General features: G+C 30.8%; 8 protein-coding genes across 8 annotated transcripts; 1 reads left to right on the top strand and 7 right to left on the bottom strand.

Moving 5' to 3' along the window:
• Positions 1-7,028: 7,028 nt before the first annotated feature.
• LOC124419776 (membrane alanyl aminopeptidase-like) lies at positions 7,029-10,811 on the bottom strand. The gene is made up of 7 exons (XM_046950392.1): positions 10,705-10,811; positions 10,121-10,615; positions 9,898-10,056; positions 9,356-9,830; positions 9,041-9,282; positions 7,851-8,972; positions 7,029-7,782 (listed from the first exon to the last, which is right to left on the bottom strand). The coding sequence occupies exons 2-7, from the start codon at positions 10,612-10,614 to the stop codon at positions 7,482-7,484; spliced, it is 2,793 nt and encodes a 930-aa protein (XP_046806348.1). The 5' UTR covers position 10,615; positions 10,705-10,811; the 3' UTR covers positions 7,029-7,481.
• A 2,309-nt stretch (positions 10,812-13,120) lies between these two features.
• Positions 13,121-16,745, bottom strand: LOC111676049 (membrane alanyl aminopeptidase). The gene is given in 8 exon segments (XM_023436931.2): positions 13,121-13,614; positions 13,676-14,797; positions 14,864-15,105; positions 15,210-15,684; positions 15,752-15,910; positions 15,974-15,996; positions 15,998-16,469; positions 16,584-16,745. Coding segments are annotated over 7 exon segments (2,793 nt in total). The 5' UTR covers position 16,469; positions 16,584-16,745; the 3' UTR covers positions 13,121-13,313.
• Positions 16,746-24,940: 8,195 nt separating this feature from the next.
• LOC111676050 (aminopeptidase N) lies at positions 24,941-28,614 on the bottom strand. The gene is made up of 5 exons (XM_023436932.2): positions 28,050-28,614; positions 27,446-27,601; positions 26,906-27,380; positions 26,598-26,836; positions 24,941-26,533 (listed from the first exon to the last, which is right to left on the bottom strand). The coding sequence occupies exons 1-5, from the start codon at positions 28,589-28,591 to the stop codon at positions 25,048-25,050; spliced, it is 2,898 nt and encodes a 965-aa protein (XP_023292700.2). The 5' UTR covers positions 28,592-28,614; the 3' UTR covers positions 24,941-25,047.
• A 3,269-nt stretch (positions 28,615-31,883) lies between these two features.
• On the bottom strand, positions 31,884-36,406 carry LOC111676062 (aminopeptidase N-like). The gene is made up of 6 exons (XM_023436946.2): positions 36,403-36,406; positions 35,030-35,456; positions 34,675-34,830; positions 33,841-34,315; positions 33,343-33,581; positions 31,884-33,279 (listed from the first exon to the last, which is right to left on the bottom strand). Exons 1-6 carry the CDS (start codon positions 36,404-36,406, stop codon positions 31,884-31,886), a joined length of 2,697 nt encoding a protein of 898 aa, XP_023292714.2.
• A 121-nt stretch (positions 36,407-36,527) lies between these two features.
• Positions 36,528-55,816, bottom strand: LOC111676063. Its single transcript, XM_046949871.1, is given in 17 exon segments — positions 36,528-37,107; positions 37,110-38,104; positions 38,190-38,365; positions 38,428-38,573; positions 38,628-38,902; positions 38,968-39,123; positions 39,176-39,214; positions 39,752-40,304; positions 43,469-43,812; positions 43,885-44,687; positions 46,798-47,091; positions 47,154-48,408; positions 48,489-48,570; positions 49,289-49,448; positions 49,509-49,986; positions 50,078-50,236; positions 55,188-55,816. Coding segments are annotated over 17 exon segments (6,987 nt in total). The 5' UTR covers positions 55,739-55,816; the 3' UTR covers positions 36,528-36,586.
• Positions 38,177-40,296, bottom strand: LOC124419471 (endoplasmic reticulum aminopeptidase 1-like). The gene is made up of 4 exons (XM_046949123.1): positions 39,752-40,296; positions 38,968-39,123; positions 38,428-38,902; positions 38,177-38,365 (listed from the first exon to the last, which is right to left on the bottom strand). Exons 1-3 carry the CDS (start codon positions 40,285-40,287, stop codon positions 38,596-38,598), a joined length of 999 nt encoding a protein of 332 aa, XP_046805079.1. The 5' UTR covers positions 40,288-40,296; the 3' UTR covers positions 38,177-38,365; positions 38,428-38,595.
• LOC124419472 (odorant receptor 33b-like) lies at positions 43,708-44,752 on the bottom strand. Its single transcript, XM_046949124.1, has one exon. It carries the CDS (start codon positions 44,628-44,630, stop codon positions 43,881-43,883), a length of 750 nt encoding a protein of 249 aa, XP_046805080.1. The 5' UTR covers positions 44,631-44,752; the 3' UTR covers positions 43,708-43,880.
• Positions 55,817-62,131: 6,315 nt separating the features above from the next.
• LOC111676058 lies at positions 62,132-63,822 on the top strand. The gene is made up of 3 exons (XM_023436942.2): positions 62,132-62,322; positions 62,635-63,165; positions 63,242-63,822. The coding sequence occupies exons 1-3, from the start codon at positions 62,179-62,181 to the stop codon at positions 63,305-63,307; spliced, it is 741 nt and encodes a 246-aa protein (XP_023292710.2). The 5' UTR covers positions 62,132-62,178; the 3' UTR covers positions 63,308-63,822.
• The last annotated feature ends 8,267 nt before the right edge of the window (positions 63,823-72,089 follow it).

Below are 72,089 nucleotides of genomic sequence, written 5' to 3'. Positions count from 1 at the left end.
ATGACGCCCCCTGATTATAGTCCGCCTACTTTTTGTCCTAAATAATCATATTGACACTAAAGTAACTCAGAAAAATTTGAGGACTCTTGTTGTTATATTATCTCAAATGTACGGATTTAAAAATTTCTAAATATGAGCGTATCTCCCCGCCCACTTGATATTTCAAAATATGAAAATTTCAAGAAAATCGGTTTAGCTGTTTAGAAATCTATAACATACAAACAAACACACATTTATATATATAAATGTATATATACATAGATATATGAATGTGTGTTTGTTTGTATGTTATAGATTTCTAAACAGCTAAACCGATTTTCTAGAAATTTTCATATTTTGAAATATCAAGTGGGCGGGGAGACACGCCCATATTTAGAAATTTTTAAATCCGTACATTTAAGATAATATAACAGTAAGAGTCCTCAAATTTTTCTGAGTTACTTTAGTGTCAATATGATTATTTAGGACAAAAAGTAGGCGGACTAGCATCAGGGGGCGTCACACCTTCCATAAAAAAATTAAATACAAAATTCGTTGGCATTTTGGAAACTATTACAGTTAGAATCTTAAATAGAGAAATTAGTATATCTGAAAAACTTTTACAAATTTCACTTGATAAAATTTGACCTTCATCTAAATATTTAGAGTATAACGGGAGCTCTTTCGATGAGAGACTTGGCGCCTCCCATATGATTTAAATATTTTCGTTTATCTAGGAAACTAATGAAAATAGATTCATCAAATTTTGAATAAATTACTTTAATATTCAACTGAATATTTTAAAGGAAAAAGGACTTTCATCTGGAGAGCCTGAAGCCCCTGCATGAAATAAATAGAAAAAAATCGTTTATCTGATTCGAATTTACATAAAGAACTTTTACATTCATTGTAAACATTTAGAGATTATGGGGCGGATTTTTAACAGGGGGCTTGACACCACATATGTATATAGAGTTAGGAAACAAATAGTACTAGATTCTTCAAATTTTTAATAAATTTCTTTAATATTCATCTGAAAATTTTAAAGGAAAAAGGACTTTCTTCTGGGAAGCATGAAGCCCCCACATGAATTAAATAGAATAAATCGTATATATGATACGAATTTATATAAAGAACTTTTACATTCATTATGAACATTTAGCGATTATGGGGCAGATTTTCAACTGGGGACTTGGCACCATATATGTATTTAGAGTTGAAAATCCAATTCCCCTTCTTTTTAGCATAAACCAAAGTTAGGAGCAATGCTTTGTGGGTTATTAAACATTATGACTCGCCATCGCAAAATAAATATTGAAGTAATGATAAAAAATTCTGAAAAATTCAATTATATTTCATATATTTTTGGAACTTTTTGTTCTAGGTGGATTCTAAAATCAGACTCTTTAGATCAGATTTTTAATTTCAAATCAAAAATTTCTTCATCGAGATAAAAGTTTAAGTTTAAGTTTTAAGATCCGTTCAAAAAATATATAGTTTTTTTCGGTTTAAGCTACGTTCACACCTATCAAACGTGTGACTAAAATGACGTGACCCCTAAAAAATCTACATTTTGATTTCCTTACAATATATATTTATTTGCACAAACATAATATATCTTTAACGACATCAGTTCAGAACTTCTTTATTATTTGTTTCGACAATATTTGCAATTACAAAAATCCTGTAAAATCAAAAAAAAAAAAAAAAAAAATAAAAAAAATAAAAATAAAAAAAATTAGTGGTTACGCCTTTTTTATCAAATGTTATCATATAGCCGTCGTAGCCGACCATATGATACCATACACTGGTCAGTATGTTAAAAATGGGGATTATATAAAAAATAAAGCATTTGATTTGTTTTTTAACTTTATTTGGGAATAAAAAAGAGATTTTTTACAAGAGGGCTCAAAGGGGAGTAGGGCAAAATATGGCCCTTTTCTTATATATGTTGGGATGGTGAGTCAAGTCTATTTCAAAGTTATTTTTGTAGAATTTAAAAGTGTTATTAGTGTTTGTAAGTGAATTTTGATCTTTAAGTCATTTTCTGAAGGGAAGTTTGTATGGGGGCTAGGGTCGAATGAAGCCCGATCATTACAAAAATCGGTAGTGTCATTTAAAGTTCTATAAAACTAAGTTTTGTCAACTTTTGTTGACATAATAGATCATTTAAATTAATTATAAGACCAGAATCCCTATTTGGGGGGGTACGGTTGTATGGGGCCTAGTCGAAATATTGGACCGATTTTAACCATTTCATCAAATTATCTTGAAAACGGCGGCCTGTACTTTGCGCACAAGGTTTACAGGGACAGCCAGACGGACGGACGGACGGACATAGCTTAATCTACTCAGAAAATGATTTTAAGCCGATTGGTTACTTTAAGCCAAATCCAATATACCCTCCCCAATAAAGTGATGTAGGGTATAAAAAAGCCTTTAGTAAGTTAGTTAGTTTGAAAGGAGGATATACATAAAATCCGAAGAAATACATCTTGGCCTCTATAGGGCCTTAATCAGTGTCACAGGTGGAAATCGAACCCACCACCTCCGGTTTACCAGATTAGAACACTAAACACTGACTTACCGGAGGCCAAAAACGCCTTTGCTCATAATGTGTTTGGGTAGTCTTGATCTTGTAGAAGCAATTTTGTTCTTAAACTAGATTTTTAAAACCTGTTTTAGATTTTGTAAACATCGATGTATGCACAATTGAAATTCGATATACTGTGGAGTATGAGAAGAGATATAAAATCGGCTCTACTTCTACGATATATACAAAAGGAGAACTTTTTTAAGAGGAAACAGAAGCGACAATTCAAAGCCCCTATTATATAACCAAAATGCTGGATTGATTCAATTTTTTGTTTACATTGTTAAACAGATATTATCCAACATTTTACATAAGTTAAATTCTCTCTAGACATCTAGACGTGCTGATTGTTGGTAAATTAAGCAGGTCAATTTCTACTAAATCTAATCTTAATGTTTAATTTTCCATTGTATACGAAATGTGTGCTATTATTTACGACAACTAATGGGGGGATTAAAGTTTAAAAAAATTAATCAAATACACTCGTAAACACTTGAAAAGTAAACAATAAACATGATGTCGGCATAACGTTTTTTTTTTTGGAGCTAATAAATGAGCCGATTTTTTATATGCCCTTGCCAACATTTTTTTTATTTTAAAAATAACTTCTATTTTTGTTTTATTCCACTCAAAAGCGATAAAATGCAAGCAAATCTATGATAAGTCAAACAACATCTTTGTTATGCAAAATATTGCAAAAATGCATTTTTGCCTTAGAAATGTTACATTTACTTGTTTTTGGCTAAACGGAGATCAATCATTATTTTTTTATTTTGTAACACAAATTGCTTATTTTAAACTTTTCTATAGAATATTATGCGATCATTATTTTTTATTGAAACACACTTGGTGCGATTATAAGTTTTATAACAATGTTTTCGGGCAAAAATGTTTAATGTCGAAAATTTGCTTTGGAAATGTGTGCAAAATTATTGGTGCGTTAAGCAAAAGTTTATATAGTTATTCTTTGATTATTGGAAACGTGTGTTTGCGATAATCAAAAATTTATTATTTTAGTGCTTAGAAACTGAGAAAAGGAACTTTTTTAAAGGAAATTGTTTATAAAAACAATGTGCATATTTTTAGGCTTTTAGAAATTCTATTTAAGGCGAAAAATTTTCAATTTTTTAAACAATGAAAGGCGAAAAAATCATTACTTGTTATCATAATCATTAAACAAATATTTGGAAATTTTATATATTTAATGAACTTTTGATTTTTTCGATCGGCTCATAACTTATGGAATTACGGTAAAATTAATACATCTGTTTAGCTATTAAGAGCACGATAAACATAAAATAAAGGTGTCTTGAAAATTGATATAAAAATACACTCCTGATCTAATGAAACTTTCTTATTTTTTTTTTAGTTTGATTACAAGGTTTACAAGCCCTATTCGGAGGTTCAGTTGTATGGGGGTTAGGTAAAATAATCGACCGATCTTAAGCATTTTCAATAGGCTTCGTCCCTGAGTAGTGTAGGGTATAATAAAGTGTACCTATATGTTTGATTAAATATTTCTAAATTACAATTTATAGAAAAATCTAAAGATTAATTTAGAATATTGAAATAATATCGAATATTTCAAATTTAAAGATTTTCATTTACTTTAGTTTCATCGTTCAAGATATAGTGTTATATATAAAAAACACAAAAGGTACTAGTTGAAAAACGGAAGAAACTACCAAAAATTTCTTATTTTATGAAAAAAAAACTTTTATAGATTCTAATTTATTTCGGTCTTTAGATACTTAAATTTTTATTTCCAACAAATAACACCCCGTTAATATCCACTTTTAAAGTAGCACTAAGTGATTTTTTTTTTACCTTTTGTGGATATGAGGAAGTCATTAATTCCATATTATATATTTTTATAATATAAGTTTGTGCTGATGTTTGTAACACACAAAAATATTGGTCCTACACCCACCTGGCTGTCATGTCCGTCCTGGCTGTCCATGTAAACCTTGTGCGCAAGGTACAGGTCTCAAATTTCAAAATATTTTCATAAAATTTGGACCATACGACGAAGCCTATTGAAAATGGCCTATTGAAAGTCCCCTTCAGAAAATGACTTGAAGGTCAATAATTGACTTATAAACACTGAAATTCAGCACGTAAAAAATATTTACTCTTACCCCCATATAACCCCTATTTTAGAAAATTACTTTTTTTTAATATTTTGAAATTAAGGCAAACAACATTTTTAACATACTTAATGGTGTATTTCTTCTTATTTTGTACTGAAACTATTTAAATTAAACCAATTTTATTTTGGAGTTAATTGATAAATGTTTGTAATTTATTTACTTGTTTATGTAAATATTTTTTAAGTCATATTAGTTGTATTCTTTAATACTACACTTCCATAAAAAGGACATTAAAATTACTTCCTGAGAATTTGGACTTAAATAAAAAGGGCATCTTTCCTATGACAAGCCTTTGTTAACATAATCATTTCTTTAGGTCTTCTTCGTTACTTCCATAGAGGAAATTTTACTTCTTTTTCGCTTCTTTGGAAGTTATTTTTTTTTTGCTGGGTCAGAGCTGCTTTTTGAGTCGGCAATCAAATGCCAATTAATAAACAGATTAGTTTATGTAAAGATTAAATGTAATCCCCTTCGATGTTTTTGATTACAATATTAAACTCGCAGTGTTGCCATACAAATCAACAGAAAAAGTCACTGTTTGTTATCAATACATGGGGAATTTCGTGTCAATTGGCTCAACTTTAAAAATCGATGTCTTCTGATTTGTATGAAATTTTTACTAAGTTTAGTACTTATGGATAGTACGTCAGACACGAATTTTCAATATTTAGTGGCAAAATTTTCCCTATTTTTCAAAATGGACGTTTTTGTTAAATTTGTTTTACTCAACAAAAAGCTTAGACCATTGTCTTGAATATCAAGTTCACATGGAGCAGTTGAATTACTTAATTCGGATTCTGATTGATAATAGCCAATTATTATACCCTACACCACTTTAGTGGGGAGGGTATATTGGGTTTGTGCTGATGTTTGTAACGCACAATAATATTGGTCCTATACCCACCTTAAAGTATACCAATCGGATCAGAATCATTTTCTGAGTCGCAATTTTGAAGATAACTCAATGAAATTTGGTACATGATCTTCTATTGTCCCAGGGACGAAGCCTATTGAAAATGGTTAACATCGGTCGATTATTTCACCTAGCCCCCATACAACTGAACCCGCGGAATAGGGCTTTTAAGTTCATATGTAATTATGTTTAATATACTCATATCTCGACAAAAAGCTGCAATAACCAAGTTGTATACAAGATTTGATGACCCCCACGAATTCCATAATAATAAGTTCTTATATGACCCTATCTCCTACGAAAAGCCCCCATCAAAATTTCACTTAAATGTCCACAATTTTATTCAACAATAAACGGCTTAAGTATGTATATCTAAGGCAAGGTACAATTCAAGTTAAATGCTTTATTATGGCAACTAAATCTCATTATATTTTTGTCAAAGGTGTAGGGTATTATATGGTCGGCCTCACCCGACTATAATTTCTTACTTGTTTTTTTTTAAATTTTTTAAATATTTGTGTGTGTGTATGAACAAAAATACGTTTATTACATTATTTCAATAGTTTGTGAAAACAAACAGCTGATTATAATACATAACCGATAAAAATTAGAGATGACACTCATTCATTCGAAATTTGTACGTAATTCAAACTGAATTACAAGCTAAACATGACCGTCCAGCACGTAATTGGGGGTTGGACAATAAATGAGAGAATGTATTACGAATAAGTGCAGCGTGTGAACGGGATATAAGAGCTTTGTGATCAAGTTACACTCATTTGCATAAAACCCTGAGTGACAAAATTGTCCAACTTTGACCCCCTCTAGGTCCGGCAGTTCTAGACCACATAGGGTTTAGTATTCCGAAAATCGCTGATGTTCATATTTCCTTAACCTTTTCACGCACAAAACTAAACCTGGATTTTTTAGGGTTATTACTTCACCACACACGTTATTTTGACATATATGTATTGATAATTTTTGATGAAAAATGAAAAAAGTATTTTCGAAGGATATCGCAGGATATTATACTTTTTAGCATGTAGTGACATCAAATTCTAAAAAAATAATATTTTTTTTGAAATAACCATTTACTGTAGCTGTGTACTCAAAATTACGCTCAAAATCGAAAAAAACTCAAAAAAATTTCTTGAGACACCGGGATCCCGTGTACGTGAAAGAGTTAAATTGTATATAATCGATCCATAATATGTTTCTATATGGCCATTAAGAAATAAAAGTTAAGTGTAAACTTTTATGGGTTTCATAACATGTACAATTTGTAGATAAAAATAATGGCAGATTAACTTATTTTATTTGTTCTATCTGGTCCAGTAAATTTTATTACAATGATTTGCAGAATAAAACAACTACTAATCAAGCTATAAATCGATTTTATAATCTCCATAAAAGAACAGTTTTCAATATATTTCATTCATCACTCAAACATTTTCGTTATCAAGTCTTGAAACGATTTTTTTATTAAATACTTATAACTATTTTCTTCATATTACTTCAGAATATGCCAGAGTATATTATTATTAACAACTTGTCGACATTCCAAATTTAGATTAGATTTATTATTATCGCTTTAATAAAATAGTTATCGTAATAATATTGGAAGTGCGATTAAATATCAAATGCCGCCAGCCACTATTATTGGCCAATAAATTTTTAGAAAGAAACATAAAAAATGTACAGTTTTTATGGTTTTCTTTTAATATTATTATATTTAGGGACATATTAACTAAAATACATTAAATAACAATACTTTAACAAACGAATTTTGTTTTAAAACTATGAACTCTTTCACAAAAAAAAAGATTTATCTTTATAGCATAAATCCTCAGTGGAAGATCATGGCAATCAAGGCCACTACAACTAAGGTAACAAGTGAGATGCTATTAATGGCAGCACCGTTTGTACCATATTGTTGTAAGAAGCTCTTCACAGCTCCCAACTTTTCTTTAGACCATTTCAAATTAAATTCAACGGTCTTTACAGCATTTTCCAAAGTGGATATTGAGCTGCCAAACTTATCCTTATGTTTACCATTGAAATCCTTCAATTTCTGTAGTTGAGCATCGGTAGTAAAGCGAGAAGCAATGTTAGAGACGACGGAAGCAACTGAGGAATAACCACCCATACTAAAATAGAAATTTTTATTATTAATTTTGTTTTCATTATATGTAGTAAACCTAATGTTTATACTTACGAGTTGGCCAGTTTTTCAACATTTTGATCGACCAAGTCAAAGACGGGTTCAACATTTTCGTTGTTCTCAGAATATAAACTACTCAAAGCACTTGATTTATCTTGACGACGTACTTCATCGGAGGCAACCATATGGAAGAATCTGGAAACCAATTTGCTGTCCTTAACACAACCCAAATTGTTCAAAATCAAAGTTTCTTCGGTGGCAACAGTTTCAGTCTTGTACTTGGTGTAAAGCTTGTTGAAATCTTCTTCATTGCCTTCACGCATAGCTGTACAATATACAACAGATCGAATGTTGACGGGAACAGGATCAGCCTTTAAGTTTTTGTTGAAGTATGATTTGGCCTTGGCAATACATTCAGAGTTGCCAAATTTGCAAGACCAAGCCAAGATCTTAGCACGATTATAAATATCCAAAGTGGTATCGTCTTTCTTTTCTTCGAAGCCCAACTTGTTGTAGGCCTTGTTGGTAAGGTGTCGGATATAGGCAGCAAAGTCCTGAGTATCGGTACCCAAACGAATGTTTAGATAATTGAAACTATTGAAAGCAGAGGTCCAGGGCAAATAGTTGGTTTCGGTTTCAAGATACGAAAGGACATCGAAAGCCAAACTGTATTCCATTTCACCAGAACGAGCCAAATTCAGAAGATCATCAACAACTTGAGCACGATTTAATTCATGAATACCATCCCAGTTGTTAGAATAGAGTTTATGATGAATTTGATGCCAAGATTTGGTATCATAATTGACACGATAATAACCAGACTCCTGAATGTTGCCCATAACCCAAGTAGCATCCTTGTTTACTGTAACTGTTTTGGGAGTTTGTGTGAGGAAGAATTTGGGACTAGCATTTTCAAAATTCTTTTCAGCACTTGTAGTGTAGGTAATGGGAACTGTGTAGGTTAATTTGGGATCGGCTGTATCAAAATCCTTCAATAGAAAACGTTTTTGGCTGATTTCTACCTCAGTAGCACTAGTGCGATTGAAAGTAACAACAGGATAACCAACTTGAGTTGTGAAAGAGGCAAAATAAGCATCGGCATACTGGGCAAATTCAGCAGGCCAGTATTTTTTCCAAATTGTAAAGAGATCGGAGGGAATGGTGTTGGTATAAGAGCTGTAGTGTAGACAAATTACATTAATACATGATCGGTAAAATTCTATCTTTTTTTAAACAAAACTTACTGAGTTTTAAGATAATCGTTTAAAGAAGTTTTGAATTTCTCTTCACCCAAAATATATTTGGTCATACGAATGAATGTGGCACCTTTGTTGTATGAAATACTGTTGAACATACGACCTGTCTCTTCGGGAGTATTGGTGTCTTCGTCACTCATTGGATTGGTAGCATTGGTGGCATCCATACCCATAACGGTTTGAACGTAATCGACAACAAATTGTTTATCCATTTGCATATGCTCTTCAACCTAATAAAAATATTATTAAAACAATTAACAACACATCCGATTAAAACCATTAAGAGGCCAAGTCTTTACTTACCATATGTGTGCCAAAATATTGGAAGTAACTGGCAAAACCTTCGTTCAACCAGGTGTAACTCCACCAATCACAGGTTACCAAATCACCCCACCACATATGAGCCTGTTCGTGAGCAACAATAGCAGCAATATATTGTTTCGAACTCAGAGCACTGTGTTCTTCATCATAGAGCAAGGCACGTTCTCTGAATGTCAAAAGGCCCCAGTTTTCCATAGCACCAGCAGAGAAATCAGGAATAGCAGCCAAGTGCATTTTATCATTACCCATTGAGTAGTAGGGAATACCCATGTAGTCGTCTAAAGCTTTAAGAAGTTTCTTACCAGCATCGAAAATGTATTCAGTTTGGGAGTAGTATTCGGGTCTGGCAAGAACACCAAACTCACCATCATAACGATCATTGAATTCGGAAACAATGAAAGCCAAAATGTATGTTGACATTTTTGGAGTAGTATCATATACATCCGTAACATATTCACTACAGGGTATATTATAGATTAGAATTGTTCCACCAAAAGAAATAGGGGAAATGTGTATGTACTTACCCATTGGGTTTAATTTCAATCAGACGAGTGGGACCAGCACTTCTTAAGCTACGGTGACGGGTCAAAGAAAGATCGTAGGTGGCCTTGAATTTAGGTTCATCAAAAGAGGGGAAAGCACGGCGGGCATGATTTCTTTGGAACTGAGTCGAACCAAGCCATCTGCAAATAAATAAAATTTTTTTTAATTACATAACTTTAAGAGTTTTGGTTTCTAAAAATTTACTTGGTAACATTGTTGGCGGTTTTATAGTAACTGCGGTAGAAACCGTGCATATCATCATCCATGCTGCCAGTGTAAACATAATGCAAAATGTATGAAACATTAGCTTGTAACTCTTCGTTTAAGGTATAAACCACAATATCAGTCAAGCTATTGGGAGTGGCAGTGGGTAAATTCTTTTTCGCTGAAGGAGTATCCTTTTTGTAGTATTCACTTACAGTAATATTAAGATTCTTAATATGCAATTGAATTTCTTTGGTATTTTGTTGGGCTTGAATTTCAACATAACATTCACCATCGAACTTGAAGGCCTTGGGATGAGTTTCATTCAAATAAGGCTTAAGATTAATGTTGTAATTGATGGGTTTAATATTTAAGGGTAGACGGTAGTTGACATCGGCAGCAGGTACAGGGGTTTGAACCTCCTCAGCAAAAGGAGCAGCATATGTCAAGCATAAGCAGGCTACCAAAATGGTAGCAATATATATAGGCGACATTCTGTAAAATATAAAATATTTCCGTTTAATAATATTTATTTCCTTTAATTTGTTTTTATGTAGTTTTTTCTTAATTATACTTTAGCAGACCTTTTTAGTCGAGCGCGGAATTCACTATTAAAAGTGGCCAAAATTTGTGGGCCTACTGAAAGTTTGATCGTAGCAGAAGTTCTATTTATAAGAAATCAACTCTATATGAGCAATTCCCAAGAGTTTTTATTTTCTCAACAATAGAAGTATGAAGATTGTGAAAATGGGCGTTACGGTTTTAAAACCAATTCATTAAACAGAAAATATATGATTAATAGACTGCTAAGCAGTTCCAACTGTCATTCTATAGGTTTCCCATATTGTATTTTTAGGAATTGCTCATATATTATAACTCTCATTCATATGTATGTATATGTATATTAATCACCCAAGAAAGTATAATCTTAATAAGTTACTAATAATTTTTGTTGATGGTTTTTATGAAGCTGATAACGTTTTTATTTGATTTGTGGTAATACTATTGCAATAAGTCTTAGTATTAGTGTAATGACATTTTTGTTCTCTATGTATATAGTAATTTTGTTGAGATCTTTTATTTTGGATTATAGAAACCGTATCGATATTTATTAATCTACTATAAATTGACATTTTATCATTGAAGAGGGTATGATGATGCATTTGTACTCAAAGCGATAACGTTTTGATTTGTGATTGCTGATTTCTGGCTGGAAAGGTTTTGCTGTGCTTTTTTTTTATTTGAGATAATAAACTCGGTCCAAAAGGTTATCATTATAAATAATGGATATTACATTTTATTTACAAAATTAATTAAAATTTGCCTAGGGCTCTATAAATCGATTTAAAAATAATCTAAGACTTTTCCGATTTTTTGTTGAAAATTAAAGTTGATTTATTTTCTCTAAAAAAAGTTAATCTTGTTAGAAAAAGTCGATATTAAAAAGATCAAAAAGTCGACTTTTCATTATACAAAAACAAATGATGTTTCCATTAAATCCCAAAAAAAAAAAAAAACTTCTAAAGAAGCGAAAAAGAACTAGAATTTACTCCATGGATGTACTGAGGTTGAGAGCAAACCAACTGATATTGCTCATTTTAAAAAGAAGAAGAATTAAACCTATAGTGTATGTGTATAAATTAGCGTCAGCAGAATTTTCTTAACCTATCACGCGTGGTATGTAATGTCAATATTGATCTTCTCTGTTCTAGATTCAATATTATGAAAAATTTTTAAAGAGTCACAACACACTAGTGCTGCTCTTGCTCGGCTACTTTTTCTCTGCTGCTCTCGCTCTGCCTTGTTTTTATAAACAAGAGTACAATAACAAAATTTACCATATGATTATGAATTATGCAATTAATGTTTGAGCATAAAAAATGTAAATTTTTGATGAAATTTTTAGAGATGGTCTCGGATTTTTGCTCATATCTCCGTTATTTATAGCCCGATTTTGCTGATTTTTAATAGCGATGTTCCCGAAAGCAGGTTTAACAGAATTATTGAAGATTTGGATCTCGCCGTTATCTGGGGTCCTCTAAAAACAAACATACAGACAGTCAGACAGACGGACATGGCATAATCGACTCCGCTATCTATTGCAATCCCGGGGTATAAAGAAGTGGCCAATACCTCTAGCCGGGACTGAAAAATTGGTTATAGTCTACTGCTTGGCTTAGTCCTTGTATAGATTACCAGAGGTCAGACCAGATCACCGCATAATCGGGTGGCCAGTTGCCCGCAGGACTATGTCCTGGCTGGTCAGTTGGTTGAGGTTCCTTCGTAGTGGCTGTGTTTTAAACCAAAATTCGCGGGGAGAGTACATGTCGGTTAAAAGACTGATGCATGATAATAGTCAATATTTCGGAATAAGTTCGGTGCTGTTGCCGAAAACAACAGATACCCCACAGAGTAATAACAGTGGGACTAAGCGTTGGAAATGAGTTGGTATTAATTGTATATAGTACGGGATGAATGTGAGGTTCGGCGGTGGTAACCCGTCTACCTAATGAATGTGTCGTAAGAATGAGATGTGTGCTGGGTTGAATGATGATGGATGAAAGGTATCATATACATATGATACCATTGAATTTTCCTTCCTTGTCCTGATATGTTCAGAGTATACTCTGTTCATATCAGTATTACCACAGTGTGTCCCTGTGACTAAGACAGGCATACCCTTTTCACAAGGAATATGTAAATTTTTTCTTTAAATAATAAGTTTTCTTTCAACTGTTACAGATTCCCAAATATAAGATTTTTAGTCTTTAATTTATATGTGAGGTGCCACGCCCACAATTCCTAGTCCATTTATTAAATGTTCATAATTAAACTAAAGGTTAAAGTCTAATGCCTATTTTATGGGAGGTGTTACTCCCCTTATTAATAGTTCTACCATTATCGCACACCCATGCATTGATATCAAAATTCTTCGTACATACACACATACATGGATGTGCATTATCCCTCTCGTACTATAAAAAAAACATTTTTAAATAAATTTAGTTTTTTTTTTTATTAAAAATATATTTTTTTATATATTATATTAAGGTAAATTTAATAATTAACTATAATACATTAGATAACAATACGTTAACTACAGTTTCTGTAGACGTAGAACAAGACTAACAAACATATAGCAGCTTCGTAAAACACTCGGGATTAAAATATCCTATTGTCTGCTACAATCAATTTAATGGAAGATCATGGCAATCAAAGCCACTACAGCTAAAGTAACAAAAGAGACGCTGTTAATGCCGGCACTACTTTTACCGTGTTCTTGGAAGAAAGACTTGATGAATCCCATCTTCTGTTTAGACCAATCCAAGTTAAATTCAACATTCTTAACAGCACTTTCCAATGTTGAGACTGAACTGCCGAACTTGTTTTTATGTCTAGCATTGAAAGCCTTCAATTTTTGTAGTTGGGCTTCGGTGGTGAAACGGGAAGCAATGTTGGAGACGATGGAAGCAACGGAGGAGTAATCACCCATACTAAAAGAAAACATAATAAGTACACTTTACATTTTTAGAGAACTATATGTTTGAGACTTACGATTCGGCAAGTTTATCAACGTTTTCGTCGACCAAGTCAAAGACAGGTTCAACATTTTCATTATTTTCGGAATACAAGCTGGACATAGCGCTTGACTTATCTTGACGACGAACTTCATCGGAGGCGATCATATGGAAGTATCTGGAAACCAATTTACTATCCTTAACACAACCCAAAGAGTTCAAAATCAAAGTTTCTTCGGTGGCAACAGTTTCGGTCTTGAATTTGTTGTATAGCTTGTCGAAGTCTTGTTCATTGCCTTCACGCATAGCGGTACAATATACAACAGAACGAATGTTGACGGGAACAGGTTCGGCCTTCAAGTTTTTATTGAAGTAAGATTTGGCCCTGGAAATACATTCAGTGTTACCGTATTTGCAGGACCAAGCTAAGATCTTAGCACGATTATAAATATCCAAAGTGGTATCTTCTTTCTTTTCTTCGAAGCCTAACTGTGTGTAGGCCTTGTTGCTAAGATAACGGATATAGCGAGCAAAGTCTTGAGTATCGGTACCCAAACGAATGGTTATATAATTGAAACCATTGAATGCGGCAGTCCAGGGCAAGTAGTTGGTTTCGGTTTCAAGATATTCAAGGACATCGAATGCCAACCTGTATTCGATTTCACCAGCACGAGCCAAATTCAGAAGATCATCAACAACTTGAGCACGATTCAATTCATGAATGCCATCCCAGTTGTGAGAATAAAGTTTATGATGAATTTGATGCCAAGTATAAGTATCATAATTGACACGGTAATAACCAGTCTCTTGAATGTTGCCCATAATCCAAGTAGTATCCTTGTCTACTGTTTCGATTTTATAAGGTTGTGTGAGGAAGAATTTGGGACTAGCATTTTCGAAATCCTTTTCAGCACTTGTAGTGTAGGTAATGGGAACTGTGTAGGTTAATTTGGGATCGGCTGTTTCAAAATCCTTTAATAAGAAACGTTTTTGGCTGATATGTACTACAGTAGGACTGGTGCGATTGAAAGTAACAACAGGATAACCAACTTGAGTTGTGAAAGAGGCAAAATAAGCATCGGCATACTGGGCAAATTCAGCAGGCCAGTATTTTTTCCAAATTGTAAATAGATCGGAGGGAATAGTGTTGGTATATGCACTGTAATATTAAAAATTATTAATGTTATTTAATAATCCCAGATAGTTTGATAAATTGTAAACTTACTGAGTTGTAAGATAATCATTTAAAGATGTTCTGAATTTCTCTTCTCCCAAAATGTATTTGGTCATACGAATGAATGTGGCACCTTTGTTGTATGAAATACTGTTGAACATACGACCTAAATCGGCAGGAGTGTGGGTATCTTCGTCACTCATTGGATTGGTAGCATTTGTGGCATCCATACCCATGACACTTTGGATTTGGTCGACAACGAACTGTCTGTCCATATCAAAGTAACTTTCAACCTATAATTCAATAGAAAATATATTCTTAGTAAGTACATTAAAAACTAAAGAATTTTAATTAAGTTAATGATTTAGGCAATATTATGTAAGGAGTTTTTGCTTACCATATTAGTACCGAAGTATTGGAAGTAACGAGCAAAACCTTCGTTCAACCAGGTGTAACTCCACCAATCACAGGTTACTAAATCACCCCACCACATATGAGCCTGTTCGTGAGCAACGACAGCAGCAATATATTGCTTCGAACTCAAAGTACTGTGTTCTTCATCATATAGCAAGGCACGTTCTCTGAATGTCAAGAGACCCCAGTTTTCCATAGCACCAGCAGAGAAATCAGGAATAGCAGCCAAGTGCATTTTATCATCACCCATTGAGTAGTAAGGAATACCCATGTAATCGTCTAGAGCCTTAAGAAGTTTCTTGCCAGCATCGAAACTGTATTCGGTTTGGGAGTAGTATTCGGGTCTGGCAAGAACACCAAACTCACCATCATAACGATCATTGAATTCGGAAACAATGAAAGCCAAAATGTATGTTGACATTTTAGGTGTAGTAGCATAAACATCAGTAACATATTCACTACAGGGTATATTACAGATTAGAATTGTTCTACCAAAAGAAATCGGGGAAATATATATGTACTTACCCCTCGGGTTTAATTTCAATCAGACGAGTGGGACCAGCACTTCTTAAGCTACGGTGGCGGGTCAAAGAAAGATCGTAGGTGGCCTTGAATTTAGGTTCATCAAAAGAGGGGAAAGCACGGCGGGCATGATTTCTTTGGAACTGAGTGGAACCAAGCCATCTGTAAATAAGCAAAATTTTTTTTAATTACATAACTTTAAGAGTTTTGGTTTCTAAAATTTACTTGGTAACATTGTTGGCGGTTTTTATAGTAACTGCGGTAGAAACCGTGCATATCATCATCCATGCTGCCAGTGTAAACATAATGCAAAATGTATGAAACATTAGCTTGTAACTCTTCGTTTAAGGTATAAACCACAATATCAGTCAAGCTATTGGGAGTGGCAGTGGGTAAATTCTTTTTCGCTGAAGGAGTATCCTTTTTGTAGTATTCACTTACAGTAATATTAAGATTCTTAATATGCAATTGAATTTCTTTGGTATTTTGTTGGGCTTGAATTTCAACATAACATTCACCATCGAACTTGAAGGCCTTGGGATGAGTTTCATTCAAATAAGGCTTAAGATTAATTTTGTAATTGATGGGTTTAATATTTAAGGGTAGACGGTAGTTGACATCGGCAGCAGGTACAGGGGTTTGAAGCTCCTCAGCAAAAGGAGCAGCATATGCCAAGCATAAGCAGGCTACCAAAATAGTAGCAATAGAAATAGGCGACATTCTGTAAAACAAATTTTTTCTTCTTTTAAATTTTTATTTTTTATCTTTTAATCATATAATTATGTTTTTTTTTTAATATTTATATTCAATACATTTTAATTCACTTTCAACACACCTTTTCACTTTTGAATTGATCACGGAATTCACTATTCAAAGTGGCCGAAATTTGTGGGCCTACTGAATGCTTTGTCGCTGCAGAAGTTCTATTTATAATAAAATAAACTCATTAACAACAATACAAAACAAACTTTTATGTACATATGTATATAGTGGCTCACTGCTGGTATAAAAAATATTATATTATCAGAAGAAATTAAAATCATTTTTGTTGTTTTTTATGAGATGCGATAAGGCTTTTAGCTGATTTCTGCTAATACTAACTCTACATATAATATTATTAGTATTAGTGTTAACTGCTGCAAAATTGTATTCGTCGTACTTCATTTGTGCCTGGCTAGAACACTCTTGTTGTAGGTACTCTTTTATTGAGGTTCATTCGGTTAGTCGCGGTATTTATTGAGCTACAGTGAAGAATAAATGGAGAGCAGGGAGATATTATTGTATAAACATATAAAATGTAATTAGTATGATAAGTAATCCTTACTTACTTAATTACTTATACTAACATGACTTATTGTTTAGTTACTCCCACTTTTAAAAGTCATTATAAAGAGGGCGTATGTACTAAGAGAATTCTCTGAAAGTATACATGCTTTTACATTATGCACAATTTAAAAGAATATAACTAGAGTTAACACATTTAACATTTGTAAAACGGTATGAAATTGTAAATTAGTTCTTTAAAATTGAGTCATACAAATTATGCATAGGTCTTAATTAAAATTGCAACGCGTCAATAAATTCATGTACATACAACTAAGTGAATGAACCCTACGTAAATTTCAGAATTTTCGCTAAGAAACATTTCCGCTTAAGTGTTTTCTTTTTGACATTTTTGCACCCATTACAAAAAAAAAATAGTGTTCCTATTTTGAATTTCATATCATTTGAAAACTCTTTCGGATTTTCTTGACAAGAATGCAATCTAAAGAATCGCATCTAATTTAATTTGTAAGAAATAACGATTGATTTACATATAATTTGTTAATCACCCGAATTAGTTAAGTTTTTGCTCCATAGACTTCCAGCATAACGATTTCTGAATAGTTACTGGTATATTTTGGGTAGCTCTAAGCTTTAAATCCTTATCAGGAGGTCCGGTTGGATAGAGCCGAGGTGAAATAATAGACCGACTTAAACCATTTGCAATAGAATTCGTTATTGATCCGAAAACCATGTATCGTACCAATTTCGATACTTTATTGTCATGTCCAGAAGATCAAGAATTTCCGATTCCTTGTATATAGTAGGACCAATATTATTTGCTAACTTACTGACTTACTAACTTACTAACTTACTAACTTACTAACTTACTAACTTACTAACTTACTAACTTACTAACTTACTAACTTACTAACTTACTAACTTACTAACTTACTAACTTACTAACTTACTAACTTACTAACTTACTAACTTACTAACTTACTAACTTACTAACTTACTAACTTACTAACTTACTAACTTACTAACTTACTAACTTACTAACTTACTAACTTACTAACTTACTAACTTACTGACTTACTTACTTACTTACTATCTTGCTAACTTACTTACTTACTAACTTACAAATTTGCTAACTTACTAACTAAAAACAGTTCACAGATTTGGAAAGATTTTTCAAAATTCTTTATAAAGGGATTTTAAAAAATGTAGTACAAGTTTTATTTCAGATATTGCAAATGATTTTATTCTATATTTAATTTAATTTCAATTTTAATGTTATACAAATTAAAAATTTCGTTTAGTTAGGTGTGAATAACATTTAAAATTCGAATATAATTCCTAGGAAACGCTTTATTCCAGCAGCAAAACGTATTTATAAATGCTAACAACAGAATTTCAAACTTATTTATACGTTCAACACTACTGCTGGAGGTCGTAAAGTTCGAAGACTCTCCGCAAATTAGATTTTTTTCCATTAAAAATAAAATCAATAAACATTGTTAATTGATAAAAATTGTTTAATGTATTTTTTAAGTTCCCATTTAAAATAAAATATATGTCAAATTTGTTGTGATGTTTAATTTTTTTTTGTCAAATCAAAATGTATACTTACGCACGTAAAGATATCGTCAGAGCTCAAACAAAATAATGAAACGTGAAAAAATTTTAATATTATGGGCATAAACTTCCGAAATACGAGTACAAGGCAATATAAAACAATAATAAAAATTAAACCATAAGTACAACTTGTATTAAGGTAAATTTTTAAATCAATACTATTTAATCCGATCGATAAGTTTTTTGAGTTTAAAAAGTTGTTTTTTCAGAAGTTAAAGCATAGAGAAGTTATTCAAAAAGAGACTAAAGCTAAGAAAAGCGCTCTTTACACAGCTGTTTGTAAATATGGTTGTATATTCTCATAAACTATGTTTTTTTTTGAACAAAATAAAAAATTTACTTGAAATTCCTATTTAGTTTAATAATATACAATAACATTAATTTATTCAAAATATTATTGAATTTTTGTTATTGCATTTATAGTACAAAAAACTGCTAATTTTTTAACCAAATCTGTTTTCTCATACAACTTTTCCCCGAAGTTGGTTTAATGACAGCAGTGAGTGCTGCAAATCTTGTAGATTACGCAGCCTTTACCAAGTGTGACCAATATTTAATGCGATAATAGTGGTAAATACTTTGTCGATAAACTGTTAAACGTGTTAAATAATAAAAATAAGTACTGCCGTAAGTACTATTATACATATACATATGTATTTGAATATCAAAATGTCTAAATTCTTAAAAAGTCATTATCAATTTCATAATAACAATAAATAGTCCTAAATTTTCCAATCAATGACAAGTATGAGTGCTTATGAAATTAACATTAATGTCCAAAATCTATCAATCAATTTAGACTTGTACAATTTCGGAGAAAACTGAAAAAGTAAAACTAAATTAAGTAGAAATGAAAAAAGTCCCTTCTTCTAATAACGCATTATTAAACTATTTTTGATGAGTCAGAAATTAATTGGAATTGGATTTAAATATAGAATAAATATCGTATAAATTCATTCTAGTTTAAATCTACATTAAAATATCTAAAAAAAACGACATGAAAAACTACTGCCTCCTTGGACGCAGATTTGTAAGGCAGAGAGCAGGCTCTGCTTAAAGAATCCAAAACAGGGATGGCAAAATTGGTATGATGGTACTTTTATTGATACTATTTTATGTGCAAAAGTACCCTGATACTCCCGAGTCTTATTTGATACTTTCAGGGCTACAATCTCAATATCCGATTATCGTTAGTAAATCTGTCTGTTAAAATAATTTTTTTTGTATGGGAACTTTCAATAAATCGTTTTGAAATAACAAGAGAATTAGAATATGGGGGTGAAAGTTTCTTTAAAATTCAAAATACTTTTTAAATTTTTTTTTGGCACTTATTCTCGCATCAAACAAAAGTTTTACGAAACAGCTACTAAAGTACTCTATAACTTTAGCAGTTGTTTCTTTTCAATATTATCAGACAAAATGTTAAAATAGTTGAAACCCTGAGACTATGTTAGACGCTTCTATAAGATTATTCGCTGAGTTCGAATATTACTTCATATTTTCTCCATCACATCTGGAATCTGAGATATTATGGCCTGAGTTTTGAGAAATCGCAATTTTTGTCCCTTTTCAAGGCTTATAACTTTATAACATCATATGGGTACCAGCCCACTCGGGAGTAGTCGGTAACGAAAGGGCAAATGTAATAGCTTTAAAGGGAAGGGAGCTCAAGGCAGTTAAACTGATGAACGCAAAACCATTCGACGCAACAAAAGCTGAACTAAAAATATGGGTGAGAGAATCCCATAAGACCTCTTGGAATTATGAAATGTGTAGAACCACGAAAATCCTATGGGGGACCCTGATGATAGCAAGACGAAAAATCTCCTCAAAATGAGCAATCTGAAGTTAGTATGATAGTACATATTCTGAGTGGACACACTCAGCACATTTATGCAAAATTGGACGTTTGGATTCAAACGTATGTAGAACATGTGGAGAGGACAGTGAAACTCTGGAGCACTTTCTTTGCCACTGTCAGGCTTTCGTCGAAATCCAAGTATCTTGGAAGTGATGTTATTCCGGAAATAACATTCCTGACCAATACTGATTAGAAGATTCTTAGGAATTACGTTGAAGGAACTGAGTTTCTGAACACTGAAAAATAATTTATTCAGTTCCTTTTTTTCATGATAAAGAGCGCACAACAGGTCCGATTGTGGCCTAGGTAAATTTCTTCGGATTTGATGTAGTACACATCCTCCTATCAACCTAACCTAACCTAAGTACTTTAAGATCCAAAAAAATACTCTCTGAAATATTTTTTGATACTGAAACAAAATCTCTTTTTCCATCCCTGATCCAAAATGTGCACATTTCTCAATGTTGAATTTGTGCTGATTTAACTGATTTGAGATTATTTTATGACATACAATTTTGGATTACAATTAAAGATACAACAATTTAATGATTTAAGAGCTGTCGAAAAGTAAATTTGTACACCACAAACAATAATTTCTGAATATATGGCTTCCAAAATTTTTCTTGTAAGGCATTATTTTTAAGATGCATGGGAGGAAGCAGTTAGGTATGCAGTAGTTATATTTATACCTTCCATATCAAAAATTTATATAATTTTCGCAATATTTATGTATTTCAAATTTAATTTCACTTTCATAAAAGGTCAAACATCGGCCGATCTTCGTAATGAATGATTTTATTTTTATATAAAAGTAGAGGCTAGTTGAAATAATGGACCGATTTAAGTCGTTTACAATAGAATTCTTCATTGGACCTGAAAACACGTATTCATTGATTAGTTAGTTAGGTAGTTAGTTAGTTAGGTGGTTAGTTAGTTAGTTAGTTTTTACTTTTATTTTTAATTTTCTTTTTCATTATATGTAGTAAACCTAATGTTTATACTTACGAGTTGGCCAATTTTTCAACATTTTGATCGACCAAGTCAAAGACGGGTTCAACATTTTCGTTGTTCTCAGAATATAAACTACTCAAAGCACTTGATGTATCTTGACGACGTACTTCATCGGAGGCAACCATATGGTAGAATCTGGAAACCAATTTGCTGTCATTAACACAACCCAAATTGTTCAAAGTCAAAGTTTCTTCGGTGGCAACAGTTTCAGTCTTGTACTTGGTGTAAAGCTTGTTGAAATCTTCTTCATTGCCTTCACGCATAGCTGTACAATATACAACAGAACGAATGTTGACGGGAACAGGATCAGCCTTTAAGTTTTTGTTGAAGTATGATTTGGCCTTGGCAATACATTCAGAGTTGCCAAATTTGCAAGACCAAGCTAAGGTCTTAGCACGATTATAAATATCCAAAGTGGTAGCGTCTTTCTTGTCTTCGAAGCCCAACTTGTTGTAGGCCTTGTTGGTAAGATGTCGGATATAGGCAGCAAAGTCATGAGTAGTTAGTTAGATAGATAGATAGATAGATAGATAGATAGATAGATAGATAGATAGATAGATAGATAGATAGATAGATAGATAGATAGATAGATAGATAGATAGATAGATAGATAGATAATTAGTTAGTTAGATAGTTAGTTAGATGGTTAGTTAGTTAGTTAGTTAGTTAGTTAGTTAGTTAGTTAGTTAGTTAGTTAGTTAGTAGTTAGTTAGTTAGTTAGTTAGTTAGTTAGTTAGTTTGTTAGTTAGTTAGTTAGTTAGTTAGTTAGTTAATTCATTAATTAGTTAGTTAGTTATATGTTTTATCAAATTAATACATAAATATTCCCAATTGCTTGACAACAGAGTTCGGTCGACTAAACTTCGTCTGTCAATGTCAAGGCATATCAATATTTTTTTAAACAACACATGTATTTCATTCATTTATAATAATTGTACATAATTACAACCGTAAAAATTTTATTTAATTTTAAGGGGAAGTTTTTAGATTAATCAGTTATTGTTTTTTTAAACAGATTTATAAGCATTTATTCTGACTATAGTTTTTTCTTAATCTTATCTATTCGCACGTTAACAATTGATTATAGAAACTCTTAAATTGAATAAGTATTTTTCTTAAATACTTAGGCGATATTTTAAATTCCTGTTTAGTGCTTTACGAGTGCAATTTGATTTTATTTTTATTATTGTAGTTTTGCCAATAAATTGTTATTAAATTTATTATACATTATTTTATTTTAATTTAATCTTTTAAAGAGTTTTTTTTTTTTAATTTGATTAAAACTGCGATTGGTTTTATTATTATTTAGGGAATATTAATATTATAATTAGGAAATAGGTACATATATTCTGAAATAAAGTTTTTATTAAAGCAATACAAAATCCTTTTTTTATTATTTTATTAAATCAAAGAATAATTATGTTTTTATTAATAAACATAAACGATTAACGAGTAGAACAACATGGTCGATTATGAATATATTTTTTTACCCTTCACCTTCGTGGGTAAATATAAATTTGTCATTCCGTTGTAAATTCTATAATATAATTTTATATATATTCCTGATCCTTATAGATAGCGAAGTCGATTAAGGCATATTTGTCTGTCTGTCCGTCTGTATGTTTGTTGAAATCAGTTTTGAGAGGACCCCAGAAATCGACCAGATCTGTCGAGAAGATCGCTATTTAAAATCTGTAAAATCGGTCTATAAATAACGGTGATATGAGCCAAAATCCGACACAACCTCGGAAAATTTTATCAAAAATTGAGATTTTTTATTCATACTCAAACAGAAGTTGCACAAAAAAAAAAAATAAAAAAATACAAAATACGGTAAATTTTGTTATTGTACTCTTGTTTATAAAAACAAGGCAGAGCGAGAGCAGCAGATCAAGAGTAGCAAAGCGAGGGCAGCACTAGTGTGTTGTTATTGGCTAAGTTAGAAGCCATAAAAAGGAACTTTTTGGTACTTTTTCGTTTTCCAAAGGTACCTTTTGAATACTATATAATATTGAACCTAGAAACATGAAATTAAGTATGAAGATTTGGAATTAGATGAGAACTCATAAAACTCACTTTTTGAGTTTTCTCTAATAGTGAACCCAGAAACATGAAATTAAGTATGTAGAGCCCGGATTAGACGAGAACAAATCAATGGTAATTTTTTTTGGTAATTTTTCGTTCTACAAAAGCTACTTTTTGATTTTTCTAAAATATTGAATCTAGAAACATGAAATTAAGTATGTACAGTCGGAATTAGGTGAGAACCGGAAAAAGTGAACTTTTTGGTTTTTTTTTTGTTTTTAAAGAAATTAAAGAAATTAAAAAATATACTTTAATATTTGTTTTAAATTCAACTTAATTTGCTTGTTTCATTTTACATTTAGTCTGACCTTGATTAAAAAGTGGACTTTATGACTATTTTTATTGATAAAATATTACTTTTCTTAATCTCACTGTTAAGGCAGACACGTGATAACAATAGGAAAAATATTATTTTTTTTATTAAAGGCATAATGATAGAGTAAGTAATAGATTTCATATAAAAACACAGTTGTAAATTAATACAAATTAATGTTAAAACAAATTATTAATTGTAATAAATTAAAAAAAATGTTATTCAATGTTAATTCTTTTCCCTGTATGTATATGTACCTGTAGCACGGTGTAGTTATTGTTATCTTTTCAACTGTTGTTAAAGTATTTAACGATCATTATGTCTCCACACGACGTATTATAGCACAAACAAAATTAGTTCGATTAAAAAAAAAACAAACGTTAATAAATAATTTTGATTTATTGCCTAACATCGGGCGCAACATATATATTTATTTAAAATTTTAGTTTTATACAAATAGAATGTTTTCATATATATTCAGATATCTTAACAGTATCTAAGTTCTATTTTAAAAACAGATTTAAGACATCAATCATATCGACCAAACGCTATATAATTTATTAGATTTTTATTTATGCATGATCACTCTGACTGAATTTAAGTTTTTCAATTCAATTCGAAGTTCTTAAAATAAATATTACATCCATATCTAGCTGTCCCATGATATACAAAATATATAACAATAATAAGTTAAACAAATATTGTGAAATATCTGAAAATAATCTTTTGGAATTAAATTTCATGGAATTGTTGTATACACGTACATATATTCAATAGTTGATCAATGAAAATATTTTTTATTGTACCTAATAATCGATTAGAAATATCAGTATTTATATTCTTTATGATTTTAATACAAGTACCAATGCTAATCGAGTATTTTTGGCATGTGACCGAGGTATTTTCTATAACAATAAATAAATCCAAAAATATCTTGATATTTATCAAAAATTCTCAATAAAAACAAGTTTGACCTTTGTGCTAAAATTATGATATTTTAGTTTAATTAACTTATTTACAGTAAAAAGAAATAATAATTAATACTCAAATATTGTATATCAAATTTAATACTTATATACAATAATTATTTAAAATCTAGATAATTGTACTAGAGTAGTTTTATTAAAATTAAAATAGGCGTGTCAAAGCCATCATCAAAGCCGTGGCAATCAATACGGCTGATGTTGTTAGGCTAGCACTGCCATCATCGCCATTATTGCCACTATTACCAGCATAATATTGGGCAATCCATGACATAAGAGGTTCACGATTATCTTCCAGCCATTCGAAATTGTCGGCAATCGATGATTTAACATCAGTTTCCAAACTAGCGGTGACATATTCACTCTTCTTAACTTTATTTACTAAAGCTAAAAGTTTTTCTTCTTGTTTCTTGTTGACCACATAGGAAGCCATACCACGAATATCATCATCCAAAGGATTTGAGCCCCCAAAGCCACTCTTTAATTGAGCATATTCATTCCAGTTGTCATTCAAGAACTCAATGCAGGCCAAAAGACCTACCTCACCGCGAGAATAGGCGGGACTAAGTAGAGTATAACGTTCTTGTTTGCGCAATTTATTTGTCTCATCAATGGAGCTTTCAATGAGTTTTTTAATGTGTTTTTCATCTTGTGAGCAGCCCAAGGCAGAAATGAGTAAACGGCGTAAAGCTTGGTCAGTAGAATCCATAAGCTTATTATAGACAAAGTCGAATTCTTCATCGCCAGATTGTTTGAGACCATTGCAATAGATGGGTGTTTGTAGATTCGGTTCAATGGGTGTATTATCCTTAACCAAGGCCTTCAATTTGTTATTGGTTTCTTCTAAACAATCCTTAACACCAGCCAAACAAGCCAAATTGATGACTACATTGCGTGTGTATTTTTGATAATGATGTTCACCAGGAACATCATTAACACCCAATTTCTCATAGATAGGACCAATTTGTTCGGCTACAAAACGCTTCAAATCATCATATTTAGCGTCGCCACTCAAATAACGATTGTAGATGTTAATAATACCATTGGCTGTTGACCAGGGAGCATATTGATCTTCTTTTTGCAAATAGGTCATCATCTTTAAGACTATGGTATGATCCAAACGATTAGAAGCGCTTAGACGATAAGCGTCATGCATCAATTGAGCACGATTACGAGGATGAATCCTATAGGGTCTTTCAATCAATCCATCGATAATAAGGTTCCAATTTTCCTTATCGTATGTAACGCGATAATAACCGGTGGATTGTTTGTTAAGTATCAACCAATCATTCTTGGCAATTTTAACATTGTCCACCTTGATTTCGGTAACATTCAATAAATAATGTGTAGCCTCAGTATCGCGGAAATCTGGATTGGAAGCAACAGCAAAGTTAATGGGTACAAACCAAGTTTTGGAATCTTTTATAGTTTCATCATTATGGAAGGCTTCTTGTTTAACAGTGAATGTACCATCGTTATAGTTACGGGTAACGGTCAATAAAGGATAACCTCCCTGACGTGACCAAGTGCCCATCATTTCGCTAATGGTAGCGGGAATTGAATAATCTTCCTCCTTGGCAGCAGTTTGTATAGCAGTGAAAAGTTGTTCTTCTACAGCGGCGCTATATTGACTATGGGAAAGTAAATGGTTTAAATTTTTTTATTTCTTTCCAACTTTAGCTTTAGAAAACTTACTTTACGGTCAAATAGTTGTGTAGACCTTGTTTGAATACTCTATCGGTTAAAGCATTGTTCCACATGTACAATACAGAACCAGCTTTACCATAAGAAACTGAATCGTAAACACTGGAAATTTCATTGGGTTTTTGCACATAGTGGGTCATGGGTCTAGGATTATCACTGCCATCTCTGGTCAAAGCAGTTTGATAATCACTGGCATGGAATTCTTGCCATACACCCCATTCTGGATAAGCCTATGGAAATTGTAACAATAATAATAAGAAAAAAGCTTTAAATTTAAATTAAAACCTTAAAAAACTTACATCATCCAAAGCTCTATAAGAAAACAATGTAGCGAAACCTTCTTTCAGCCACAAATATGTCCACCATTGTATAGCAACATAATCACCAAACCATTGATGGCAAATTTCATGTGCAGAAATACTGGCAATATTGGTTTGCGTAAAAACTGTGGAGGTATCCTTATTATACAACATATATTCCTCACGGTAGGTAGCTAAACCCCAATTTTCCATACCACCAGCAGCAAAATCTGGTATAGCAACTTGATCCATTTTGGGCAACATAAAATCAACACTATAATATTCAGCCAAACGTTCGGTTATCAACATGCCCGATACGACAGCCCATTCGTGTTCGTTTTTAGCACTAGGACGGGAATAGACACGTTGTGGTATACCATTTAAGATACCTTCAGTGTATTCAAAATCGGATACAATAAACGCCACTATATAGGTGGGTATACGATCTGTAGTTAAGAATACAGTTTTACCGGGACTAAGAAAAGCAAAAACGTCATGAAATCAACAGTTATTTTATAGAGCTGTAGCAAGAGTATTTACCTGGATAAAGCTTCATTAACGGGCATATTTGAAATGGCTGTATAGGTGGGACTGTGATTGATGGTTATGGTGAAATTTGCACGTAGGGCGGGTTCATCATAACAGGGGAAGGCATGACGAGCATCGGTACTTTCGAATTGAGTTGTACCCAAGTAACTGGAATTATAAAAAACAGTTTTTGAAATATTTAAATAAAACAATTAATTTTTAAAAAAATATTTATATATTTGTATGTATCAAAAATACATATTACTTTGTCTATAAAAGCCGTGATACACGGTTGTCAGATCTTACAACGTTGTCAGTAGAATGTTCCGCAAATATCTAACAATCGTTTAAACCTACATTTTTTCTTTGGCAATTTTGCCGAAAAAGCATTACTGACAATATTACAGAACAAAATTTGTAAGTTGGTAGTGTTATTAGACATTTTCTGCACATTTTACTGCCAACGTTGTAAGATTTAACAACCGTGTAGACATAGCATGTATATCAAATAGATTCTAATATACAAATTCAAAATTTTGATAAAAATCATTGGTATATAGTAAATATTCTAAATCATAAAATATTTTTCTTTATAGCAAATACCTATTACACTTACCGATCTTTGCCTTCGGCATCAGTATAAGTAGACAAATAGAAACCACCATTATCTTCACGCAAATTACCGCTATATTTAATGGTTAATTTCCATTTAGTATCAGCAGCAAATGGTTCTTCAGTTTTACGTTTCAATGTTAAAAATTCACGTACCAACTCATATTCCCAAGTTAATTCCTCCGATTCTCCCGATGTAGGATTTGCAATTGACACTTCAAAATTCTGATCAAGTTTACGTGCATGTATAACAATTGTGGTCGTAGGCTCAACCACGACAATATCAATAACGACTACACCTTTAAATGGCTTTTCACCCGTGTGAACATTTGTGGTCAGAGTAATATCGTAGTGTTCCGGATAGGTGGAATTAGGTAAACGATAATTTAAGACAGTTGCCTCATTTTCAGCTCTTGCATTAGGATTTTCCAAACGCAAACTATTATCACTTTCCACTAAAATAGGCAAACGACGCGAAGCCGACTCGACCGTGCTGGTGAGGAAAAAGGCTGCCAGAGCCAAAACACAGATTGAAGATAATTGCATGTTGCTGATCGTTTGAAAAACAACATGCGTTTAAGTTGAAAATCATTTTTGTGTCGAACATTTATAAACTTTACTCTTGTGATTTCACTACTTCATTTATTTTCTAGTATATTATAAAATTAAGCATTATCTTTGTTAATAAATAAGTTTAATATTTTCAATAGAAGCGCGATAAAAAGTAATTTAATCTATGTTAACTGTTATTTATATATTTTTTTTGTTTTATTTGCAAATGATAGCTGTAAATATTTTGAACTAGACTATTTCAAAATAGATTTTTTTTATTAATAAAAACTGATATTTATCAAAAAAAAAAAATTACATTTGTTTTAGAAAAATCTAATAACGTTGTGCTGATAAAGTTTTCGTGTGTATTTAGTTTAGTACTTATTTAGTAAGTTTAGTACATGTTATTTATTGGTCGATATTTAGTGTCTTGAAATTTAAGAATATGGCCAAAACCGATTTCTTGTTATGACAAAATATTATTAAAATGCTTATTAAAGTAAAATTGATTTTTATTTATTTTTCCATACATCTTTACAACGAGACTCGCTGAAACCACCTTTAATGCGATTATTATTAAAAGTTTAAAATCGTTGTAGTCCATAAAAAAAGTAACCGAATACTTATTAATATTGATCATTATTTCTTATCAATAAAATTAGATATGTTATCAAATATAATTTAAGTAAAATTTTCGACATTATATATGTATGTAATTATTGTGATACTAAAAATTTAATTTGAAGAGTTTGAATTTTTTAAGTGCTCCATTTGCTGTTGCGAAATATTGACGTTTCTAAATGATATTAACATTCTAAAACTAATTGAGTTTAAAGAGAAGAATGTAACGTTTTTACAGTGTTGCGTTAAAACTAATGAAAAAATTCTAAAATTACTTCAATATATATTTATACCCTACACCACTTTAGTGGGGAGGGTATATTGGGGTTGTGCTGATGTTTGTAACGCACAATAATATTGTATACCAATCGGCTCAAAATAATTTTCTGTCCGTCCATGTAAACCTTGTAATCAAACTACAGGTTGCTAATTTGAAGATAATTCAATGAAATTTGGTACATGGTCTTCTATTATCCCACGGACGAAGCATATTGTTAAGATCGGTTCTTTATTTCACCTAGCCCCCATACAACTGAACCCCCAATAGGGCTTGTAAACTTTGTAATCAAACTACAGGTCGAAATTTTGGAGATAATTCAATAAAATTTCGCATATTATCTTTTATGGTACCGTAGAAGAAGCCTGTTGAAAATGGTTTACATCGGTCCATTATTTCACCTAGCCCCCATACAACTGAAACTGCCGAATGGTGTTTTTAAGTTCATAATTATGTTTAGTATACTCATATCTCGACAAAAAGCTGCAAAAACCAAGTTCTAAACAAGACTTGATGATCATAATAATAGGTCTTCATATGACCCTAGCACCTATATCAAAATTTCACTTAAATGTCCACAATTTTATTCAATAATCGACTTAAGTATGTATGTCCGACGTTCACACCTATCAAATATAATATTTGATGAAAATCATAATTTTATTTCCTGCATCAGTTTAGAATAACTTTTTTATTAGTTTATATATTATTTGCAATAACAAAAATCAGTTAGAATCAAAATTATAGTGTTTACATATTTTTCGTCAAATATTTGAACGGTGTGAACCCTACCTTGAGTACGCAAATTTATTTGCTATAATTTAAGCTATTTATAGTTTTTAGATAAGGACTGAAATTTAGATTTTAAAATAAACAAAAATACATGAAAATATTAGCAACTATGTTGTTGTAGTTTGGTCTTTGGGTTTCCCCTTTAAATATTCGAATATTAACAGATTTCAAAATTTTAAGAATTTAGTACTAGAGTACCTTAATAAAGAGGCCTACTTGCCATATGCTTTTAGAAAGTAATTTCCTAAAGATCTTATCAGACATGCTTTGGCGATTTTGTCCATGAATATAGGTAATATTTTAAAACAACTTAGAAGTTATAATTGGGCGAGGACGACCATATAATACCCTACACCTGTATACGAATAAAATGTGATTTAGTTTTTATAACCCAGTGTTCCAACTTTCAAAATCGATGTCTTCAAGGCTAGTACTAATAGATAGTGGTCAATACACAAATTGTCAACTCTATCGGTCAAAAACTGCCGGTCATACAAGGTTTTATTGAAATCAGTGCAATTTTTCATCTATTGGTCCTAGCAATTGATTAAAGAAGTTTAAATATACATTTTTTCACTGTTTCCAATTTTTTTCTGCTCTAAAGAAAGATTATACAATTTTTTTTAAAAGCTTTATTGTCGCATAAAGGAAGTTTATACCATTTCCTTTAAAAGCTTTATGATCAAAGGACATATTTGAAACTACGCTTTTACATTCTCAACAACTTACTTTTCAATAACTACTACATATCGTCTGCATTACTTAGAAACAGTCTAGTAATGACTTACAAATAATATACTATGTATGTACTTACGTCTTAGGCTTGACATATTGTGTTCGAGCTTTGTTTTTAATACAACCCAGTAAAATATTTTCAAATTTTTGTAATGAGTATTGTAGGTATTCTTTTACACATTACTTTGTAATGAGGGGACTTTATTAATAGAATTATTCCATTTTTTTGAATAGGATTTGTGTAGAGCGTATGTTCAATAAGGAATTAGTTAATTTGTGTAAAAACTATCCAAAAATTGAACAATAAAACAACTTGTTAACGGAACATTGGGCAATAAAATAGACTAATAAACACAGAAAATTTTAAAGCCAAAAAAGTCGGATAAGCACCAGTTATACTTTGGTCATCGTGAAACAAAAATATGTAGTTATTCACCCAAAAACAACGTACTTATGTACTTGATCCAATATTACTTGCTTACTTACCGGGTAAGTAAAGATTTTGCTGGGAAACCAAAAATAAAATGTTTGTGAAAACTAATAATATGTAGATGAAGTGAACTAATCATTGCAGGCATTGTTTTTCAGAAACAAAACCTCCAGCTTATTTGCAGTCGAACGTAGTAAGTACTTACTTTACTCCCTACTTGCAAGCGAGCGTGATAAGTAATTGTTTTTAATGACAATGACTTTAAATGTGTAAGTGTAAGTGGCCCGAGGACCACTAATAAAAACAAAGTTTTTGATGTTTTTTAATAAAAAGAGAAATTAAATTGAGACTTAAATAATAAATATTTATACAAAAAGAAGAAGATATACAATTCAAAAATAATACATAGTTTGTATTCCTTTGAATCAGCATCACTGCCCATTACCATTATCTCGATGATATTGTTCCAACCATGACATTAATGGTTTACGATTATTTTCAAGCCAATCATAATTGTCTTTAATCTTAACCTTAACATCTGTTTCTAGAGTAAACGTCATATTCTTATTCATTACCTTAGCCAATAAAGCCAAAAAATTTTCTTCCTGTTTTTTATTCATCACATTCGCAGACATTTCACGTATAGTATTATCCACAAGATTGAAGTAATCACTATCCAAATTACCATATGCTTGCCAGTGGTTATTTAAGAAGTCGATGCAGGCCAAAAGACCCATTCCGCTTCGAAGGGATACCAGACTGAGTAGCGTCTTACGTTCATCTTTAAGTAATTTATTTTTCTCATCAATGGAACTTTCTAGTAGTTGTTTTATATGACTTTCTTTTGTAGAACAAGCTAAGGATGAAATTAATAGAGAGCGCAAAACTGTATCTTTAGAATCCATAAGTTTGTTGTAAAGAAAATTAAATTCTTCACCACTGGAGTATATAAGACCATTGCAAAAAATGGCGGCCTGTAAATTGGGTTCAATGGGTGTATTATGTTCTATATAAGCTTTCAATTTATCATTGGTTTCCTTCAAGCAGGCTTTTAAGCCGGCCCAACAGGCAATATTAATGACAAAGCTGCGGGTAAACTTTTGATAATGTTGATCGCCGGTTATATCCTTAATTCCCAGTTTATCATAAATGGGAGCAGTTAATTGAGCTATAAAAAACTTAAGATCTTCAATGTTTTCATCACTACTCAAATAACGATTTAATATAAGAACAATATCGTTGACTGTGGACCAGGGGGCATAATCTTCCTCTTGCTTTAAATATGTCATCAGGTTCAAGAAAACATCATGAGTCAAATGATTAGACACACTTAAGTAATAGGCATCATGTAATAATTGGGCCCGATTTATAGGGTGTATATTATAGTGTTGCTGCTTTAAACTGTCTATGATAAGATTCCAATTTTCTTGATCATAATTTATGCGATAAAAACCAGTGGACTGTTTATTGAGTAACAACCAGTCATCAGGTGCAATTTTAGCATCTTCCACTTTGATTTCTTTAATATTCAATAGGAAGTCTGTAGCTATTGTATTGCTAAAATCCCGATTCGAAGCGGTGGCATAGTTAAAAGGTATAAACCAGGTTTTATTGTCTTTAAAGTTTTTGTCTTCGTAAAAGGTTTCCTGTGTTACACTAAAGGTACCCGATTTATAGTCTCGTTTTACATTTAACAAGGGATAATTACCCTGATGTGACCAGTTTAGCATAATTTCCGTAAAATTTCCCGATAGATTCGCCTTTTTTTCTAACATAGCTGTATCAAAGGCTATAAAAAGTTGATCCTCCTTCACTGTGCTATAATTGCTGTAAAAATTTAAATAAATATTTGTTTTAGGGACAAAATTAAAGTTCGTAGTAGGTACTTACTTCGCCTTTAAATAGTTGTATAGAGCTTGTTTGAAAATATTCTCCGTCAAAGCGTTTCTCCACATATTAAACACACAACTTGCCTTGTTATACGATACAGCATCGTAAATCCCGTCTATTTCAAGGGGCGTTTGAACGTATGATGTCATGGGTCGTGATGTATTGGTGGCTTGTGTAATCAAAGCCGTTTGATAACTGTTAGTATGGAATTCTTGCATAATATCCCATTCAGGATAAATCTGTGAAACATATACATCTATAATCTATTTGTTTGTTTTTTTTAATTCAAAACTTGCTATTCGTTTCTCTCGCTTTTTATATACCCTTTATCATATTTCCGATGTTTGCTTAATATATAAGTAGAGTTGTCCGAAATTTACTAACCGATTTCATTTAATTGATTTCAACGGATTCAGAATGTACTAATTTTGATAGATGAAGGGTATATAAAACATCAGTTAAACCAATAGACCACTTTGTTTTTTCATTAATATTTACATTATCCACAGTTGTATATGAACATAATGAAGCTATACCTTCCTTCAACCACAAATATGTCCACCATTGAATCGTTACATAGTTACCAAACCATTGATGACACAACTCATGAGCTATCATAGTAGTAATATCGGTTTGACTGAAAACTGTTGAAGTGTTTTTATTGTATAGAATAGCTTCCTCACGGTACGTTACTAAACCCCAGTTTTCCATGCCACCCATGGTAAATTTCGGTAAAGCTATCTGATCTAGCTTGGGCAGCATATAGTTTATGCCATAGTATTTAGATAAATGTTCCACTATTAGTATGCTAGTAGTTAAAGACCATTCATGTTCAATTAGGCGATCCGGTTGGGAATATAAACGAAAAGGCAAACCATTGGATATAATTTCGGTGTATTTTAAATCGGATACAATAAAGCCCACTAAATACGTGGCCATAGGTGGTGCAGTAAGGAAAACAGTTTTTCCGGGGCTAAAAAATATTGATAAGTTATGCAAATTAATTACATAGGTCGACAAACTTTAAATAAAGTCAAAATCCTAAGACCAAATCTGACCTAAGATTCCATCACATCTGGGATTTGAGAATTCATGTCCTGAAATTTGAAAAATTTTATTTTTGAGACGTTATAAAAGCGCCTGAACAAGTTTTTATAACAGTTGTAATGGAGAAAGTCTGAGATCAGATTCGGGTATAGCGCAGTCCAATCGTTTAGGAAATTATATATTGGTCTCTGAGTTGAAAATTTGTCGGCCTATGTTATTTAAATCGAAATGTTGTAACTGTAATTTTGGAATTATAATTGGTTGGTTGTTGTAACTTCAAATTACCTTGATAGTTCTTCATTTACTGGCATATTGGAAAGGGCTATATAGTTGGGACTGTGATTTATAGTTATGGTAAAATTGGCAAGCTTTGAAGGTTCATCATAGCAGGGAAAGGCAAGTCTAGCATGTATAGTTTCAAATTGTGTTGCGGCAAGGAAACTATATTATAGAAAGGATTTTTTTATTAGAGAAATTTAATTTTATATCGGTTCCAATATATGTACATCTAAGCACTTATAGATAAAAACTTATTTTATAAAAAAGAATTTAAAGGGGATTAAAAGCATGAATTTATAATAAGCTGAATTTCATCTCGATATATACAATAAGTAATTATCTGAAAAGGTATTTTACTTACTGTTCCTTATCTTCCTCATCCATATAACTCGACAAGAAGAAACCTTTATTATTAACACCCAATTCACCACTATAATTAATGCACAATTTCCATTGGCTACCAGCTGAAAATTCCATATCCTTCTTTGAACGATTTAATATTAAAAAATTACGTTCATCTTCATACACAGACTCCAACTCTTCCGATTCACCCGTTGCAAAAGAAACTATAGTCACTTTTTCAAGTTGAAGATGACGAGCATGTAAAAAAATTTTTGTGGTAGCTTCGCCAATCATAATATCTATAGTGACTTCACCTTTAAAGGATTTTTCACCAGTATGAACATTTGTGGTGAGTTTTAAATCATAGTGCAGCGGATAGCTTTCATTGGGTAGGCGATAGTCTAAATAAGTATTATTATTTTCTTTGGCAGTTTCATTACATTTTACTAAAGTTAAAGTAATTAAGAAAAATACTAAAGTCAACATGAAAATTTTTAATGTTTGCATATTGCCGATAAATTAAAATAATTTTGATCCAAAGGATATATTCTTTTTCATGGACTTGTTAAAAAACCTGATGATAACTGTTTGAGTTTTAAAACTATTATAAATTTATTTTTTTTAGTAAAACTTCTAAAAACCATGCTAATTATTGCAAAAAGTTTCAATTAAAAAATTCGTCATACTAATTAATAATGTTATAGTTTTATTAGCTTTTTCCAATACGTTATTATTGCATTGTATATTTTTATACCCTACACTACTGAAATTTGTTTGCGTTTTTCCACATGTTTGTAACGTACAAAATTATAAGCTCTAAACTTAACATCAATTATATAATGCTGATCCGAATCACGTTCTGAGTTGTTTTATAGATATCCGTTCACCTGTATTATAAAAGCGACTATAAATATCGGCAACGAGATAAAAATTTCGACATAACAATTCTCTCTAGCAAATGTTATTAGGATCGGTCCATAATTGACCCTACCCTTCATATATGGTCTCCTACAAAAAGTGACTTTAACGTCCATTACCGACATAAAAATTAGAGTTTAGCGCTGACTTGAAAGTATGAGTATAGCGTTAAAATTCCACATAAGAAAGTTTTATATGAGAATCGGTCCATAATTGATCCTCCCTCATATAAATCCCCCTTCAGAAAACTAATTACTGTGCATTTAAAGGGGATCATTCCCTTTACGGCATACGGTTTGATGGTGAGTGTATAAGATTCGGCGTAGTCGAATATAATGTTTTATTAGGTTAGGGTAAGTTGATAGGAAGATATATACTACAAGAGACTCGAAGAAATACACATTGAGGAGATTTCACATTTTGCCCTCATCAGGGTCACTTCATAAGATATTTAGCCTTATGGGATTCTCTCACCCATATTTTTAATTCAGCTTTGGTTTCGTCGAATGGTTTTACATTCGATCGCTGAGAAAATATTAAAAAAAGAGAAACAAGTTCTTTTTATAATAATCTATACTTTTTATTAAAAATTTCGTCCTACTTATTTATATATTTACAAAATATTAAATTAAAATTTTATAAAAATTTACGAAACTCCCTAAAACAAACGGGAGATGGCAACAAAAAGAACAGTACCTAACATTACACTTGAAGCTGTAAAACTAGCACTTCCACCACCACCACCATTGTCATCATTTCCATCATTACCACCATTGTTACCCTCTTCCTTTTCAGCATGATACTGAGCCAACCAAGTCATCAGAGGATTACGATTATTTTCTAACCAATCAAAATTTTTCTTAATTGTAGCCTTTACACTAGTTTCCAGATTAGCTGTAACATGTTCACTTGTCTTTACTTTTGCCACCAGAGCCAATAGCTTTTCCTCTTGTTTCTTATTGACCACATAGGAAGCCATACCACGAATATCATCATCTAAAGGATTTGTGCCACCAAAACCACTCTTTAAATTACCATAAACATTCCAGTTATCATTTAAGAAATCAATACAGGCCAAAAGACCCACCTCGCCACGAGAATAGGCAGGATTGAGTAGGGTATAACGTTCTTGGTTGCGCAATTTGTTTGTCTCATCGATGGAACTGTAAATGAATTTTTGATATGATTTTCATTTTGGGCACAACCCAAAGCTGAAATAAGTGCTCGACGTAAAGCTTGGTCATTAGAATCCATTAGTATGTTGTAAACAAAATCGAATTCCTCATCGCCAGATTGTTTAAGACCATTGCAATAGATGGGTGTTTGTAGATTAGGTTCAATGGTAATATTTTGCAGGACATAAGCTTTCAATTTGTTATTGGTTTCCTCCAGACAATCCTTAATGCCAGCCAAACAGGCAGTATTGACGACCACATTGCGTGTATATTTTTGATAATGATGTTCCCCAGGAACATCATTGACACCCAACTTCTCATAGATGGGTGCCACCAATTCGGAAACGAAATATTTGAAATGGGCATAATTAACATCTCCGCTCAAATAACGGTTGAAAGCATTCACAATACCACTGGCAGTTGACCAGGGCGCATATTGGTCCTCTTGTTTCAAATAGGTCATCAAATTTAAGAGAATCGTATGATTTAAACGTTTCGAAACACTGAACTGATAAGCATCATGCATAAACTGAGCACGATTACGTGGATGTATACTGTAGGGTCTATTAATAAGACCATCTGAAATGAGTTTCCAATTTTGTTCATCATAATTGATGCGATAATAACCGGTGGACTGTTTGTTAAGTATCAACCAATCATCCTTCTTAATTTTTTCATCCTTTACTTTAATTTCGGGCACTTTCAATAGATAGTGAGTAGCTTCTGTATCGCGGAAGTCTGGATTTGATGCCACCGCATAGTTAATGGGAATATACCAGGACTTCTCTTTCTTAAAGGTTTCATCATTGTAAAAGGCTTCTTGTTTAACAGTGAACGTACCATCATCATAGTTACGGGTAACGGTTAATAAAGGATAACCACCCTGGCGAGACCAACTGCTTAACATTTCACGTATGGTAGCAGGAATTTTATAATCTTCTTCCTTGGCAGCAGTTTGTAAAGCACTAAATAATTGGTCTTCATTGGCGGCACTGTATTTGCTGTAAAGTTATCAAATCTTTAGTTAAGGTCTATTTATTATTTTCTTTAAGAAAGAAAGAACTTAAAGTTAAAGCATGATTCCACATATGTAAGACAGAACCAGCCTTGGCATAGGAGACGGTGTCAAATGTCTGAGAAATTTCTCTGGGTTTTTGTACATAATATGTCATGGGTCTAGGATTAGTACCAGCATCTCGACTTAAAGCACTTTGTAATTCACCAACATGAAAATCTTGCCAAACACCCCATTCCGGATAGGCCTAAAATTAAGAAAACATTACCAAATGTTTGTTAAATAATCAATTTTCTTTAATTAACTTACATCATCCATTCCTTTGTAACCGAAGAGAGTAGCAAAACCTTCCTTTAACCACAAGTAAGACCACCATTGTATCGCTACATAATCACGAAACCACAAATGACAAAACTCATGAGCAATAATTCTAGCAATATTAGTCTGAGTATAAACTGTAGAAGTTTCTTTGTTATACTAAGAATATTCTTCACGGAAAGTAGCCAAACCCCAATTTTCCATGGCGCCAGCAGCGAAATCCGGTATGGCAGCTTGATCCAGTTTAGGTAACATATAATCTATTCCATAGTACTCAGCCAAACGTTCTGTTATCAACATACCAGAAACTAAAGCCCATTCTTGTTCATGTTTAGTACCGGGATGTGAAAAGACACGTTGAGGCAAACCATTTAAAACACCATCACTATGTTCAAAATCGGATACAATGAAAGCTACTATATAGCTGGGCATTTTATCGGTGGTTAAAAATACCGTTTTTCCCGGTCTGTAAATTAATAATAAAATCTTATACTGAAAGCGTTTTTTTTTAGGGGGACAAGTTTTACTTACCTTGAGAGAGCTTCATTGACGGGCATATTTGAAATGGCTGAATAGGTTGGACTATGATTCATGGTTATGGTAAAATTGGCACGTTTAGCGGGTTCATCATAGTTGGGGAAGGCATGACGGGAATCAGTACTTTCAAATTGTGTTGTAGCCAGATATCTGTAAAGATTGCAGAAGCATTTTAAGAAAATTAAAAATTTTCAAAATTAACCTTTCACAATAATAGTTATACGATCCATTAACATCCCACCTGGAACAAGAAAACTTACAAAAATTTGTAATTTAGATAAGACTCAAACGAATTCGTGAAAACGAACTTGATGGTCTTTGAAAGAAACTGTTTTCGCAAATGAGATATATATACTTATTTTCCTGGCTGCGGTGTCGAACATAATCGATTAATAGGCGAAAAATAAACCGGTACTGAGGTGGTCCACAGTTTCTGCTTTACGCAAATTAAACTTGATACAAATTCGTAAAGCTGCTAATAAAAATATTTCAAATCGTATAACTGTTATGTGGATAAACGTTAGTATAGAAATAGTTCAAATGAAGAAGAACTGTCCCGATCTACAAAAGTTCTAGGACCATAACTTAAATTAATTTAAATATATGAAACTTAAAATCAAATGTCTCACAAGTGTTATGCATCCAATATATATTTTATCGTTTAGATTTATCTTAAATTTTCGGAATTTTTGTTCCTTATCATTATAGCTTCACTATAATCCCAAATGGATGAACATTGTTTTAAGATATATTTTCATATCTGAATACTTCTACACACCTCTTTTCACCATTAACACCAGTATAACTTGACAAATAGAAACCACCATTATCTGTACGTAATTCACCACTATATTCAATGGTAACTTTCCACTTGGTATCATCTTCAAATTTAGCACCATTTAAACGAGTCAATGTTAAAAATTCACGTTCCAATTCGTATTCAAATTTCAAGTTTTCTTGTAGACCATTAACTGGATTTACCAACGACGTCTTAAAGTCCTTGAGTTGACGAGCATGAATAACGATGGCATTAGTAGTTTCCACTACCACAACATCAATTGTCACTTTACCCTTAAAGGCCTTATCACCAGTATGAACATTAGTGCTGAGTTCTATATCATAATGTTCCGGATAGGTTTGATTGGGTAGACGATAGTTTAGAAACTCCTCGGCACGCTCTAAACGAGCATTAATATATTCCAAGCCTACTGAAAAATCAAATTCCTGTGGTGGCGAGTAAGGTGAAGCGAAAACAGCAGTTCCGCTTAAAACTAAAGCGACTAAAGCCAAATGGAAAACCGAAAAACTTTGCATGTTGCTGAACGTCCGATCTACAACATGCATATGAAAGTTATGTTTCTTCTAACAATTGCTTATAAACTTCAATATTATTTTGGTGAAATTTGGACATTATTAAATGATTGTTAATCAGTTTTAATCGTTTTTAGTAGCGATAAAGTATTTTTGAAGTGTGCCCTATAAAATCAATATAGATTTGGTAATTTTTTTTTAGGAAATAGTGATAATTTTATTTTATTTAGGTCGTAAATATTTTAACGAATATGATGCCAATTTGTTTTAACAAAATGAACATTAATTAAAAGTGTATTTTTAATAATGTTCTAGTTATTTTATATATGACCGATAAGATTGCAAACGATTTTCTTTTCGATTCAGAATAATGTTTTTTATCTTAATGTTTGTAATTAAGTAGACATGTTATTTAATAAGAAATTGTTAATAATATTTCCCAGATTAAAATACATGGAGCTGTCCTAAGTAACGATGATTAAAAAAAAACGATATTTTGAAAGCCATATAGATCATATGGTCCAGTTTTGGTTATTTGGAAAGTTAGACTTCTGACTGCTAAACTTTCAATTTCTTTAAAACGTAACTATCAAATCGATCTTATCATACTGCATTTGCGAAATTAAAAAAAATGTCAAGTCATATGCTTTTAATTTTTTAAGAAAATAATACCAATTCGAATACAAAACAATTAAGAAGTTATAGCTGGGTGAGGCTGACCATATAATATCCTACATCTGTATAGCATTTAAGTTGATTTGTACCTTTACTCAGATATACTTAAGTTATTTATTGTTGAATTAAATTATGATCATTTTTGAAAGGGGGCTTTTTATAAGGGCTAGGGTCAAATGAGGCCCTATAATTAAAAAGTTCAGGAGGGTCATTAAGGCTAGTATATAACTTGGTTTTGTAGAGATACAATAATGGACCGATGTTAACTAATTTCAATAGGCTTCGCCTACGGTACCATAAAAGATCATGAGCCAAATTTCATTGAATTATCTCCAAAATTGCGACCTATAGTTCGATTACACGGTTTACAAGCCCTATTCGGGGGCTCAGTTGTATGGGAGCTAGGTGAAAAGATGAACCGATCTTACCTATTTTCAATAGGCTTCGTTCCTGGGACAATCACCAAATTTCATTAAATAATCTTCAAAATTGCGACCTGTAGTCTGATTACAGGGTTTACATGGACGGACGGTCGGATTGATGGACGGACATAGCTAAATCGACTCAGAAAATGACTCTGAGCCGATTGGTATACTTAAAGATGACCATAGAACCAACTAAAGTGGTGTAGGGTATTACAAAAACTTTCCAATTCTTTTTGTATTCAAATAGACTAAATCTTATCTTAACAAAAACAAAATTATTTAACAGATTTAAATTTTTTGTTGTTGCAAAAATTGAAATGTTTATAAATTATAAAACGATCATAAACTATATAGTCGTATAATGTCGTGCTTAATTATTTGTTTTTATCTCGTTAAAAAAACTGAATATTTGAGAATTGTTCATGTAGTTGTGTTCTAAAGTGTTTATTTGTTCAATATCGGTGTGTACGAAGTAGTAATTAACTCATCTACATTTTATTGGATTGCGGAGGTTTGCAAAGTTTGTTTTATATATTTTTTTTTATTATTTTATTGTTGTTATTAATATTTTATAAAAAAAAAATTCGCATATAGAACTGTGAAATCTCACTAAAGGGTTTTGAGTTGAAGAGTGTATTAAATGGTTTTGTAAAGTGAACCCATTTAACATTTTTGAAATTTTTATCACATTCGAGTCATTTATGATTCTTCTGAAAAATTATGTCATATTCGCTACTCCTTTAAAAGAGTCTTTTACGAGCCCCTTTTCTGAAAAAATTTAGACTATTTTTAACTTCTTTTTTGAGTAAAATTAGGAGTCATTTTTTGAATCAGATTTTAAGTAATTCTTGAGTCTTTTGAAAGTAATTTTTGTATCTGTTACAAACAAATCTTCCGACTACGCGAAATATAATTACGAATGAATGTTTAGAGCAAAAAATAGGAGGACTAGTAATAGAAAGCGTAGCTCAAACCCATATGAATTATCCCATATCGTTTATCTGGGAAACCAATGAAGATGGAATCTTAAAATTTGGCTCAAAGCTTTTTAACATCAATGGGCATATTTTTGAGAAAAACGGGCTGACTTTTATACCTCTCATAGGGATTTAATATAAAAATTCTTAGATCTGAGAAACTATAAATAGTTTCACATCAATGAGAACATTTGGGTAACAAATTGGCGGAAAAGATTTATATATATGTACTCAATTTTGCGGGAAAAGCGGTGACATCCATGTGAACATTTGTGTATAAATTGACAGACATTCAATAGGGGTTTGACACCTCCTATATGAATTAAATGCAAAAATTTGTATATCGGGGAATCTGTTAGAGCTAGAATCTTCAAAAATCGTGAAATCGGGATTTTATTTATATTGACTTAAAGGTAAAGGCAAAGCACACTGGGTATAGCTTGTTTATTTATATTAGACTTATTTCCATTTAAAACGATAATTATAATAATGTTTATTTGATCACAAAACACTCTAATAATTCTCATTCCTAGAATAATCAACTTATTATTTATTTTTCAATTAATCAATCATTGAAAGTCTCAAAAACTGTAAAATTAATTTAATTCTAATATAATTTAAAATCTACTTAACTTTTTTGATGAAAGTGTTAAATTGTTATTTACACAATGATATCAGAATAAATATGCAATTTATATTATCTTTCTTTCCCAAATGGCAACAAGACAATTAATTATTACTTAATTTTCATACACGCCATGAGAAAAGAAGGGGCGATATTTTGTTTTTGTCAATCCATTTGTAACACATAAATATTTGTTATAAACCCACAAGCCTGCAACTGTCCAACCAAAATACTAAATAGAAAAAAAAACATTTTAAACATATTTTATTTCTTTTTAACCCTTCGTGTTTAAGCTGTGTTCATTATAAATTTTATTTTTTAAAATATTAAATAAATACTATTTTTAAACCTGTGTGCATTACAATTATTGTATTATAAATATTTACTAAAATCATATATTTATTTCTCCTAAACAATTCATTTAAAATTCATTATTAAAGCAAACATCGAATAAGCATTTTTGCAAACAAATAAAAACGAACTCAAATTGATATGAAACAACCAGGCCAATATAAACATAGGTTTTTTTGTAGCCTCGTTAAAAATCCTTAAATTTTTCTTAAATACCTCATCCTGTTCCAACCAGTTGGAGGAGAATAATGCATAAGATAAATTTCGAAATTCCATTTCAATAACAGTGCCGTAATAACATGCGGGCAAAATTTCCACTGTCATCGATATAAAATAAACGATATAATAGATCAGGGTAAAGGCATCACTGGCAAAGAGTATCAAAAATACCAAAATAGTACAGATGTTAATGCTTGTAAAGAGTATCTGAACAAACATATAGAACGAGACAATCTCCTCCAATTTTTGACGATATCTATAGCAAGAGAGAGAGAGCGAGATAAAGAAAACTCAACTTTTTGTTTATTGAGTTAAATAAATAACTTACTCCATTAAATCTTTATGATCCTGTATGCAGTCCAATAAATCCCGATTATTTTGTATTTTTGTCTTTTTTGGGTCGCCACCCAACTTGGCTAATCTTTTATTAAAGGTACGCAACTGACCACTCAATAAAGCCAAATGCATGGTGGTAAAGGAATCATTGACTATATCCTGTATTACTATATATGACACACCAATAAATTGATAAACATGAGCCACAATGTAGAACGTAGAGTTTTCATAGGGATCAAAAACAAAGTAGGCGGGATACATTAAACGCCAGTCTCCCCATAAACCATTTCCCAGCACCGATAGTTCTCCAAACAATCCAGCAGTTGAGTACAAGAGCATAAACATTTTCCATATACGATTTAAATCTCTTAAAATCACATTTGTAAAGTAGTTAGCCTCATCTTTATACAAAGAAATACGTTTATTTTGTCGCGTAATAATATCAAACATATTTTCAATATTCTCAAGTTTCAACCAGACTATAATGGTTTTAATGCTGCATAAAACCACTGTTGCCGCCACAGCCAAATTTTTAATTGCATCATATAAAGTTGTACTTAAGATGAGACCAATTATCAAATGTACTGGATAGACGATCGTCACCATAATGTTCAAAAATATAGCATAGGTTTGATAGAGTAGACGATATTTTTTCGTTGGTAAAAAACCCAAAATGCGCCAACAAAAAAAATGTGAACGAAATGTTGTTTTCACGTGTTGAATAGTTGTTGTTGACATATCACTTGCTTTTGCGTGTCCGCGACCTTTTAATGTTTTGAATAGTTGATTGGAACTCTTTATATTTTGCGAAACGTATTAATTTATATTCATATTTTATTTGCAACTTTTATTGGAGTGTCTACTACTAGTGTTGTAGTGAGTTTTGCTGTTGAAAATTATTTTAATAAAAAATAAATTTTATTCGTTTAAGCCGATTCTTATAAACCCAATCATGTGTCGTACATTTACGGTGTATATGGACATATGTAGGTCTGTTTTAAAACATTTTTTTTTTTTTTGGCAATTCGAGAATAACTAAATCTACAAACCTGAGTGCTAACTGATCACTCATTTTTGGACCTCAAACTTGTTTTTGGTTTCTATATCGAAAATCATTAATAACTCAGTTAATATGCCAATTAGATTAGTTATTCTAAAAATAATTTAAATCTGATGTTTTTTGAAAACAAGATTAAACCTTGCAGTGTTGCCACATAAAACGTCACTGTTTGTAATCAAAACAATGCATGTTTTATAAAAAACAAGAAGATAATTGTTAATGGTCCATTATTTCATCTAGCCCTCATACAACTTAACCCGCCGAATAAGGCTTTTAAGTTCATAACTATATGGTCGGTCTCGCCCGACTATAATTTCTTACTTGTTATAATTTTAGTGCTGTTTACACTTTCGCATTTCTTGCTCAAGTTTAGACCAACTGGGTTTAAATTAACTTAGTACTCAACAAGTAAGAGTTCTATATTCGGCTGTGCCGAATCTTAAACCATGATGTGTTAAAAAATAGTCAGTACGAATTTAATTACAAAAAAATCAAAAAATACCAATTGCAAAACGGTAAGGTACCAAAAAAGTCCCATTTTAATGCGGTTTCGCTTAATCCAGACTGCTACATTTCATGTTTCTAGGTTTAATATTATAGAAAATTCAAAAGTACCTATTGTAGAACGAAAAAGTACCAAAATGTACTCATTTATAGGTTTTTACCTTATCAAGGCTCTACATGTTAAATTTCGTGTTTCTAGATTTAAAATTATGTAAAATTCAAAAATTATGTATTGTTGAACGGAAAAGTTCCAAAAAGTTCCCTTTTATGTATTCTCGCCTAATCCGGGCTCTACATACTTAATTTATGATTCTATGTTCAATATTATATAAAATTCAAAAAGTACCTTTTGTAGAACGAAAAATTACAAAAAAACCCCTTTTTATAGGTTCTTACAGACTTTGTACATGCTAAATTTCTTACATACTAAATATCATGTTTCTAGGCTTAATATTATAGAAAATTCAAAAAGTACTTTTTGTAGAACCAAAAAGTCCCATTTTATAGGTTCTAACCTAGTCAATGCCCTACATGCTAAATTTTATGTTTCTAGGTTTAAAATTATGTAAAATTCAAAAATTATCTTTTGTTGAACGAAAAAGTACCAAAAAGTCCCCTTTTATGTGTTCTCGCCTAATATAGACTCTACATACTTAATTTCATAATTTCTAGGTTCAATATTATAGAAAATTCAAAAAGTATCTTTTGAAAAACGAAAAATTACTAAAAAGTTCAGTTTTATGGCTTCTAACTTAAGCCAGGCTCATGTTTCTAGCCAATAACAACATACTAGTGCTGCTCTCGCTCTGCTTCTTTTGTTCTGCTGCTCTCGCTCTGCCTTGTTTTATAATCAAGACTACAATAACAAAATTTACCGTATGATTATGTATTTCTGTTTGAGCATGAATAAAAAATGTAAATTTTTAATGAAATTTGTGATCACCTCCATTTCAGGCCAAAAGTCCGAACTAATCTTTAAATTATAAAAATTAGAATTGTGATCAAAATTTTTATACAAGAATAATAAATGAGTTTGATTTGCAATGACACATATTTAGGAACAAAAAACAATTTTTCACAAAAAATCATAAATCCAACAAAATTACTTAACACACATTTAATGTGTAATTAATAAAACCTTTGTTGCTAAAATCTTATAATAAAATTTTTATTAAAAAAAATTATCTTTATTTATTTATAAAATATTCTCCTTTAACAATTGACCTAAATACAAGTTTTGCATACTAAAGGAGTTGCTTTTTTCTGTGGCTGCTATAAAAAAAATAAACAATATTGAATTGTTATTGATTTTTTGTTTTGTTTAAACTATTATAATTAAAATATATGACTATACAATTGTCTATAGAGATTTCCTGCTAAACGAAATACATTTCCAAAACGTTGCGCTCCACCATTATGTGTGTGCACGTCCATCATAGAGGCGGCATAAGTAGGTGGTGGCATTTGATTTTCCAACAACCAATTGTGTATATCGTTACCGAATTTCTCTAGAAATGATTCACTCATTTTAACTTTTTTGCCAATTTTTGGCGAATCAATTTTTATCAGATTACTGCTATACTCCTCGCCCATGGATTTTAGTTCACGCATAATTTTGTGATGTAGATCATAGAACTGTAAACAGAGATATATTTTATAGACATATTCCTTAAATTTAAAATCTAATTTTACTTTACCTGGCTGCGTCGATGTGTTGGCACAAATTCCGCTATTCTATTGAAAATATCTACAAACGATGGTGTCCTCACCAAATACTCATAATGTTTCGATATATACTGCCAGATGACACCACGAGCCATCATATTCGTACGGAATAGGTAAACGACATAAATTAAACTTTCACTTTGATTTGGTATAAATTGCGTAGAATTAGCACCAAAAACTATATCTAAATAGTAACGTATTTGTTTAGGATTTTGGGTACAACGTAAGTTATACAAAATATCTTCGTACTGTTTCGTATTACGATCTGTTGCCGAGACCACTTTTATAATGGAATTAAATTCTTCGTTTGATAAATATCTACAGGCCGAACATAGTACTGTGTCTTTGGTGACAAAGAAATCATTGTTATCCGTTTCGAATTCGATATTTTGAAAGATGTAATCAAAACCCAATTGTCGGGTGTATTCCAAACATTCCGGTAGATCCACAATGCAAGCCATGCGCAGTAGAGGTGTGTGCAGTTTGTCGGTAATCATTTTACCCGAACTATGAGCATGAGAAATTAGTTTATGATAAATAGGTCCAATAATTTGCTTAAGAAATTGCTTAAACAGCTCATGTGAGGGAGTGCCATATAAATTACGTTCCAATAGCTCCACTGTGGGTGAAACAAAATTCCATACCAACAGATTGTCCTCATTAATTAAGTACTTAAGTAATTCAAATATAACATCTATGGAGCATTCATTATGTTCTATTAGAGAGTGAAGATTTTGAAATAAATCGGCTCGATTAAATTCGTGTATGACTAAATGATTCTGCTGCAATGCATGGGCTATCCTACGTAAATTTTCATCATCATAGAGTACATGATAGAAACCAGTTTGTTGCTTATTGACCACCAACCAATCTTCCTCTTTCAATTCAATGCCAAAGTCTGAAAGATTTAAAGTAACTTCCTGTATGGGTGGCATAAAATAGTCAACAATGGTACGATTGAAATTGTGATTCGTCGCAGTGGCAAAATTCAAGGGTATCCACCAGTGTTCATTATAATTGGGATTCTTGGAACGTTGCTTTATGGTAATAGTATTGTCTTCATAGTTTCTGACTACATTGATAATGGGTATCCATTTGCTATGAGTCCATGACATCATTACATTCGGTACCGACGACACCCATTCGGCATTTTGTAGAGTTGGATCTTTTTCGAGCGCTTCTTGGAGGCACTCGAATAATTGCAATTCATTCGCCACCGAGTACTGACTTGACAAGGTAAAAACTTTTTTAAATTAATTGTTATACACCACTCTTTCAGAAAGAATTTGATTTAAAATTGAACTTACTATTTTGTCAAAAATGTCTGAATACCACGTACAAATGTTTTTTGATTGAAGGCATGATGGAACATTCGAATGACACAGGCGGCTGAAAAAGAAGGAATGATTAAAATTTTTTTGTTACAGTTCTAGTGGAGTTAAGTTCTTGTTCAGTTCTAGTTTAGATCTAGTTCAGTTCTAGTTCAGTTCTAGTTCAGTTCTAGTTCAGTTCTAGTTCAGTTCTAGTTCAGTTCTAGTTCTAGTTCAGTTCTAGTTCAGTTCTAGTTCAGTTCTAGTTCTAGTTCAGTTCTAGTTCAGTTCTAGTTCAGTTCTAGTTCAGTTCTAGTTCAGTTCTAGTTCAGTTCTAGTTCAGTTCTAGTTCAGTTCTAGTTCAGTTCTAGTTCTAGTTCAGTTCTAGTTCAGTTCTAGTTCAGTTCTAGTTCAGTTCTAGTTCAGTTCTAGTTCAGTTCTAGTTCAGTTCTAGTTCAGTTCTAAATCAGTTCTAGTTCAGTTCTAGTTCAGTTCTAGTTCAGTTCTAGTTCAGTTCTAGTTCAGTTCTAGTTTAGTTCTAGTTCAGTTCTAGTTCTAGTTCAGTTCTAGTTCAGTTCTAGTTCAGTTCTAGTTCAGTTCTAGTTCAGTTCTAGTTCAGTTCTAGTTCAGTTCTAGTTCAGTTCTAGTTCAGTTCTAGTTCAGTTCTAGTTCAGTTCTAGTTCAGTTCTTGTTCAGTTCTAGTTCAGTTCTAGTTCAGTTCTAGTTCAGTTCTAGTTCAGTTCTAGTTCAGTTCTAGTTCTGATCTTGTTCATTTTAGCTTTAATTAAAACCAATACCTTTTGAATAGGATATAATATCAAATATCATCGTTATATCACGATCAGTTTCCACATAATGTGTCATAGGATGAGGACTCATATTGAACTCATTATAACTATAGGCTCTATCAGCAGTTTCAATTAAAAAATATTCCATACTCTTATACTCAGGATGAAGCTGAAATCATAAAAACAATATTCAAACAAATTCCATTTAACAATCAACACAAAATCTCACCAAATCAATAAATATATGAGCAAAATATGTAGCAAATCCCTCATTTAGCCAAGCATAAGACCACCATTCTGGCGAAACTAAATCACCAAACCATTGATGTGATACCTCATGGACAATTGTCATGGTATCCTTGACTCTCTGATGCATATGACTGTCACCATAAAGTAAATAATCCTCCTTGTATGTAATTAGGCCCCAATTTTCCATGGCTGCACCATAATTTTTATTCAAAGCAATATGATCAAGTTTTTTCAAGGGATAAGCAATACCTAAATAATCCTCAATTACAGCCAAGGTTCGTATGGCAAATTTCAGTTGCTTTAGACCTTTATTTTTGCTAGTGGGTGGTGTGTACAGGCGTTGAGTAACATTACGATATTCCTCCGAGATAAAACCGAAATTTGAGACGACAAATGCCACCAGGTATGTGGACATAAGCGGTGTTGTATAGAATCTAGTTGTGGATAAATCACTATCGCTGCAGAAGAAGGAGTAAAATGTATAAAATGGAGAATGTTCGTTCATATATGTATATATTGTTTTTACAAAAGTTTGAGAATTGTATTTACCTGTGTTCGATGACTTTGTCCACATCCATATTGGAGATGACATTGTATATTTTGCCATGAGTTACGCGTATAGTAAAATTGGCCTTAAAAGCCGGCTCATCATAACAAGGCAATGCTAAACGGGCACTGGTTGGCTCAAATTGTGTAGCTGCATGGTAACTGTTTTTTTTTTGTTTAAAGAAAAGAAAGAGCATCATATTAAATTAGTTATTTGTTTCAAAAATTTAATATAAAAATTTGGAAAATCTACTAAAAAGCAATCTTAATTTAATAGCAAACATCTCCTTGATGTATGATTTAAAATCAAAAAATACTTTGTACTCGACCCAAATTGCTGATAAAATTTCTAAAATTCATAAAAACCCTCAAATCTGTTGATACGTCATTATGAGTACAATACAAAATCTAATCAAATAACTCATTAAATTCTTAAAAAAACAAATGTTTAGAAAATTCCAATTGCAAATCAAACCAAAAATTTTATTAGAAAAACTTATGATAGTAATAGGTACATGTGAACTTTTTTTAATACAATTTGATCAATGGTACACTAAAGATTCAATTAACCTTTGAACCCAAATTTTTGCTATACATTGGGAAAGGAGCTTGTCCTCAAATAATAATTCTTTTAAAAACAAAATACATATTTTTGTATGTAGTTCAAGTGTGGTTTTCTTACTACTCAGTTAAACTGGACTTAACTTGCTGTTAGATTAAACTCGGAAAAAATTTAGCTGGACTTTAATCGATGATTGTGCTTTTCAGTTATGTATCCAAATTAAGTTAACTTTGTTAGTATTGCCAACTTTTTAGACAAAAACATAAACAATGAACAGCTGTTTATAAATAACCATTTAAAACAATAATATCGATAAAAAATCAAATGATTACTATTTACTTAATATATTAAGTTTTTCTTCTTCTCAATTTATTATTTTATTGTTTTGGTTGATTGTGTGTTTTCACTTATAACTTAGCTTTGATTGGCCAATTACACTCAGTTAAACTAAGATAATAAGTAACTTGACTGCAGTAATCATGAAACCAAAGAATGAAGATTATCTTTATCAGAAAAACTAGCTCTAAGTCTTGTATGTGTGTACCCGGTAAAACTAAAACTAATTAAATTACTAAATTTAGTATTTTGTGAATATTTTTTTTTTTTTTTGTTTTCTTAAGAAATTTTGTGGGATTTTTTGTGATTTATACGTAAACGTTTATATAAAATATACCTAAAGGGATTCCCGAAAATTTTTTCTCAATAAATTGATGTCACAAAGGTGATTTATGTCGCAATTATAAATTACTAGAGTACATAAAGGGAGCTCCTCCTCCCTAATCGAATTTTAATTAAAAATTCAGATTATAAAAATCATTATGCATATGTAAAATTAGTACAGACAAAAATTTTAATATTTTTTAAGATTATATGTAGCATCACTGGATTACTGTGTTGTTTACTTGTTATGTTTTGTTTCTTGCTTTGTTTGTAGTTTTTTATTCAAGAATACGTACGTGTAACTTTTGTTTCTATGTATTAGTAACAATTTAAAATGCTTATATCTCCTAAAAATCCCGACCAATCTTATTAATATATATATTCTGCACATCTGCGAAGAAATACCTTTAAAATGATATATCTTTGGCCAAAATCGGATGTATACTGTAAGAGTATGAGGGGTCACAAAAAATCGCTTTGCCTATTAATTATACATTATACCACTAAAGTGGGGAGATCATTATGCGTTTGCTGTCATATTTGAAACACCAAAAAGTAAACTTATAATCAAGTTTTTAGGTCGTTTAAGTCTGTTTGTGTATGTAAAACTTGGAATCTAACAAGCCAACTATAACAACAACTTCTGTATCTGACCATTTGTTTATATAGCCACTATATACTTGCCTATTAGAATTTTATTAAAAAACTTATATTAAACTTATATTAAACAAATTGTTAGTAAAACTTAGGTAGTACTTAAACCTAGTAGCCCACATACAAGGTATCCACACAATATAATTTTAATGTTCAGTATTTAAATTTGGCAGTAATTCATTATATATATATACACTTGATCGATATTTGACCCAAGGCTTTATGTTTCAAATAATAAATTTGTTATAAATAAGTAGGTCTTATATGTCATCGTCTGGATAGAATTCTATTAAAATTACTTTATTATAGTTTTCAGCTTTTGGTACATTTATGATTAATGATCTGTAATCGAGCTTCTTCCAAAGACGAATATAAGAATTCCTATTCCGAACGAAATAGAGAACCAATTATCGTGTCATTCCCTCGAAATGTTATTTTGCTACAGATATGACAAACATCTTTTGCCGTTGTCGTTAAGTCATACAGCTTCGCTTTAAGTCACTATGTTTGTCATCAAGGTTTTCGATTAAGAAATCAAGTGATGCAAACCTATGAAATAAATACTTTAGCACTCGTCTGATAACTGTCGCCAGCCAGGAAATACAATTTGACAATGTAAATGGTTTTGCTCTCATATGGTAACGAAATAAATGAATAAAATAATAGTTACCCAGCAAAAAATTCTTGCAATGAACAATCTGGATAATGTAGTTATTTAATACATTACCTGGCAATGAGTAGACGTTATATAATTTTTTTAATGCAATTTGTAGGCAATTATCTAATGCATCTATCCAAAGTTTGTGATTCGAATCAAAGCTGTTATCAGTATTTAAAAAAAAAACGTCAATTTATACTTTTATGTAAAAACTATTCCAAAAAGTACTGTAAAATAACTTGTTAATGGAGCACTAAATAGGCGAAAAGACTATTAACCACAAAAACTGGGTGTAGTGTCAGGTTTAAGACCGGAGATAGTTGGATAAGAACATTTGTAACATTTTTGAACCTCGTCGAACAAAAATAATTAGTTATTCATGCCAAAAGTAAGTACTCTGACATTGGTCAAATATTACTTGCCTGCTAACTAGGTAAGTAAAGTTTTACGTGTGTACTGATGCAATCAGACTGAAGGCATTCAGCAGCTACCGTCGTCTAAAGGCATACACGGTAAACGGCACCGAAAACAAATTTTAATCTTTTGCGGCGAAAAAAACTTTTTTTCGGTTCAAATATATGAAATTTCTTTTTTCGGCAGCGATTACGGTGAATGCAGAAATATGCCCCTAATTTGGACTTATTAGATAAGTTATGTTTTCTTAGATTTCATAAGTAATCATTTTTCCCAACAGTAAACTTTGGAACTATGACAACAACATAAGCATTTCAGATAAGTTTCTACCCGATTTGAATTGAGAAATCAGTGAAAATGTTTCTCCAAAGAAAACTTTAAAACTACTACAACAACATAAGCATTTCAGATAAGTTTCTTCCCGTTTTCAGTTAGTTTAAAAATCATATACGAAGAAATATAGCTAAATCTTAAACAGGTCTTTTGAGCGCTCTATTACCAATGCCTCAGGTAGGAATCGAACCTACGAACTCCGTTCTAATAGTCTTAAACACTATACGCTAACCTCCCACAGATCATGATCGTTATTAAATTCCAAATAATATAATATATTTTTGTTTGACTTAGACCAATATTCAAATGGTGTATAAAATTGTTACGATTTCCCGATAATCCGGAAGCACCATAGTTCTCAATTTGTCTACTGTAAGTAGGTACTTAGGTAAACTTTAAATCATTGATCCGTTTAGGCCTTTAATGGAATCAAGTTCAAGACCAGAAGTAATTTTAATGTTATTTTTTTTTGAAAGTTATTGGGAAGAAGCAAAATTGTAATATAGAATAAAAATGCGCTTAGTGAAGTGGTGATAAATGTTAAACTTTTGGAAGTACTTCGTTTTATTTTTGCTGGAAATAAATTACACGCATTTATTAATCAAATCAAAAATGAAATGTCAGTACAAAAGAAATATACCTTCATTAAAAAAGAATTGGATTATTTTCGCTTCTTTGAAAGTCAAAATACATCACTTCCACAACTTCACTTAGTACTACTTTTGATGTGGTGATAAATGTTATTCGTTTGAAAGTACTTCATTTTATTTTTGCTGGGTATGTATATAAAATTTCCTAGTATTTATATTTTAAAATACAACTAGTATTTCTGTTTACGTTGAAGCAAATATATAAAATTGAACTTTAAATTTCGATTCGAACAATCAATTGTTTATTTATTTATGTGCGTCCATAAAATTAATTAATATTTGTAAACAAGAAAATTCTCACATTCATTTACTGATAAGACGCTTTATAGAATATCCGTTGCATTTGCCAAATAAATTAAAAAGCGGAGTTTTAGGAATAATAAGTGCACATTTAAGGGGTTAAAAAATAAGTAATTTCACGAACATTCAATAGTAAAAGGCGCGTAGTTTTTCATTTATTGATATACAAACATTTATTCATTTATTTTTGTTTACCTTCAATTCATTGATTCACAGATAATGATTAAAATGGGAGTGAGTGGATGGATGGGTGAGTGAGTGAGTAAATTTGTTATCAGACTAGATAGATGAAGTGCCGGTATTATGGACTAGATACGGTAGGGATTATTATTGTTTTGATTTATTTGTTGTGCAAATAATAAGAAAATATATAACATTAAATACGTCAATACGTGAGGAGTGAGTAAGTTTGAAATATTTAATGAAAATTAAATGCAATTTGTTTAAAATTTAAAGTATGACTAGACTAGACAACAATCAGCAACTGTTTAGAAATCGAAATTCACAAAGTGTGTGGGTCTATCTATCAATGACGACACTGCCAGGGAAACTTTTTTGACTTTTTATTAAGGTTTAGATTTCTTATCAGTATTTTAATTATATATATTTTTTGTATAAAAATTGTTGTTTTTAAGTGTGTGTTTTTATTTATTTTTAAAATTTCATATTTTTATTATTTCAATTACTAAAACAATATAAGACACATATGAATGTACATATGTATGTACTTTGTATAAATCGTATAAATGTGTTCCCTTGAGTAATATTGCTTTACAAATTACGTTTCTAGTATTATAATCTGAAATTATTTACTCCCCTATTATAATAAAAATAGTTCCGGAAATGTCAAAAAAAAAACAAATTCTCTGTCTTCGTACTTACATGGTCTGATTATTATGATCCTCATAGGCTAACCAATAGAGCCCTGCATGCTTTTCATTCATGGTTCCCTCGTAGTGTATTTCGAGACGATATTTTTTCATTACCTCAAACACTTGATAGTATTCGCGGGCATGTATGATAAGAAAGTTAGTGCGATTATCATGGGTATAGGTCAAGTCGTGCAGTTGGATTCCAGACTCCAACTCATAACATATAATGCTAAAATTTCTTAATTTCTTGGCATGCAAAACAATTTCATCGGTAGATTCTTTAATTTCTATAACTATAGAAACATTTCCTTTAAAATCCAAATCACCTTTGTGGACATTGGTGGTGACATGCCAGTGGTAGTGTAAAGGATATGTAGAATTGGGTAGACGCAGAGAACGTGTTTTAGAGAGAACACTGGGCGCAGTTGTAGTTAAGGGCGCTTCAATATCCGTTGTAGTTTCGAGACATGTGACTGAATTTATATATAGCAACACGCTTAATACTAACAATATCAATAAACTGAACTTTCTACTCATCTTTTGGTAATGTCGCCGTAACATTTCCCAAAACCGTTATGTGAATTTTTCGTTTTCGTATTCCTTTTGTTCACTGTTTAGACCGTTCACTTTAAGTTTACAACCGCAACTAAATTGAATAAATCGAATTGATTCTCTACCTCCAAGTGGTAAAAATAAAATTGGAATTTTTTTGTTAGCGATAAGATAAGAATATTTTACTTGATTTCGATTTAAAGCGCCTGGCGACACATCAAATTGGCTCTCTTAAACGGTAAGTTTACTAACACTATCAAAAAATTACAGTTTGGGAGAGACAATTTGATGCTTAAGAGTTGTTTATGCTGAGCATTGAGTGAGTGGCTTAAAAGTAATTTTTTTTTTAATTTCATTAACTAAATAAGAGCAGCAGATATTTGTTAAAAATAAAACAATATTAATGTTTAATATTATATATTAAACAGTCATTGCTCTAAGGGAAAATTCGTTTCATGGATTGCATTTCTTTTTTGTTTTCAAAAAATTATTATTTCCTTGTTTTAATACGGTGAAATCTTTATCTTATCTGGTATCTTTAAATTAATAAATTTTTAAAGTTGACCTAAATATATCTGAAATTTCTTTGGACCTTTTAATTATTGCATATTTATTGCAAATGATATGTGACTTAAGAAATATTATTAATTTTTTTCTTAAAAATTAAACACTTATTAAACATATACACCATCCTTTATCATAAACAACATTTTTTGTAAAAGTTTTATCAAACAAAATTTGTTTTAAAAACGTTTTATTAGAAATCTATTATTCCGTTTGTAATTTCTACAATATAATTTTCCGACCCTATAAATTATATATATTCTGGTTCGTTATAGATAGCGGAGTCGATTATGCCATGTCCGATTGTCTGTCTGTATGTTTGTTGAACTCAGTTTTTAAAGGACCCCAGATATCAGCGAGATCCGAATCTTTAATGAATCTATAAGACATGCTTTCGTGAAGATCGCTATTTAAAATCAGCGTCCATAACAGAGATATGAGCAAAAATCCGAGACAACCTCTGAAAATTTCATCAAAAATTGAGTTTTTTTATTCATGCTCAGACAGAAATTTGCAGAGCGAGAACAAGAGTGGCAGAGCGAGAGCAGCACTAGTGTGTTTTTAGTGCCTAGAAACATGACATTAAGAATGTGAAGCCTGGCTTATGTTAGAAGGCATTAAAGGGAACTTTTTGGTACTTTTCCCTTTTTCAAAAGGAACTTTTTGTGTTTTCTATAATAATGAACCCAGAAACATGAAATTAAGTATGTAGAGCCCAGGTTAGACGAGAACAAATCAGTGGAGATTTTTTGGTTCTCTTCGTTCTGCAAAAGGTACTTTTTGAATTTTCTATACTATTGAATCTAGAATTATGAAATTAAGTACATGGAGTCGGAATTAGGTGAGAACCGGAAAAAGAGAACTTTTTTGTTTTTTAAAAGGTACTTTCTGAATTTTCTATAATATTGAACCTAGATGATATGAAATTAAGTATGTAGAATTTGAATTAGGTGAGAACACATAAAAGGGAATTTTTGGGTACTTTTTCGTTTTTCAAAAGGTACTCCTTCAAATGTTCCATAATATTGAATCTAAAAATATGAAATTAAGCATGTACAGCCCGAAGTATGTTATGTAAAACAAGACACCATGGTGAAGGGTATATAAGATTCGGCACAGCCGAATATAGAATGCTTACTTGTTTATGAATAAATATTGCTTTCAGTTAAATTTAAAAAAAGTTTGAATAATTCTCATTGAGTTTATTCCAACATATGTTGGCGATCTTTATAACTTTTCTCATACACACAAAACGATTTCTTATCAATATTATTAGTCATATACTTCTCAGGATGCAGTGATTTTTTTAGATTGGCGATAATATCAAAACTTAACACAAACAAACAAATATTTACTTTTTTATAACATATGTAGGTTTTTCCTTTTTTATTTATGTTTTAATTTTTAAAAATCACCTGATACATATTGCTCATTATGTATGTTTAAATTTCAATATAAATGACTATATGTCTAAACGAAAGAAATAAACAAAAACTTTCTGAATCATTATAATGTATGTTTTTTTACAACGTCACAATTAATAGGAAAAACCCTGAATATTATTTTTGAGATAATCACATCAAAATTGATGACTTTATGGCAAAATAATAAATAGCTAACAAAAGTATAATTACTACTCAATTTAGTTAAATAAATGAGTATATAAGTTTAATGTTAGTATTTTAACTCTTTCACGTATACGGGACACCAAGTTTCACAAGTTTTTTTTAACATTTTTCTCCAAATAGAGTTCACAGCTACAGTAAAAGGTTTTTTCTTAAGAAAAATAAGTTAGTTTTTAGAATTTAATATCACTACATGCTAAAAAGGGTAATATCCTGCGATATCCTTCGAAAAAACTTTTTACATTTTCCTTCAAAAATTATCAATATACGTCGAAATAAAGTATGTGGATAAGACATATCCATAAAAGTCTAGCGGTTCAGTTTTGTTTTTTTAATAAAAAATTTTAAATAATAAATACATACACACTTGTTTAATTTAAGTAAATAATCTTAATGACTTTGAGTTTGACATGTACTTTAACCAATTTTTATACCCTTCACCTTTGTGAAAAGGATATTAATTTGTATAAAAGTTTAGTATTCCGTTAGTAGTGAAGAAATCCACTACAGACTAATTTCCGAATACTTCAAAAAAACCACCAACCAATCCTGGTACAGTAGACTGGATTGTAGGGTTTCTAGGACACTATGGCCGAAGTTAAATCCAAAAGCAACCAGAATGCTATTAGGATTGGACAGGAAGAGTACAAGGATTTTAGTAGGGGTAATAACCAGACACTGCTCAATTGGAGCCTTTAGGGGTAATGGGGTCGGTAACACACAGGATTTTTGCAGGTTGTGTGAGGACGAAGAGGAACTGGAGACAGTAGAGCATATTTTATGCCACTGTCCCAGATTACAGAGTCTGAGACTGAAATGGCTAGGTAAAAGATTCCACGATGAACTAGGAGATGTAACAGGGTGTAACCTAGGCGACATTATGGGCTTCATTAGGGGAACTTTTTGGATTTTCAGTTAATAGACAATTAAGGATTTCCCTTTCTGTTCTCTCTTTGAAGGGAAAATCTCTCATCTCTCCTTTTTTTCTGTTTTCTTCTGTTTTCTCCTTGTCTTTTATTAAAGGGATTCACAATGGACTATTGGGTCTCCGAGTGGATGTATACATTGATATACAACCCTTTTAAACTAAACTAAACTAAATTTAGTATTCCGTTATAATTTCAATAATATAATTATCCAGCCCTATAAAGTTTATATATATTCCGAGGCCTTATAGACTTTCCGTCTGTGAGTAAGTTTGTTGAAATCACTTTTCTGAAGACCCTATATATCTTTGGAATCAAAATCTGGAACAATTCTGTCAGACATGCTTTCGAAAAGTTTCCTCTTTAAAATTAGCAAAATCGGTGTATATATAATAGAGATATACCTATGAAAATTTCATAAAAAATTTAAATTTGTCATACATTCGGAATAAACAAATAACAATAACCCAGCAATTCAAAAAATTTCAGTACAACTTGTAGTTAAAAAAAAATTGTATTCTTTTCGCTTTTTTGGAAGTCAATAAAAGTCACTTCCACAGAAGGTAAACAAATTCACTTAGTGCTACTTTTAAAGTTTTGATAAATGTTATTCTTTTTTAAGTACTTCGTTTTATTTTTGCTGGGACCAGAGAATATCAAAAGGTAATTTTTGTTATTGTACATGCTTGTTTATAAAAACAAAACAAGGACAAATTGTTACGAATAAAGCTTTATGTTCTTATTGGGTAGAAACGATGAGCCCGGAGTAAGTGAGAACCTATTAAATGGGTCTTTTTAATACTTGTTTTATTCTGTAAAAGATATTTTTGGAATTTTCTATAGTATTAATCCTAGAAACATCAAATTAAGCAAGTAGAGAAAGTGACACCAATAAATGGGGACTTTGTGGTACTTTTTCATTCTTCTTTTTAAGGTTCTTTTTGATTTTTTCATAATATTGAATCTATAAACATAAAATGAATTTTTGAATTTTTCATAATATTGAATCTATAGACATAAAATGAAGCATGTAGAGTCAGCAATAAGTGAGGAAGGAACATTTTGGTACTTCAAAAGATACTTTTTTGAATTTTCTATAATACTGAACCTAAAACAATAAATTAAGCATGTAAAACCTGGTGTAAGTGAGAACCAATTTTTTTCTATTTTTCCCTTTTTCAGGGAAATCAGCCCTTAGCTAATCCAAATCTGTAGAATTTTTCATCCTTATATTTTTAAAACATTTAGGGCGGGTTTCTTACTACTCAGTTAAACTAAGCTTAACTTGCTGTTTGATTAAACTAAGAACAAATTTAGTCGGACTTCAACCGATGATTGTGTTTTTCAGTTATGAAATTAAGTTCAGTTAAATTTGTTAGTATTGCCAACTTTTCACTCAAAAACATAAACAATAAACAGCTGTTTTTTACAAATAATACTTTTGTAAAATAAATTAAATAAACTTTAAAACAATAAAAAATTAAACAAAACCAACCAGGAAATTGTAATTTACTTAAACTATTAAGTTTTTGTTCTTCCGAAATCATTTATTGTTTTTGTTAATTGTGTTTTCTCACTTATAACTCAAGTTTAATTGGCCAATAACTGTTAAACTAAGATAATAAGTAACATTACTGTTTACTAAAAAACACAATACATATATTAAACTAGGTTTAAACAAAGAGCGTAGATTATCTTTATCTAAAACCCGCCCTTAATTATACATGTTTTAAAAATTTCACAGTCTTTGTTTGAAAAATTTTTTTAAAGAGACCAATTGTGGTAATTATCCATTTGATTTATTTGTTATCTAAACGTAGTATTGAATCTTAATAAACTTTAAGACATTAGTTTTAATAACAAACAACATTTTTGGTTTCCCTGGTTATTTTTAACTAAATCAAAAAAAAAATAATAATAATAATAATAATAAAAATAACCGGTAGATACATACATCTTCCAAAGAATCTATTTGCGTTCGTTTTAACAGCAAAAACACATTAAGATTTTTAAGGCAGATTCTGTTATTAGCAGAAAAAATACAAATAAACCAGTCATGGGATTTATTTATTGATGGTACAAAATATGAATATACATACATATGTTATAAAAATAACAATTTTTTGACGAAAAATGATGTTGACTATCGTCTATGAAAAAAGACAAAAGGTCAACTTTGTAAATTTAAAAAAAAAAATCATATTTAAAATTTTAGATTTTTTCAAAAGTTCAAATTATGTTAAATAATTTATTTATTTTCGCGCTGTTTTTTAAAAAGAAACTATATGTTTGGTTATTCTGACTTTTCATAAATCGTAAAAAGTCGAAAAGACGACTTTTTGATTCAACTATGGAACCCTACAAACTACAGGTCTCACTTTTGAAGATAATACGAGTTTCGTCCACTTATTACTTTTGTTCAAAATACGAACCCAATTTTTGGTGATTAGTTATAAAATAAACATTTATTAATTTTTATAATGATATTTCCATCTCTGTAGTTCAAAAATAATACACATTTATAAGCTTTGATTACAAATTTTAGTTCTCATTTCTCTCGTTGCATGATTATAAAAGCCGGTTCAATAAAAATGTAATAACTTGAATGTATATGTATAGGTATACAACAGTGTTGGGGCTTTAAAAGTTCTATAATTTAGTACTAAAATAGTACCCAAACAACTTAAATATTTGTTCAATTCGCAATCGATGTTGTAGCGTTGTATGTGTAGTATGTTAACAGCTCCTACAATAGTCATAAAAATGTTGTTGGTATTTTCTATATAAAAACTCTGTACAACTCCTATGAAAATTTTTCATATGTTTTTCGAAAGTTGTAAACAAGTTTTGTGTTGTTTATTTCAGCGCATAAATATAGATTTCAATCGATTTTGACATAAAAAAACGATAAAGTGGTATCATAGAAATCACAAACAAATAGCTGTTTACTAAAACAAAATAATTAATTTTATGAGTTGCTGCAAAGATCTGTTCATTAACACTGTAACTACAATTTAGAAAATACAATATACAACATAATTGTGAATTGAGCAATTATTAGATATTTATATAACTTTTTAAATGTAAAGAATGCTAAATAAAAAGTGGGTTTCAAATAACATCTAAAACTGTTAAATACCATAATTTGAGACATTTAAAAAAGTACCAACAAGTATTAATTAGTACCGCCATGCTCAACACTATTCAAAAATATAAATAAACAAAAAGTTTAAAATACTATTAAAATGTTCTTAATGATTGACGCTTTCACAAGAGCTGCTGCGGCTGATTATTTGGTCAGCTCTTGATTTTTGTTGAAAAACATCTTCAGTTAATGTTTAAAGTTGCAAACGGGAAGATGTTTACATTTCGCTTTAATTCTTATCGGATTTTTCAATATTTATTGATATTAATTTTTGTGTCAAGTGAGGTGATTGCCGGACAAACGCCTAAAAAATGTGCAGCATTTAATGAATATGTAAGTTTTTTGTTTTAATTATTCTTAAAAATGGGAAAAAATTTCAATATAACAAAAAAAGTACCTAAATGGTTATTAATTTTACAAAGAAAATATGTATACTCTCAATGATTACTTAGGTTAAATTTCAAGAATTTCTGGTTTTCTTAAGAAAATTTATTTGTTTATGTATACTAAATATGATTGTCTCCTCACTTTCTGCAGACACTGTAGTAATTTACCTATATTTTAATATGCGCAAATCTTAAATTCTTTTTTTAACTTTTTATTATTTATTTCTTTTAAAATTGGCACAAATAACAAATAAAAAAGTGTCAAAATCATTGGGATTGCTGTTCCAATAGCTGTATGAGTTATTTGTATCGTTGTACCCGCGGTTACAATGTCTATCCTTATCCTTTTTTGGGCGTCAGCTTTAAACCAAGTGTAACCTTAGATCAGATACTGGAACAGAACTTTGGCAGTTCGAATTATATACCAGTTACACAGCCTAAACCTTATTTTGCTAGTCGTTTTGGTGTTCCTGATGATGCTGGTACTACTGAAGTTGAAATTGTTTTACAAACAAAATCGGATGAAACCAATCAGGAATCGAGCACTTTAAAAAATCCTGTTATAATGGAACAATCAACAACCTTCAAAAATCCTGTTGTTTTGCAACAGGAGTCCACAACTTTAAGAAATCCCGTGGTATTGCAGGAAAATACAGCTGTATTTGAAAATCGTTTAGGTGAAGAGGTAACCGAAACTCAAAAGAAAACCACTGATGATGTCCAAACCACCCAAACAACTTTAGACACAAGCACAACTGAAAAACCCTCATGCTCAGAGATTGGTGTAAAGGTAAATTTAAAAATACTTTTTTAAATTTTTCTTTCAAAAATTTAAAACTGTTTTCTATTGGTTTCTAAATTTTCAGTGCTACACAAATGATGAATGTTGTACCAAACGTTGCCATGGATTTTTACATCAGTGTGTCACATAAATACCAGACAAGATATAAATTTGGTAAAAACATTGTAATCTAAAATCTATATGAATGAATGCTTGAATTCAAATTATTCTTTTTAATAACAATAAATTCTATTTTAATTTTAAGCAATTACTAAAATATAAAGATTTTTAAACAAAAAAAAATAAAAACTTTACTTTCTCACAGAAATAAATTCATCTTTCTATAGAAAATGTCATAATCATTGTTTTTAAGTGCATTTAAATATATACTGTAAATCATTAAGTGAGTACGTAGGATTATCAATTATAAAAGTTATACTACCAAAATAAATATTGTATTACGAAATTTGCAAATATCAACAAAAGCAAAAAAGGTATTAAGCACATAGTACTTTAAAAAGATATTGTTGACAAAAAAAATCATGTGGCGTAATTTTTTCTTAAAAATCTTTAAAAAAAAAACAACTTCAATTAAGTTATTGTTAAGTCACGCACAACTTATTCGCATTTAAGACAATAAATATTTGTTTTTGTCGTTGAAGTGTATATGAAATGATTGTGTAAAAATTGTGTCAACCGAAAAGGAAATCGTTGAAAAGAACATCATATACTTAAGAGTGGAAATTATTTGTTTCTTGACGGTTAAGGGTAAGAGAACAGAAATCTTAACTAAGAAATAACAGTACATATTACTTACATATATAAATTAATTTGTTTATTTATGTTGTCATTTTTAGTTTAGTCCTACTTCAGATCTAGTTCAGTTCTAGTTCAGTTCTAGTTCAGTTCTAGTTCAGTTCTAGTTCAGTTCTAGTTCAGTTCTAGTTCAGTTCTAGTTCAGTTCTAGTTCAGTTCTAGTTCAGTTCTAGTTCAGTTCTAGTTCAGTTCTAGTTCAGTTCTAGTTCAGTTCTAGTTCAGTTCTAGTTCAGTTCTAGTTCAGTTCTAGTTCAGTTCTAGTTTAGTTCTAGTTCAGTTCTAGTTTAGTTCTAGTTCTGTAGCAGTCATAGTTTAGTTTTAAATTTACAAAAAACACACTAGCTATGATCAACTTAAATTTCCCAATTGCTTTCGAAGAGCTGCTGATATTTTATTATATCAACATTGCGTGGATAAAACATTTTTTTTTCATGTAGGTTACCAAATTTTTTTAACATACTTGCATACAAAATTCCTCTAAAACATTTTAAATGAAAACGTTCGCTATTTGTAAACACAAAAAAATTTTAACACTCTGTACCGCAATTAGTGGCACAAACTATTGCCAAAAATGTACATATTGTATATTAGGGTCATAAACTTTACATTAATAAATACAAAAAAATATAAATTCATATAAATTTCATTGAGAATAATATTAGAAATTCAATTTGTTGGTGAAAGTTTTCAGCACACTACTGGCCTGAGTTTAGTTATTACCCTAATGCATATAGATAATGTAATACACATTTAAACAAGATTTTAATAGTTTTTCATGTGTACGAAGTTTAAGTGTATTGCAACACATGTATTAAAAGTGGAAACACATGTACAAATTTACACAGATTCACGCTCATCCTTACAACTGGATTCTTTTCATACTCACACATAAAGTATTTGTATTGTTGCCTCCACATTGTCAACGACATCAGCATCGTTATAGTCATGATTCAGAAGAAGAAAAAAATATGAAGAAGGAAACCTCTAAAGACTTTTAATAATCACATTAGGTTTTGTGGTTGTCAATGTTGTTTTTGTAAGTATTATTATTGCTCTTGCTGTAAATTGTTGTTTTTCCATACTATTGCTGTTGTTGTTTTTGTTTATTTTGTTACACTAAAGGCTTATAAAATATTTTGCTAAAAGTTGAAAACTAATGCACATTCTGAGTTCTATAGTATATGTATGTGAATACAAGACCAATTGGAAATTTTAAAGGCGCGAAATTTTATTAACTTATTTTTTATGAGGTCTGTAGATGACATGTAAGCATTTTGTTCAAATTTATAAATTAGTCACGAAAATTTCCAACTGAGATAGACCATACATAAGTATTAACAGTATAACCTATATAATAAAATTTAGTTAGTAAAATGTACCATATTAAATAAGCATACATATACAGTTTCTTTAAATTCACATACATATATGTATGTACATATACATATATCTAACATGTAATTTTACATAAATGTCATACAGAATGACTTTGGGTGAGTGCTCACAGGAGAAGATACTGTAATTAAATTAACACATAAATTGGCATGCACTCAATATGTGTCAGCATTTTCGTACTTTCAATATAAATATGTATGTATGTACATATTATATATACAAATTTATGAATACACGTATTTACATACATATGTATATGTATGTGTTTGTGCACATAAACATACAAAAGTAAATGTAAGTCAGTAACGGGCTATTCAAATTAGATTTACTCTAATATTTGGAATTTTTAAACTACAAGTCATACGTCATTCTTAATTAAGACTTTTATATCTCGCATTTACTACACGACTGACATAATCCAAAATTCGGGCATTTTGAACCGAAATCTGCGTCCTACTAAAGCCTTTCATATACATTTTTCTCTTAACGACTTTCTTTGGATTATGCCAGTTTTGAAGGTACCCAACTTTTAAAAGCGATATGTTCCACAATATAATTTTCTGATCACATCAATTAGACTGTGTGTAATTTTCTAGGTCATGATTGAATAACCATATACGGACATCACTATATAATAAAATTCCAAAAAGTGCATGACTTTAGGCAAAACTGGTAGACACGGGTCTTATTATTATTGGTCCTTTATCATATAATGGTGTCCGTATATGGTTATTTTATTTCGTGTTGCACTGTGTTATATACATATGTACATTCTAGATCTACTAAAATCAATTTTCTCAAATATCTTTGGGATCTAAATCTTCAATAATTTTTTCAGATATATTTTCTATGCGATCGTGTATTGAGCTGTCTACTGTCCAGTCTGTTGACAAGTTAACGGACTAAACAATGGACTAGTAAATTGTCTAGTGTATGGAGTAGGGTAGAAGGGGGATCATTCGTCATAGGGGCACATCTGTCAATATTTTTTTGATAACATAATTGGAAGCCCAAAAAATTTGAACTAAACCCCTGCCCCGGGGCGGTATAGCCATTTTTGGTCAATGCGGAAAAGATTAAAAAATATGTACATTAATAAGAATTAGGAAAGTTCGAAAGGAATAAAACTAAAGCCAACATATCTATGGATCCGAACAAAGAAAAACGTTAAGAATTTGTATTATGGTTTAAATTTGAGGCCGCCTCAAAAAAGGGCATATGATCCCCCTTCTACCCTCTCTTATTGATCAGTCTACTTGTAACCCTTTCTTTGGTCCTAAAAAGTAAGTAAAACAAAGACTGCCCTTAACTGATGCAATTTGAAATACATATATTAAAATGTGACGAGTTGGAAGGTAATATTACCGTTGCACACGTACACACACGCTGATATAAAATTTTGTTTATACAAAAGTCAAAAAATTGCAGTCAATGTTCTGACATCTTGTCAACATTGTAAACAACAACAGCAGATAAAAGAAAAACTACAACATTCATGGTGTGTATTTCCTGTGGCACCATCTGTAAAAAAAACACAACATACATACATAGTTACATGAGAATTTTTTACACAAATACTTTTTATAACATTTAAAAGAACGTGAATATTAGGAGGGTTATTTTTAAGACAAAAAATATATACAAACTTCCAAATTTAATTAAATAGCAATTTCGTTTCTAAATATAAGTAATAAACTTTATATTTAAAATTTTCTAAATATATTATGAATAACTCAATAATTAGGAATGTGTATTCTTCAAAAATAGTTACTCTTTAAAATACATGTTTATTTTGCGGTTGTAAGTACAAAAAATACATATTTCTGTTAAACCAGAAGCTTATTGTGATTTTACAGTGAAACACAAACGCTATTGGCGAGGTTGGGTTGAATGGACAGATGGAGGGCAGGACGAACTTATAAAAAAAGTTTATAACTGAAATCTTATTAAAAGATTTATTTTGCACACAATAAAACAAACAACCAAAAAAGAAAAAGTTAAATTAATGAAAGATTGTAAAGAAAACAGATTAAAATGGTTTTAATACTTATAAATCTGAAGGACACGTTTAACATGTCACGAAATCGTGTGTGTGTGTTAAAGGAATTTATTTCAAGTGGTTGTTAAAAAGTTTGTTGGAATTAAGGAACAGCAGCAAAAAATAATCATTTAACACTAATTTGTGTTAAGTTGTAAGAAAAGGGAATTGAGTGATATTTACTTTTAGTTTTCATTCTTCTTAAAATATACATTAAGTTTTTAAAATTTTTGCAAGCTTTCTATGTTAGAAGGAAATTTCCTTGTTCATTTCACTCGTTCTTAAAGAAAGTTTTTTTTCTAGACTATGAACTTATCTTTAAAGAAGTCTGGATCATTATAGATCATTATAGGAATGTCTGATAACATCAATTTTTTGAAAACCAAAGATAGATAGATAGATAGATAGATAGATAGATAGATAGATAGATAGATAGATAGATAGATAGATAGATAGATAGATAGATAGATAGATAGATAGATAGATAGATAGATAGATAGATAGATAGATAGATAGATAGATAGATAGATAGATAGATAGATAGATAGATAGATAGATAGATAGATAGATAGATAGATAGATAGATAGATAGATAGATAGATAGATAGATAGATAGATAGATAGATAGGTAGACAGATAGAGGATTTATTCGGTAAGAGAATGGACCTGTTGTGTGCCCCTTCACCAGTGCCTCAGCTGGCAATCCCACACTAACCACTTGAGGCAACTTCATCATTATTTACTTTCATAACTTTGGCTACAGCTTAACTATATTATTATAAGTCAACGGCGGTCATTAACCGAAGAATGACCGACTTTGTGTTTAAACAAGAAGTAATTTTAGCATAATAGACAATGTGACGACTATCTATTACCACAAAACAAACAGTTTTTGCATTTTTAAATCGTTAAAGTATAACGTTCAAGTAAATATCTTTTAATGACTTTAAGTAATCGTCTCCTTTTTTTTGCTGTTTAAATAACTGTGGGGATACTTGAAGTGATTTTCCTACTGCTACCTTTAATAAGAATCTCCAATATTCTTCTTCAGCCATAAAGTAAGTGTAACAGTGAATGTGAAAAGTAGAGGAGTATAATAAAAAATATATATATTATGTATGTATAATTTGTGTCTACTTGCCAACCATTTAACAAAAAAAAAAGACAACAGAAGAAAGGAATCTACTACTTGTAATAGTACTTATACTTCTGAAATGTACTCCTACATACACTTAACATTCAACTTAATACAAATGACAGTTTAGGTGTGTGTGTGTGTGTGTGTGCTCTCAGCAAATATTGAAAAGTAAACGTAAAAGATGACACACGAAATGACAAAGTGACGGAACGCTGATGTTGATGACATGAAGAAAGAATAAGGTATAGAATACGAACTCATAATCACAACAAGCAACATATTTTTGTTTGATAACAAAATGAAAAAACAAAATAAAAGTAGGAATATCATCATAAAATAAATGTTAAACGGAAGAACGTAAAAAAATGTCTTGTTACTCTATGTACCTCAGCATCATGATCCGTTGTACTCATGCATGAACAGCAACAACACATAACACGAACCAAACCGAACGATGCCAAAAAGAAGATACATGCCTTAGAAAAAAGGCATGTTTCAAAAAAAAAAAAACGGAAAAAATGTTTTAAAGAAAATTAATGTTCGTCCTTTTTTTGTGCTTCTAGTAAAACTGAATACATTCTACATTTCATTTGTAAGTGTGTTGTTTTGTTTAAGTGTGTTAGTATAATAGTTGGGGAGATACTTTAGAAAAAAAGGATACTTATTCACACACAGACACACTTATGCACTCACGTACGTACGTATCAGGCTGAGTAATGTTTACAAACAAGTTGAGCCGTCGCAAGGCAAATCTTATAGAAAAGTATGAACGAACAAGTTTCGCGCTATTGCTTAACTGAAATTATTTTATTTATATTTAAAAACATGTTGAAAGTTAGATTTTTTAAACTTCTCTTCTTTTGATCGAATATATTCTATAAATTCTTTAGTTATTGAAAAATTTGGCATACGAAAAAACACTTCTTGTTACAAACCCTACAAACAACTTAAAGTATAAGCATTAGCCTTATAATATTACCACAATAGTTGGGTAGCAGGGGTAGGGTATAAAAACCAAAAGCACACAACAAATACTCATACATACTTAAAAGTACATATAACAAGGATAAGAAATACAAATATGTTTAAACATTATAAACGTTTGTAATATTTTTTGTTTTCTTTTTCGTTTTGTTTCGGGTTTTTTTTTTATTATTTATCACTTGTTCGTGCATACGTTGCTGGTGCTTTTGAAGGACAACAAAATACTTCAAATTTATCATAAAATATTAATCGACTTAAAACAACTTTATGTTTTATTTTCTTCTTCTTAATTCTGTTCTTAAGTTTCGTTTCACTTTCCCTTTAAATTGATGTTTAGATTTTTTGTTTTAACAAGCCAAAATATGTTTGTATTTTGTTCTTAAATTTAAGGCGGCAAGTTATTGCGGTTAAGGGTGAATCCTATAAAGTTTAAATTTTTTTATTGGATAACAGCAAAAATGTGGAACAGAATGTTTTCTTAAGAAAATCTTTTTATAATCGTAATCTATTCCATAGAAATAGGAGAAAACAAAAACTAAGAAATGAATATTTTATCAACACATGTTTATTTAATGTTTATATAAATTTAATTATACATGACTATTGACCTCTTTGTTTGCCAAAGTTTATATATTAGAAAATGAATTTTATTCTGCTCATCATAACAATTTTGTATTGAATAATTTAAACTTTATCCACTAAGGGAAAAATTGATATATTTTTTGCATGTACGTCTGACCAAATAATTAACCCGTTTAAAAAATTTTAGTTTTTTAAAACATCATGTGATCATGATGATTTAAAAAATTTAAATTTATCTCTGGTCGAATTACTTAAATTGACTAATATCGATGTAAAGCTCAATAGTTTTTTTGACTTGACTAGTTAGTTAGTTAATTAGTTAGTTAGTTCTATTTTCCTATATTTTAAAATAAAAAATTACATACACTAACACTTCTACACTTGAAACCAGTATTATTCATATATTTTAATACCCCGAAAGATTTATGTACTTTTTTACAACTTTATTTATAGAGCATCAGATAAGTTCTTTAAGCCCAATTAATTCAAGTTTATATTTTTTCGTACTCTTATTCAAGCGATAAACCGCAGATTTAACACAACTGCTAACGATTTCTTCATCTTCAAGCTAGAAAAAAACTATATGACATTAATACTCCTATCTCTAGCCCAATATCAGTAACAAGGACTAAATTATAAACGGGCAAGTAGCTGAAACACAAAGTCCCAAGAAAACTTATCTAAACAAATTTGTTTTTAAATTTATACATTTTTTGTAACACTTGTAACATTTTCAAAACAACCGCAACAAAACTGGGTCCACAAAAAAAGGATTTGCTTATTTTACACATTTGTGTTTTTTTTTTTTTTTTTTTTGTTTCTTGGCACTTTTTAAGAGGGATTTTGTTGAATACGATTATCTCTGATTGAATTTGTTGACACACTTACATAATAAAGTGCATGTATTTATGAGGATATAACCATACGTTTAAAAGGACTAAATTTCATTTTTCTTTAACAAAATTTTAAAATATATATATATATATATTTTTTTGAGGATTGTTGTTTTTTGTTGTTTCTTACGCAAAAATTTATGACAACAATTTCTTTTTTCTTTGCAAGAAAAAAAACGAAAATTTATATAAAACCTCATAACTCTGTAAAAGACAAAACCTCAACCGGAAGAAGTGCTGATGAAGAACTTTTGTTAAGTAACATTTATTTATTTTTTAAACCAACATTTATGACTTATAGCACATGTATTTTTTCAATAATGTTTTCTTTCCTTTTTATAGATTTCAGTCAATCATAATATAAGTTTTCTTTACGAAAAAAATAATCCTGTATTTAAAAAAAAATATGTCTCACAACTTTTAGAAAATTATTTCTTATTTAGCTTGCATTACTTAGCCCCAAGGTGTATTAAGGGCTCTTTTGAAATGAACAATATTAATATAGAAATTGTCCTTTGTGTTGGCAACTTCTAAAGGCAATTCAGCAATATTTGTTTATTATTATTATTATTATTATTATTATTATTATTATTATTGTATTTAACTTGAAATTAAAAAGAACAAATTAATCTTTATGATATTGCATTATAGACTATAGACTAGACTATAGACTAGACTATAGACTAGACTATAGACTAGACTAGACTATAGACTAGACTATAGACTAGACTATAGACTAGACTATAGACTAGACTATAGACTAGACTATAGACTAGACTATAGACTAGACTATAGACTAGGCTATAGACTAGACTATAGACTAGACTATATACTAGACTATAGACTAGACTATAGACTAGACAATAGACTAGACTATAGACTAGACTATAGACTAGACTATAGTCATTATCTATATAATCTATATTCAAGTCTATAGTCTAGTCTTTAGTTTAGTCTTTAGTATAGTTTCTAGTGTAGTATATAGTCTATAGTCTAGTTAATAGTTTATGTACGCCATTTTTTACTTTTTTGATCGTTGATATAAAAATTAATGTTAGAACTTGAAAAAGTTTCTTGTTTAGTAATT

The sequence above is a fragment of the Lucilia cuprina genome, chromosome 4 (genome assembly GCF_022045245.1).
Source record: "Lucilia cuprina isolate Lc7/37 chromosome 4, ASM2204524v1, whole genome shotgun sequence".
Taxonomy (NCBI): Eukaryota; Metazoa; Arthropoda; class Insecta; order Diptera; family Calliphoridae; genus Lucilia; species Lucilia cuprina.
This window is presented reverse-complemented; position numbering and strand designations above follow the sequence as displayed.

Excerpts from the sequence above, each read along its gene's own strand:
- LOC111676050 (XM_023436932.2), bottom strand. The coding sequence starts at position 28,591 with ATGCAATTATCTTCAATCTGTGTTTTGGCTCTGGCAGCCTTTTTCCTC. Across the intron at positions 27,381-27,445 it reads GTTAATGAAGCTTTATCCAG|TCCCGGTAAAACTGTATTCT; the intron begins GTAAATACTCTT and ends TGCTTTTCTTAG. Across the intron at positions 26,837-26,905 it reads CTTATAGAGCTTTGGATGAT|GCTTATCCAGAATGGGGTGT; the intron begins GTAAGTTTTTTA and ends CAATTTCCATAG.
- LOC124419471 (XM_046949123.1), bottom strand. The coding sequence starts at position 40,287 with ATGCAAAGTTTTTCGGTTTTCCATTTGGCTTTAGTCGCTTTAGTTTTA. Across the intron at positions 39,124-39,751 it reads GGTGTTAATGGTGAAAAGAG|ATATCTGGCTACAACACAAT; the intron begins GTGTGTAGAAGT and ends CAATCTTTACAG. Across the intron at positions 38,903-38,967 it reads GTCAATGAAGCTCTCTCAAG|ACCGGGAAAAACGGTATTTT; the intron begins GTAAGTAAAACT and ends ATTAATTTACAG.
- LOC111676058 (XM_023436942.2), top strand. The coding sequence starts at position 62,179 with ATGTTTAAAGTTGCAAACGGGAAGATGTTTACATTTCGCTTTAATTCT. Across the intron at positions 62,323-62,634 it reads GTGCAGCATTTAATGAATAT|TGTCAAAATCATTGGGATTG; the intron begins GTAAGTTTTTTG and ends CAAATAAAAAAG. Across the intron at positions 63,166-63,241 it reads GCTCAGAGATTGGTGTAAAG|TGCTACACAAATGATGAATG; the intron begins GTAAATTTAAAA and ends CTAAATTTTCAG.
- LOC111676062 (XM_023436946.2), bottom strand. Across the intron at positions 34,316-34,674 it reads GTAAATGAAGAACTATCAAG|CCCCGGAAAAACTGTTTTCC; the intron begins GTAATTTGAAGT and ends AATATTTTTTAG. Across the intron at positions 33,582-33,840 it reads CATATACAACTGTGGATAAT|ATTTATCCTGAATGGGATAT; the intron begins GTAAATATTAAT and ends TATGTTTCACAG.
- LOC124419472 (XM_046949124.1), bottom strand. The coding sequence starts at position 44,630 with ATGTCAACAACAACTATTCAACACGTGAAAACAACATTTCGTTCACAT.
- LOC124419776 (XM_046950392.1), bottom strand. The coding sequence starts at position 10,614 with ATGTCGCCTATATATATTGCTACCATTTTGGTAGCCTGCTTATGCTTG. Across the intron at positions 8,973-9,040 it reads AACGATTATCTTAAAACTCA|CTCTTATACCAACACCATTC; the intron begins GTAAGTTTTGTT and ends TCTACACTACAG. Across the intron at positions 7,783-7,850 it reads GTTGAAAAACTGGCCAACTC|TATGGGTGGTTATTCCTCAG; the intron begins GTAAGTATAAAC and ends TTTCTATTTTAG.